The 72,089-nt window shown below is 41.6% G+C and overlaps 1 protein-coding gene across 1 annotated transcript; it reads right to left on the bottom strand.

The window, feature by feature from the left end:
• Positions 1–21,954: 21,954 nt before the first annotated feature.
• LOC140453530 (delta-type opioid receptor-like) lies at positions 21,955–45,613 on the bottom strand. The gene is made up of 3 exons (XM_072548282.1): positions 44,725–45,613; positions 26,977–27,332; positions 21,955–24,080 (listed from the first exon to the last, which is right to left on the bottom strand). Exons 1-3 carry the CDS (start codon positions 44,961–44,963, stop codon positions 23,554–23,556), a joined length of 1,122 nt encoding a protein of 373 aa, XP_072404383.1. The 5' UTR covers positions 44,964–45,613; the 3' UTR covers positions 21,955–23,553.
• Positions 45,614–72,089: the final 26,476 nt, after the last annotated feature.

The following is a 72,089-nucleotide window of genomic DNA, read 5'->3' as shown; positions in this document are numbered from 1 at the left end:
TTTTTTACGAACTATCCTTTCGTTCTTTGCGTACTGGTAAAACATCTCTGAGTTTTCCTTTATCTTACTAGTATTTTTAATATAGTCTCTAATTTCTATTTTTTTACTTCATTCCTGTATGTTCTATACTCCCATAGGCTATCTGCTGTGTTGAGTTTTTTGTGCCTATCATCAGCTTTCTTTTTCTATTAATCTTCCCCTGTATTTTCCTAGTCTGGATTTGGTAGTACTATTCTTATTTTTGGAGGGATGTGTGCCCTAAGGATCTCACTTTTCACTGATTATCCTTGAGCAGTTCTATTTAGTCCATGTGAGCCAAATCATTTGTCAGTTTTGTAAAATATGCCATCCACCAGTGTAAAGCTTTTACTCATGACTTTACCTCTCTTTTTCCACAGGACATGAAATTTTCACCCAAAATGTCCCTTAAGTTGTTTGAAACCAAATTTATATTGTGATAGTTAAAGTCTCCTATTATTGCTGCCTCATTCCTGCAGGCAGAAATTTGTCTACACATGTGTTCTATCACCCCTCACTATTTGGGGGTCTGCAGCATATCTTGGTAGTGTAATTGCCCCTCTTTTATTCTTAAGCTCAACCTGTAAAGTCTCATTTGTTAACCTGTTTAGAATATCATCCCTTCTCAAAACTGTAACTGATTCTTTACTCAATACTGCTACCCCACCTTTTATTTTTGTCACTTACTATCTTGTCTGAAAATTCCATATCCAGGGATATTGACCTGCTTTAGCCTGATTTCCATTATAGCAATGACATGATGCTGCTATGTGTCTAAGTATGCCCTGAGTTCATTTGCCTTGTTTGTCATTTTCCTTGTATTGTAGTATAAACAGCTTAACCTCATCAATTTCCTTTGGTGCCTTTTAATTCTTGTTTCTTTTGCCTGTCTTTCCGAGTTGCTGACTACATTGCGAGCTAATGTTCTATATCCTGTTTCCTGATCTAAGCCTACACTTTAGTCCCCACCCCCTGCCATACTAGTTTCAACCCTCACCAATTGAACTAGCAAAAGCCTCCATGAGGATATTTGTCCCAGCTGTCCAGGTCCAACCTGTCAGGTTTGCACTGGTTCACCTACCCCAGAAACTGTCCCAGTGTCTCAAGAATCTAAACCCCTCTCTGGTACACCATTTCTCCAGCCATGCATTCTTGTTCCTCTTTTCACTAGCATGTAGCACTGGAAATAATTCTGAGATTATGACATTTGAAGTCCTCACTTAAATTTATCTCCTAACTCTCTAAAGTCAGCATTCAGGTTCTCATCCTTTTATTACCTATATTGTTGGTACCTACGTTACCATGATCCACTGACTGTTCAACCTCCTGCTTCCGAATGTCCTGCAGCTACTATGTGACATTCCCTCAGTATTGAAAATCGTATCTCTTTTTAAGAGGGGCAAGACCATAGAGGATTCCTACACTTGTTTCCTGAACATTTTAATTTGTCACCTTTTCCCTTTCTGCCTGTGTAATCCTCACCTGTGGTGTGACCACCTTGCTAAACATGCTACCTAGACATTTTCAGCATTGTGGATGTTCCACAGTGAGTCTCGTCGTACCTCCAACTCTGAAAAATAGTTAACCAGTCACTGCCGCTGAACACACTCATTGCACAAGTATTTGTCAGGGACATTGGAAGAGTTCTTTAATTCCCACATTGGGAAAAAGGAAAACGCCAAGGGTCTGAGGTCTCTTGCCATGATCTCTCTCGAGCTAAGGTAAAAACAATGACTGCAGATGCTGGAAACCAGATTTTGGATTAGTGGTGCTGGAAGAGCACAGCAGTTCAGGGAGCATCCAAGGAGCTTCGAAATCGCTGTTTGGGCAAAAGCCCTTCATCAGGAATAAAATCTTAGAGAGATTTAATTCTCTAATTATGTAATCAGTGCTTTACCCCAAAGAATTCTAGTAAGCTTATCAAAGTTGATATCCCTTTCATGAAGCCATGCTTATCATATAATCTATTTCTAAATTCACTGCAATTTCATTTTTCATAATAGACTATAACGTTTTCTGAATGATGTATATTAAGCTAGTTTGCCTACAGTTTACCTGCTTTTTTAAAATTTGTTTTCTTTTAAATAAAGGTGTTAGGTAGGTAGTTTTCCAAACCTTTGGGATTCTTCCAGAATCTGAGGATTACTACTAGAGTATCCACCATCTCTGAAGCTACTTCCTTTAGTATCCTAGGGTGCATCCCATCATGCCCATAAAATATTTAAGCAACATGGTTTCATTTAACTTACTGTGTGTCATTGCCAGTATTAGAAAACTGTTCCAGATCACCTGCTCCAGCCCGTAACCCTCCCTATACTGAAGGCATGTGTTGACGGTGACATCCTTAACATTTATAACTCTGGGTTTAAGAAGAATTGGCTGGAGTCGGGATGCATACCTGGTTCCTGGTCATTATCCAATCATCGCATACTAAAATAGTATGTGTAGTCCTGAGGTTCTGTGACTTGGATAAGGTGTTTGCTGGATCACTAATAATGGAGGCTTCCAGCAGTATAAGAAGATCCTGTCAGGTGAAGCAATGGAAAATCACACATCTTTGAGTTGGGCTATGTATATTGAAGTGTTTAGTCACAATACTCTAGCCATGACTAGTGTGGGGCAGGTTGGAGAAGTCACCTGGTCCTTTGCTATCTGTCATTTTCATGTGCTTACATTCATAATAACATTAGCCAAAGCCCTCCAAAAGGGCTGTTCAAGTTCCAGTCCAGAAACTTCTGCGCAGTACTTGTATTTGACGCTGCAGTCTGACCTTTGAACGAGATATTAAACTGAAGGCCTGTCTGCCTTCTCAAATGGAGGTTAAAGATCTTATGTCACTCATTGAAGAGCAGGGCAGTTCTCCCAGCATCCTGGTCAGAATTTATCCCCCAACCAGTATCACTTCAAAAATGATTTATAAGGGCGTCATTACAGTGATGTGGAATCTTACTCTATGGCTGTAAATCATTGAAACGTCCTGAAATTAGATTAGATGCCCTGCAGTGTGGAAACAGGCCCTTCAGCTCAACAAGTCCACTCCGACCCTCTGAAGAGTAACCCACCCAGACCCATAACCCTCTGACTAATGCACCTAACACTATTGGAATTTAGCATAGCCAATTCACCTGGCTTGCACATCTTTGGAATGTGGGAGGAAACTGGCGCACCTGGAAGAAAACCACGCAGAACGGGGAGAATGTGCAAACGCTGCACAGTCAACTGAGGCTGGAATCGAACCCGGGTACAGTGAGGCAGTAGTGCTAACCACTGAGTCACCGTGCCGCCCCACAGCCTATGAAACTATGCTACTTACATGTGTTCTGCTTTATGCAGCTGTTTTGATTCTTCAGTAAATTGTTTACATTTGTATCTGCTAATTCTTTTGTTTAATCTATTTAAAATTTAATTGGCCTCTACGTGCTTTAGTATTATCTTGTATTTTGTACTGCAAATAATTGTCCTTTTTTAACCTGTAAAGAAACAGTGGTTTCTGCTTTGATAATTCCAGCAAGCCCCTGTAAAGAAAATTCTTCTAATGTGTTCAGTTTATGATAATTTTCAATTGACGACCTATTATCATTGATTCCAAGGGAATTGTCAATTTCTTATGCTGTCCAGACTTTGCAGAACTTTGAAAGGTAATGATTAGATCTGCTAGACTTGTGTACAAGTGCGACTAGCCCAGTGTCTCAAGCCTCTTTTGAAGACACCATCCAAACTGGTGACCACTTTCACGTAGAAATAAAGCAGCAGACACATGGCAACACCAGTATCCTCATGCTATCCTGACGAGGGACCATATCACCATTCCTTTGCTGTTGCTAGGTTACAATTCAGGTACTTGCTGCTTGCCTGTTATATGGACTACATCATTTTATTAAAGAAGCTCAGTACCACATTCCTAATTAAGAGCAGGATATTCTTGCCTTGTCAGCAAGGTCCACATCCAGGAAAGTTTTTGTTTGAATTATTTCATTTCCAGTCCTTGTGATCATCCTGGTGAATCTGCTTTCTGCTGCTTAAAGCTGCTTTCTTACAGCTTTAAAATCCCTTCTACAATAAACACTGAACACTGCATTGCATAGTTCAAAGTCTTCCCTAATCCAAATAATTTTATTCCTGTAGATACTATTCCTCCTGTATTCTATTCCTCTGTTTGTATGATACAAAATTCCATTGACCACTTTACAGAAGCCATTTGCAAATAGGTGCTTGATTTGAATTGCTATCATTTTCTGCTGTGGTCTAATGTCAGTTTAACATTAATGTTTTATTTTGTCCCAAATGCAACAAGTTTGTAAAAGGTATTGTGACAAGCCTTATATTTTACCTTCTGAAAATTCATGTATTTGCATCTGTGTTCCCAAAAGATAGTCAAACTTCTCAAAAAAACCCTCTGGTCTAAACGATTTACCTTTAACAAGTTTCTGTCACCTGCCTTCCATTAGATTGCTAAATCAAAGTTTGGGAGAAGATTTGTAGCTCGGGTGCTCATTGTTGTTGTGGTTCTGTTCGCCGAGCTGGGAATTTGTGTTGCAGACGTTTCGACCCCTGTCTAGGCGACATCCTCAGTGCTTGGGAGCCTCCTGTGAAGCGCGTCTGCGATGTTTCCTCCAGCATTTATAGTGATTTGTATCTGCCGCTTCCGGTTTTCAGTTCCAGCTGTCCGCTGCAGTGGCCGGTATATTGGGTCCGGGTCGATGTTCTTATTGCTTGAATCTGTGGATGAGTGCCATGCCTCTAGGAATTCCCTGGCTGTTCTCTGTTTGGCTTGTCCTATAATAGTAGTGTCGTCCCAGTTGAACCCATGTAGCCAGACGCGCGGATGACCAGCAAAATGAGTTCGACAAGCAAATGGTTTAGATTAGTTACTTGGAGAAGGATTGTCTTGATAACTGATAGTGCAAGTATTAGAACACATTTAAAATTTTGGGGAAAAGATAGGAAGGATGTGAAAAATCGAGTTAATGCAGTGTATAATGAACTGGAACTCACTGCTAACGAGAGTAATGGAATAAATAAAATGAATAACTTCAAAAAGCAATTAGGTAGATATTTGAGGGAAGGTTTCATGGGGGAACGGGAATCCTCATTCAACAGGTAGCTGGCATGAACTCACTGAACTGAATGACTGCCTTCAGTATTATAATGTTGCTTAACCAACCAAATAAATATGGCAATTTCTCATGAGGAAAGGACTGAAGTTGTACAGTAAGCACCAAAAATTAGTAGGCATGAGATAGAACTTGCCTCTGCAGTATCTGAATGACAATCTAAACATTGATAACATGAGGTGTAATATTATTTTCATGTTAAGCTTAATGTTCCTTTTCCCATACATTTGTGCTGCTGTTTCCCTTCTAAGTTTTTTCCATCTTGACCTACAGGTACTGGGTTACAAATCCATGGATGGTATCTGCTTTCTGCCCAAGTCTCCATTGTTTGTGTTGGAACCAAGTCAAAGTTGAACAGCCTGTGGCTCTGGAGCTGTATGGGAGCCTTAAGCGTATTTTTTTGCAGCTTCTAACCTTTCCAATTGGATGACATTATTATGAAAGAAAATTGTTTAAAAAGGAATAGAAGTCCAGAACATAACAAATCAACAACTAGACACTAACACAATTTTCCTTATTAATGTTTGCTTAATTAGAAATTTAGTTTTTGCAATAACATCTAGCATTTTTAGGCATTTTGAGAAATTTGTCCTAACTGTTGGCTTACAAAGTTGAACGTTAAAGCCCTCCCCCGCTATAATACGATCTCTTAGATGTTGACAGTCTATCTTGATTAATTTTACAGATCTTAAAGACTTTAACATTTGCAAATATTGTTATAATTTGCCAAATTATATTAGGAAACATGTCATCCATGGGATTTTACTTTTACTGAAAAAGTGCTCTAATTAATGTAGGCACGAAATGCCAATCATGTTGCACTTTACAGTTTCAAATTATTATTTTGACTAAAACAAATCTCTGTGCTCTATATAAACCTGTTGGAATGATATAGCAATACCATGATTAGATTTAATGCTTTGATGTGAGGAACAGACCTTATGATTATAGCCATTCTTTCTAAAATAGCTGAAATCAGCATCTGTTATTAGAAGCCTTTTTTTAATCATGAGAAGCAATAGCTGAACACAATTGTTTTAATTCTATTTATCTTAAGTTAAAGCTTGTTCTAAAGATGAGTTTACTGACAGAAATTATAGATCTTGAAAATTAATATTGCTCAGAAATGTTGCTAAAGCTTTTTTTCTTGCTTTCATCAGGACAAATGCAAGAATGACAAATTTCAAATGGATCACCATAATTTATGACACGAGAAAAGGTGCTTATTGTTTAGCATGTCTATTGATTGGCAAAAGCATTGTCATGGAAAAAGAAATCAATAATTAAGAAAAAAGTGCAAGATCTGTATTAAAATCATGACAAAGGGCATTTTTAAAATGATTTTTAAATTTACTTTATGTTCGAGGTTAAAAGTGCTATTTTTCTATTTAATAAGGTCCATCCTTTTTACATTTTTCAACATGCTTACGCATAATTTATACATAATTGATACACCACACCTAAATGTGCATATAATTGAGATGAGATAAACAGAAATTCAGAGTTAGATATGTTTAGGTATTGAATTTCTGTATTAATAGAAGAAAATCAATATGTATTGTATTTATAGAAGCGAAATATGAGTTATATCAGAGACACTTGGAAATTCTACATCTTTAGATTAGAAATGCTGAATTTTTATGTTGTGCCAGCCAATAGTTTTATTTTCAACATACTCGTTTTGAAAAGAAAGGCTTTTTGAGTGAAAAAAGGTTGCTGAGTCTGGCCAGAGATGCTGAGTGGCAGTACGAGCTGTTGGTCATACTGTGATGAGATATTGAGTATGGTTGGAATGAGGAGTGGATTTGCATCCCACGCAATCACTTGTTATTAGAGGTTACTAAGGAACAATGTGGAGTAGGAAACACCTCTGACATGTCAGCTTGAGCCACAGCCTGTGCAATTCTGTTACAGAAAGAAGTTGATGCCAAACATTGAACATTTTCTTGAAGGGGTTAGATATATTTCTTCACGCTGAAGGGATCGTACGATATGGGGAGAAAGCAGGTTACTGAGTTGGATGATCAGCCGTAATCATATTGCATGGTAGAGGAGGCTGAAAGGGGTAAATGGCCATTCATGCTTCAATTTTCTTTCCAAATAACTGCAGCAGTAATTGTGAGATCAGCACGGCCAAGGCCAGATTTACAGTGACCATGCAGGAGGCACTATGGGCAGGCACAGATGAGGACCATTCTGCCCTTCGAGCCTGCACCACCATTCAATATGATCATGGCTGATCATCCTTAATCAGTATCCTGTTCCTGCCTTATCTCCATAACCCTTGATCCACTATCCTTGAGACCTCTATCCAACTCTTTCTTAAATGAATCCAGAGACTGGGCCTCCACTGCCCTCTGGGGCAGAGCATTCCATACAGCCACCACTCTCAGGGTGAAGAGGTTTCTCCTCATCTCTGTCCTAAATGGTCTACCCCGTATTTTTAAGCTGTGTCCTCTGGTTCGATACTCACCCATCAGCGGAAACATGTTTCCTGTCTCTGAGTGTCCAATCCTTTAATAATCTTATATGTCTCAATCAGATCCTCCCTCAGTCTTCTATACTCAAAGATATACAAGCCCAGTTGCTCCAGTCTTTCAGCATAAGGTAGTCCCGCCATTCCAGGAATTGACCTCGTGAACCTACGCTGCACTCCCTCAATAGCCAGAATGTCCTTCCTCAAATTTGGAGACTAGAACTGCACACAATACTCCAGGTGTCATCTCACCAGAACCCTGTACAGCTGCAGAAGAACCTCTTTGCTTCTATACTCAATCCCTCTTGTTATGAAGGCCAGCATGCTATTAGCCTTCTTCGCTACCTGCTGTACCTGCATTCTTACCTTCATTGACTGGTGTACAAGAACACCCAGATCTCTTTGTACTGCCCCTTTACCTAAATTGATTCCATTTAGGTAGTAATCTGCCTTCCTGTTCTTGCTACCAAAGTGGATAACCATACATTTATCCAAATTAAAACTGCATCTGCCATGCATCTATGCATCTGACCACTCGCCTAACCTGTCCAGGTCACCCTGTAATCTCCTAACATCCTCCTCACAGTTCACCCTGCCACCCAGCTTAGTATCATCAGCAAATTTGCTAATGTTATTACTAATACCATCTTCTATATCATTAATATATATTGTAAAAAGCTGCGGTCCCAGCACTGATCCCTGCCTGCCATTCCGAAATGGAGCCACTTATCTCTACTCTTTGTTTCCTGTCAGCCAACCAACTTTCAATCCCAGTTCGTACTTTGCCCCCAATACCATGCACCCTAACTTTGATCACTAACCTCCTATATGGGACTTTATCAAAGGCTTTCTGAAAGTCCAGGTACACTACATCTACTGGATCTCCCTCGTCCATCTTCAGAGTTACATCCTCAAAAAATTCCAGAAGATTAGTCAAGCATGATTTCCCCTTCATAAATCTATGCTGACTCTGACCTATCCTGTTATTACTATCTAGATGTGTCGTAATTTCATCCTTTATTATAGACTCCAGCATCTTTCCCACCACTGAGGTCAGACTAACTGGTCTATAATTTCCTGCTTTCTCTCTCCCACCTTTCTTAAAAAGTGGTACAACATTAGTCACCCTCCAATCCGCAGGAACTGATCCCGAATCTATCGAACTCTGGAAAATAATCATCAATGCATCCATGATTTCTCGAGCCACCTCCTTCAGTACCCTGGGATGTAGACCTTCAGGGCCCGGGGACTTATCAACCTTCAGACCTAACAGTCTGTCCAACACCAATTCCTGGCAAATATAAATTCCCTTAAGTTCAGGTCCTTCAGCCACTATTACCTCAGGGAGATTGCTTGTGTTTCCCCAGTAAACACAGATCTGAAGTACCAATTCAATTCTTCTGCCATCTCTTTGTTCCCCTGTTTTTGTCTTCAAGGGCCCAATTTTAGTATTAACCATTTTTTTGCTTTTACTATCCTCCTTTATATTATTGGCCAGTTTACCTTTGTACCTCATTTTTGCTCTGCGTATTTCCTTCTTAGTAATCCTCTATTGTTCTTTAAAAGCTTCCCAGTCCTCTGTTTTCCCACTTATCTTTGCTATGTTATACTTTTTCTCTTTTAACTTTATATGTTTCTTAACTTCCCTCATCAGCCATGGCCACCCATGCCTCCTTCTAGGATCTGTCTTCCTTTTTGGAATGAAATGATCCTGCATCTTCAGCATTATACCCAGAAATATCTGCCATTGTTCTTCCACTGTCATCCCTGCTAAGGTATTGCACCATTGAACTTTGGCCAGCTTCTCCCTCATAGCTCCATAATTCCCTTTATTCAACAGAAATATTGTTACTTCAGATTGTACCCTTTCCCTCTCAAATTGCAGATTGAAGCTTATTGTATTATGGTAACTATTTCCCAATGGCTCCTTCACTTCGAGGTCCCTGATCAATTCTGGTTCGTTGCACAATAGCAAATCCAGAATTGCCTTCTCCCTGGTAGGCTCCAGTACCAGCTGTTCTAAGAATCCATCTCGGAGGCACTCCACGAAGTCTCTTTCTTGAGGTCCAATACCATCCTGATTCTCCCAGTCTACCTGCATGTTGAAATCCCCCATAACAACTGTAGTAACATCTTTGCGACAGGCCAATTTCAGCTCCTGATTCAACTTACATCTGACATTCAGACTACTGTTTGGGAGCCTGTAGATAACAGGAGGGTCTTTTACCCTTAGAATTTCTGCTGTCTGCTTTGGCTCCAAGACAGACTCCTCCCGAGGCGGTAGGATGAGCATGGTGAAAGGAATGATGGCTGAGGAATCTGACTCTGCGGGCTGAACTGTCCATCACTGTCTCTGTGTCCAAGCTCAGTGACCCCATCTAGCGACTTGTGTCGCCTCCAATTCTCTTCCCCCACACCCCGTAGTTACCAGCACAGTCAGCTGGGCTGCACAAAACCTGGCAGCAGGCACCTTTCCTGACCCTCCCCCCGACCAATATCTGGGTTCAAACTGTCGCCGCTGTGATGGGTTGGTAACGTGAGAAGACAGCTTTACAATTGCGCAAGTGAAATACCGTGCTTGTTGGAACATGAAATTAAAATACTAAATGGTACAAACATTCAGCAGACTGTGCAACATCTGACACAAATAAACAGTTAATGTTCCGGGTTGTTGAACTTTCATCAGATATAACATAGTTGTCAAAAGGACCAAAAAGTTGTGCAAATTTTGTTTTGTTAATGTGATAAATCATGCTGATCTGAAATTAAGTGGTTGGCAAAGTCAGGAGGGGGTGGGAAATGAATATTGAGAGACATCCAATTATAATTTGGCATAGAGAAGGGTAAATATTTGGAAAGAAACCATTTGACTGGTTATATGGGGTAAGATCAAACAAGGTCTTTTCCCCATGTTAGTGGAATCCAAAACGAGAGGGCATAGGTTTAATGTGAGAAATGAACTATTTAGAAGAGGTCGAGGGAACATCTTTCTTAAGCAGTGGGTGGTGTGTGTATGGAATGAACTGCCAGAGGATGTGGTGGAGGCGGGTACAATTACAACATTTAAAAGGCATCTAGTTTGGTAGATGAATAGGAGAGGCCTAGGGGTTATGGGCCAAATGCTGGCAAACGGGACCAGATTAATTTAGGATATCTGGTTGACATGAATGAGTTGGATCAAAGGGTCTGTTTCCACATTATATTATAGACTAAGTGGTACTGCTCTTCTTAAAAAGTTGCCACAGACACAATGGGCAAATGATTTTCTGTTCTCAATCATTCTTAGATCTCTGACCATGCAAATTATCTATAGAATGAATAGATTAACGATATTTATACCTTTTCACTTTTTAATTCTTTATTTTCAAGAACTGCGGATGTTGCAAATCTGAAACAAAACAGAAATTGCCGGAGAAACTCAGCAGGTATTGCAGTATCTGTGGAGAAAGAAAGAAAGTTCATGTTTCGGGTCCAGGGACTCCTCTTCATTCAGTTTTGAAAAAAAATCTGTTCTTAATTTTCCATTTTGTTCCTGTAGTACCACTGGATTAGTGGTGCTGGAAGAGCACAGCAGTTCAGGGATGTTCTGTCCTTGTTACGATTGGAGGGGTGGGGTCTGAGGGCGGAGGTGCGGGATGTGGACGAGATGCGTTGGAGGGCATCTTTAACCACGTGGGAAGGGAAATTGCGGTCTCTAAAGAAGGAGGCCATCTGGTGTATCCTATGGTGGAACTTGTCCTCCTGGGAGCAGATACGGCGGAGGCGGAGAAATTGGGAATACGGGATGGCATTTTTGCAAGAGATAGGGTGGGAAGAGGTGTAATCCAGGTAGCTATGGGAGTCAGTGGGTTTGTAAAAAATGTCAGTGTCAAGTCGGTCGTCACTAATGGAGATGGAGAGGTCCAGGAAGGGGAGCGAGGTGTCAGAGATAGTCCAGGTAAATTTAAGGTCAGGGTGGAATGTGTTGGTGAAGTTGATGAATTGCTCAACCTCCTCACGGGAGCACGAGGTGGCGCCAATGCAGTCATCAATGTAGCGGAGGAAGAGGTGGGGAGTGGTGCCGGTGTAATTACGGAAGATCAACTGTTCTACATAGCCAACAAAGAGACAGGCATAGCTGGGGCCCATACGTGTGCCCATGGCTACGCCTTTGGTCTGGGGGAAGTGGGAGGATTCAAAGGAGAAATTGTTAAGGGTGAGGACCATTTCGGCCAAACGAATGAGAGTGTCAGTGGAAGGGTACTGTTGGGGATGCCTGGAGAGGAAAAAATGGAGGGCTTGGATGCCCTGGTCATGGCGAATGGAGGTGTAGAGGGATTGGATATGCATGGTGAAGATAAGGCGTTGGGGGCCGGGGAAACGGAAGTCTTGGAGGAGGTGGAGGGCGTGGGTGGTGTCTCGAACGTATGTGGGGAGTTCCTGGACTAGGGGGGGATAGGACAGTGTCAAGGTAGGTAGAGATGAGTTCAGTGGGGCAGGAGCATGCTGAGACAATGGGTCGGCCAGGGTGGTCAGGCTTGTGGATCTTGGGAAGGAGGTAGAACCGGGCAGTGCGGGGTTCCCGGACTATGAGGTTGGAAGCTGTGGGTGGGAGATCTCCTGAGATGATGAGGTTCTGTATGGTCTGGGAGATGATGGTTTGGTGATGGGGGGTGGGGTCATGGTCGAGGGAGCAGTAGGAAGAGGTGTCCTCGAGTTGGCGTTTGGCTTCAGCGGTGTAGAGATCAGTGCGCCAGACTACCACTGCGCCCCCTTTATCCGCTGGCTTGATGGTGAGGTTGGGATTGGAGCAGAGGGATTGGAGGGCTGCGCGTTGTGAGGGTGAGAGGTTGGAGTGGGGGAGGGGGGACGACAGATTGAGGCAGTTAATGTCCCGGGGGCAGTTGGAAATGAAGAGGTCGAGGGCAGGTAATAGGCCAGCGCGGGGTGTCCAGGTGGATGCAGTGTGTTGGAGGTGGGCGAAGGGGTCCTCGGAAGGTGGGCGGGAGTCCTGATTGTGAAAGTAAGCTCGGAGGCGGAGGCGATGGAAGAATTGTTCGATGTCACGTCGTGTATTAAATTCATTGATGCGTGGACGGAGGGGGATGAAGGTGAGTCCTTTGTTGAGGACTGATCGTTCGTCCTCAGTGAGTGGGAGGTCTGGAGGGATGGTGAAAACTCGGCAGGGCCGGGAGCTGGGATCTGGTGTGGGTCCAACGCATCTCGTCCACATCCCGCACCTCCGCCCTCAGACCCCACCCCTCCAACTGTAACAAGGACAGAACACCCCTGGTGCTCACCTTCCACCCTACAAACCTTCGAACATCAACCAAATCATCCACCGACATTTCCGCCACCTCCAAAAAGACCCCACCACCAGGGATATATTTCCCTCCCCACCCCTTTCCGCCTTCCGCAAAGACCGTTCCCTCCGCGACTACCTGGTCAGGTCCACACCCCCCTACGACCCACCCTCCAATCCTGGCACTTTCCCCTGCCACTGCAGGAACTGTAAAACCTGTGCCCACACCTCCTCCCTCACCTCTATCCAAGGCCCTAAAGGAGCCTTCCACATCCATCAAAGTTTCACCTGCACATCCACCAATATCATTTATTGTATCCGTTGCTCCAGATGTGGTCTCCTCTACATTGGGGAGACTGGGCGCCTCCTAGCAGAGTGCTTTAGGGAACATCTCCGAGACACCCGCACCAATCAACCAAACCGCCCCGTGGCCCAACATTTCAACTCCCCCTCCCACTCTGCCGAGGACATGGAGGTCGTGGGCCTCCTTCACCTCCGCTCCCTCACCACCCGCGCCTGGAGGAAGAACGCCTCATCTTCCGCCTCGGAACACTTCAACCCCAGGGCATCAATGTGGACTTCAACAGCTTCCTCATTTTCCCTTCCCCCACCTCATCCTAGTTTCAAACTTCCAGCTCAGTTACTGTCTCCTTGACTTGTCCGACCTGCCTATCTTCTTTTCCACCTGTCCACTCCACCCTCTCCTCCTTGACCTATCGCCTTCATCTCCTCCCCCACTCACCCATTGTACTCTATGCTACTCTCTCCCCACCCCCACCCTCCTCTAGCTTATCTCTCCATGCTTCAGGCTCACTGCCTTTATTCCTGATGAAGGGCTTTTGCCCGAAACGTCGATTTCGCTGCTCGTTGGATGCTGTGCTCTTCCAGCACTACTAATCCAGTATTTGATTTTCAGCATCTGCAGTCATTGTTTTTACCCTGTAGTACCACTGCCGACCTGCAGATGGTGATGCTGCATTATTTAAAACATTTTATTAACATTTCATCTCCTAGAAAATAAAAGGCTAGGAGCGTTTTAATGTCTCGTATGAGACAACTTTGCAACGAAAACTAGGCAAAGCTGAAAGATCTAAGAAGATCAAGCATTGTTTCTGGAGGTAAAAAACAAGTTAGCCTTACAAGTCAATGACCCTTTTTCAGAACTGGAAGATGGTAGAGGTGTAAGAGCTATTAATTCTTATTAATCCGAAAAAAGGACAGAATAGTCTGAGGTTGATTTGAGAATGGAAGGCAGGAAAAATTAAATGACAAAAAGGGAGATCACCCAAGGCAAAAAGGGGAGATGACAGAACAAATGAAGATTCATATGGTAGCTGTGGTGGGGGTGTAAATGGTCACAGTGGAATCCCTGTCAGTACGTACTCTGAAGGAAATGGGAGCCCAATGACATTTATGGATAATGGTATGGGGGCTTGAAAGGTTTACTGTTGAGTGCCTTAAGCATCACCAACTATGATGATGATTGACTCTGAGAATTGCTCAGGATCTTGAAGGAGTGAGACTTACTAAGGTCCAATGATGTGCAGGTTAGGTGGATTGGCCATGCTAAATTGCCCAGGGATATGTTGGTTGGGTGTATTAGACATGGAAAATGTGGGGTTACAGGGATAGTGTAGGGGTGGAATGCTCTTTGGAGAGTTGGTGTGTACTTCATGGGCCCAGTGGTCCGCTTCAGCAGTGTAGGGATTCTATGGAAACTTCCAACATGGGGTAAACCCCTCTGCTAATTTAAACCCGACACAGAGTAGCCCAGATCACACCATAATCTGTTAAATTTTGAGAGGCAAAGAACTATCCCAGAGCTCACTCTGTAAAAATTAACAAACTTATTCTTTAAGTCCAACAGAGATATTAAAACAAACAACTATTTACAACTCCTTTCTCTTGAACCTATCTTTTACCTCCCCATGCTACAATACTGGTCCAATTAAAAACCCTGATTAAGACTTACAGAAAAAAATTCAAATTTCAAAACCAGCCAGTTGTCGAATCTTCTTTTTGTGTCTTCCTCTGCAGATTTTCCTTTGTCATCTCTTCTTCAGTTTTCTGCTTCACAGGTCTTTCATATGAACAGGTACCTTTCAGAGAGCTGTTTGACGAGCAGTCTGTACTTGGGTTTCTTGGTGGTTCTTCCTCCAACTGTTCAAAATGTCTGATTTTGTACCCTGAAACATCTGATCGTTTTCTTGGTTTCATGTTGTCAAAATACTAAATTCAAATTGGACTGGATTTTGGTATCTGGGACATAATTTGAACTGGCCAAATTTGAATTTGATTTTGTATCATAGCAATACAGCTCCAGCTATTTGTTTCACCCACCGTTACATTTTAAAACACTTTGTGTCAGCCAGAAATGTCAGTTCCCTTAAAGGTACAGTACGTGTCTACAACTTCATAACAATACTATCTGAGTCTTCCTCATTCTCTCTGTAGAGACGTCTATGATATTAATGTAACTTGTATATACTTGTTATCATGTAATAAGTTATATTTTGTTTATGAGTTCTTTCTTGTTAGACTAAGTAGTTTTCCTCTACCGCACTGGACTGAGCAGGCCCTATAGATCCCCACCCCAAAGAGTATGGTGGCTGCAAACTTACCAAATAGCTCATGGGACATGGTAAACAGTGGTATGGATTCATCTTACAATCCAATGACAAGCAATGCAATTTCAATAAGCTGCTTCCTAAAACAGTGGCAATGGTGCAGGTCTGAGGAATTTTTAAGACATAGTTTTAAGAACATTGTACATGTGGACAGTCAGCAACCAGAAGTACTGTATTGAATATTCACAAACCCTACAGAAGAGAATATTGTGACAAGATTCAACAAGGTAGAAATTAAAGTTGATGGTAATAAACGTTTCAGACCTAGTAAAGTGAAGCACTGCAGCAAGAGTGAATTTGAAACTGCATTGAGCTGGAATACTAGTCACCCACAGGCGGTTACAGATTGCACCAGGTACTGATGGTCTGTAGGAGCAGTCTTGAGTTGAGGTTTACCTAAAAAGTCAAAAAAAGTAGAGATCGCTGATAGCCAGTGGAAAACTTTAAAAAATTATGTGGTTCAGATGCAGGAAAAGCTGGAAGTCAGAATGAGTGGGAAGTAAGCAGCATGAGACATGACTATAGTAAGGGAAGGTAAAAACAATGACTGCAGATGCTGGAAACCAGATTCTGGATTAGTGGTGCTGGAAGAGCACAGCAGTTCAGGCAGCATCCAAGTAGCTTCGAAATTGACGTTTCGGGCAAAAGCCTTTCATCAGGAATAAAGGCAGTGAGCCTGAAGCATGGAGAGATAAGCTAGAGGAGGGTGGGGGTGGGGAGAAAGTAGCATACAGTACAATGGGTGAGTGGGGGAGGGGATGAAGGTGATAGGTCAAGGAGGAGAGGGTGGAGTGGATAGGTGGAAAAGAAGATAGGCAGGTAGGACAAGTCAAGGAGACAGTAACTGAGCTGGAAGTTTAGAACTAGGGTGAGGTGGGGGAAGGGGAAATGAGGAAACTGTTGAAGTCCGTTCCCTCCGCGCACTACCAGGGATATATTTCCCTCCCCACCCCTTTCCGCCTTCCGCAAAGACCGTTCCCTCCGCGACTACCTAGTCAGGTCCACGCCCCCAAACAACCCACCCTCCAATCCTGGCACTTTCCCCTGCCACTGCAGGAACTGTAAAACCTGCGCCCACACCTCCTCCCTCATCTCTATCCAAGGCCCTAAAGGAGCCTTCCACATCCATCAAAGTTTTACTTGCACATCCACTAATATCATTTATTGTATCCGTTGCTCCCGATGCGGTGTCCTCTACATTGGGGAGACTGGGCGCCTCCGAGCAGAGCGCTTTAGGGAACATCTTCGGGACACCCGCACCAATCAATCAAACCGCCCCGTGGCCCAACATTTCAACTCCCCCTCCCACTGTGCCGAGGACATGGAGGTCGTGGGCCTCCTTCACCGCCGCTCCCTCACCACCAGACGCCTGGAGGAAGAACGCCTCATCTTCCGCCTCGGAACACTTCAACCCCAGGGCATCAATGTAGACTTCAACAGTTTCCTCATTTCCCCTTCTCCCACCTCACCCTAGTTCTAAACTTCCAGCTCAGTAACTGTCTCCATAACTTGTCCGGACTTGTCCTACCTGCCTATCTTCTTTTCCACCTATCCACTCCACCCTCTCCTCCTTGACCTATCACCTTCATCTCCTCCCCCACTCACCCATTGTACTCTATGCTACTTTCTCCCCACCCCCACCCTCCTCTAGCTTATCTCTCCATGCTCCAGGCTCACTGCCTTTATTCCTGATGAAGGGCTTTTGCCTGAAATGTCGATATAGTAAGGGAAACCAAGGGTTAGAGCAGCAGTTTAAAACAAAGCCATGGACCAGGGACAATTGCAAAACCAGAATTAAAGTGATAAAGGGGCAATTCAGAAATCTGAGCCTAAACTGTAGTCAAGGTTGGAAGCATTTATAACTGCACATTGCAGGACTCCTCTAGGGGAAAAAAGTTGTAAAAACCTTGTTAATTATCATTGAGAGTCATAAAGGACAAACTTTTAAAGGAATGGAGTTCATCCTAAAGAGCCACTGAAGGTGGGATTCATTTATTTAAGATGTAAGAGATCGGGATTTGTTTATTAAAGCCACAGGTGGCAGTCAGTAAGGCCTTTAAGTATATAATCATTCATTAAGATTATGATAGTGGGATTCATGTACAGAGGCCCCAACAATGATAGTATTCTAGTACAGCAGCATCATTGCTACATTGGGCAATTAAAAGACATTGAGGTAATGAAAACAAATCACAATGTGGCACTAGAAATAATATTGCAAGGAAGTTTTAACTTCAGATTTGGGCTGAATAGAATGCAGTTGGATACCTTGGAGAAAATAATCCTCATTAATGGCATCACTAGATAACCCATTTAAGACAGAGATAATATGAACAAATTCCTCAAAGAGGGTTCAGAATGTTTGGAACTTTAAGCCAGTGGAAGAGTTTTTGAACTGCTTTTGAACAGAGCTAGTTAGATTCTTGATAAGGAAGGAATGAAAGCTTATCATGGATAAGCAGGAATGTGAAGTCGTTAGATCAGCTATTATCTAATTGAATGCCAGAGTAGTTCAATAGGCCGAATTGACTACTCCTGCTCGTAATTAATATGTATACTTACCAATGTTTGTATTGGCAGAAAGGTAGAAACTTGTGACTATACTCGATAGGTTTTACTAAGGTTTTACAAATTGCAATCAGCAAGGTTTGTGAGAAAATACAAATAATCAGATGATCAAGAGCAACATGCCCCACTTGAACTCATTGATGAAACTTCAACTGAAGTAATTCAAAGTGTGACACTTGGTGAATGAATGACAGATACAAATCTGATTTTAAGTACTGAGGAGATAGAAGTTCAAGAAGAATATTTAATTTCTTTATCCTTCTATTTTTTTCTAATCAACCTGTTTGTGAGATCAGGCCTGAAAGATAATTGCAAGTTGGTTTGTGCACAATGAGCCCAGTAGATGCAGAGAGGTATTGTGCTCAAACAGATGGCAGATATTTGAATAATAACATGGCTTCATAGGAAGACCCACAGTCTGGCAGGAAAAGACGAGAATGTGACCTCATTTTGGACTATTTCTGAGAGAAGGCATTTGGTTGTTGATGCTACAACATGAAGATTTGCACACTCCCTCCCTAACCTCCCATTATAAACTATAGGAGGTTCAGAGAATAGAAGTTAAATTAGAAATATTGAATTTCTTTTTTTCAGTGAACTTGAAAAGGTCCTACTGATCAATGTTTTCAGAAGTTCAACCAAGGAACAACCACATATGTCTATGGACAGCACATCACGAACCCTCTTAAATAATTGGACCAGCTTTGTTTTTTAAAAATTTATCCCTTAATTGTGTTTGTTTGTCTTTTGTACGAGTGGGATTGAACAAAAAGGTTGTTGCGTTCAAATCATAGACATGAATTAGATTACTTTGATATTTAGTTTTATGCTGCGAAAGTTACTTTATTGTTAGTAATTTGTTACTTTTTTAATATTCATTTGTGGGATGTGGGATGTGGGTGTCGCTGGCTGGCCAGTATTTATTGCCCATCCCTAACCCTTTGTTTAAGCGACAAACCCAGAAACTGGAATTGATATTTATGAAGTCTGGGATTGGTTATTCAAAAAATCTGGTTAAAGATAGTTGGACTCCATTTTGAAGGTCTTTAAAGATTTTAATGTTACTGTGCTATGACCGTAGAGGTAGGAAGGTTAATTTGATTAAGCTGGCTCTATGTTGTTACACTATTTCATTGGCCTGGCCTTCATTCTACTACTGGCCTTCCTTTTTGTTCTTCCGTCTCAGATATACTCTTCATTTGGTTCAAACCTACAACAATTCTACGACTCCTCAGTTCTACTGAAAGGTCACAGACCTGAAATATTAACTAACTCTGTTCCTCTCTACATCTGCTGTTGTCTGACTTGCTGCATATTTCCAGTACTTCTCAATTGGTAATACTCCCACTCCTGGTTTGGCAGGGAATCTGAGTCTGACTCCAGAACTTGAATGAGAATGAAACATAAAAATTTTGACACGCTGCAGTATGAAGATAATGATTAACTGTTGGAAATGCTCTCTTTTAGATGGATGATAAACCGAGTGCTTGTCCCTATTCTCAAGTAGATGTAAAAAAATCTCATGGCATAAAGAGTAGGAACTCCAGCTCCTCTGCTCCACCCATTTTTTTTCTTTTTTCTCTATTTTCTGGAATTTTTTTTTTCTCAAACTTTTAATGATAATCTTATTTGGAGGGGAATGGAGGAGGTGACTCCTAGACTGGAGGCCAGCATGGGAGGCAAAACCCAGACCAGGCCGGTGTGGAATGCGAGTCCTAGAGGTGGCTGCCAGACCAGGCTGACATGAGAGGTGAGTCCCAGAGGCAAGAACCTAGACCAGGCTGGTGCAGGATGCGAGTCCCAGAGGCAAGCTCCAGACCAGGCCGACATGAGAGGCGAGTCCCTGAGGCAAGTTCCAGACCAGGCCAACATGAGAGGCGAATCCCGGAGGCAAGCTCCAGACCAGGCTGACGCGGGAGGTCAGTCGCAGACGCAAGCCCCAGACCAGGCCGACATGGGAGGCAAGTCCCAGAGGCATGTCCCAGACCAGGCCAATGTGGGAGGTGAGTGTAAGAGGTGAGTCCCGGACCAAGCCAGTGCAGAACGTGAGTCCAAGAGGCATGTTCCAGACCAGGTCCGCGTGGGAGGTGAGTCCTAGAGGCAAGTCCCAGATCAGGCCAGCGCAGGAGGCTAGTGTTAGACCAGGCCAGTGCGGGAGGTGAGTCCCAGAGGCAAGACCCAGACCAGGCTGGCGCAGGAAGCGAGTCCCAGGGGCAGGCCCTAGACCAGGCCAGCATGGGAGGCAAGTCCCAGACCAGGCCAATGCGGGAGGCGAGTCCCAGACCAGGCTGGTGTGGGGGGTTAGTCTCAGACCAGGCCAGTGTGGGAGGCGAGTCTCAGACCAAGCCAGTGTGGGAGGCGAGTCCCAGACCAGGCTGGTGTGGGGGGTTAGTCTCAGACCAGGCCAGCGTGGGAAGTGAGTCTCAGACCAAGCCAGTGTGGGAGGTGAGTCCCAGACCAGGCCGGTGTGGGGGGTTAGTCCCAGGCCAGGCCGGTGTGGGAGGCGAGTCCCAGGCCAGGCCGGTGTGGGAGGCGAGTCCCAGGCCAGGCCGGTGTGGGAGGCGAGTCCCAGGCCAGGCCGGTGTGGGAGGCGAGTCCCAGGCCAGGCCGGTGTGGGAGGCGAGTCCCAGGCCAGGCCGGTGTGGGAGGCGAGTCCCAGGCCAGGCCGGTGTGGGAGGCGAGTCCCAGGCCAGGCCGGTGTGGGAGGCGAGTCCTGAACCGGAGGCCACCGTGGGGAGGTGCGGCCCTTGTGAAATGGAGGCTATGTGCTGGCATTTACTCGGGTGAAAAAGACAATAGTTCAAGTACTTTTGTTCCTTTATTTTATTCTTATGCTGGACTTTTACTTATTATTTTTTGAATTTTGTACCAAATACTTAAGTATCTGTACCTAGGCATGTTGTATCTAAGGGGGCCCAGAAGCAGTGACTTTGCAAACTTTTCACTGCACTCGCGACAATAAAGATAATTCAATTTCATTCACTGATAGCGTTAGGGAGTTTTCCTCAATATCCCAGACAACATTTATCCCTTAATCAACATTTTAAAAAGTACAGATTATCTGGTCATTGGGATATTCCTGTCAGCGTGTGCTTTCTGAGTACCAACTGACTGCCACATTTCTAACATTACGCAGAGACCTCACCTCAGAAGTATTTCATTGGTTGTGAAACGTGTTATACAAATAAAAATTGTTCTTTTTCTTTTATGTCAAACAGTGATCAATTTTTGAAAAAATCTGTTCAGTGTTATATAACCAAAACCTGGGCTATGCTGTTTCCTTTACTGACAGTACAGCTTTTCTGCGTTGTACAGGATGCTGCCAAATTTGTCCAATTCTGCTGCAAATCGACTTGCGTCAAGTGCGAAACCAAATGGCAACAGGAGGGCCCGGGGCATAAAGAAGAAAGTTGTGGAATTTAAAGCTCATCAGCAGAACACGCCAAGCCCCTCAAACCACGACCATTTGAGAGTAGCGGGAGCCGGGTGATTGGTGGCAGAAGTTTGCTTAGAGCTTTTCACGATTTGTTGCTGAGCTCTGACTGAAGGCCATCAGAACTCCATTCGCGTTTCTGATGTGAAACTGGGTGAGCCCTTGAGGAACCTTAAGCCCGGCTGGATAACTTTGATTCTGAGTGATGGTCAATTAGTCACCTACTTTGCATTTCTCTTTTCCCCCATTGTTTTTCATGGAAACTATAATCAGGAAGATGTAAAATATGTGACTCATATCAATATCTACATTTCCACATCGTTGCCCACCAGCACGTCCATCCCCGCCTCCCCGGACCTCAAACACTCATGTTTAAAAGAGCACACAGACTCTCACCAAAGTTTTAAGTATTTTTATTCAGTTATCTTTTTACTGTCGTTTAAAAGGTACTTGAAAATAGCTGCTATTTTAGACTGTAAAATTCACATCCTCGTGTGCAAGTTCCTCCATGATGTCTGTAACCTTCAGCCCTACACCTCTCTAGGTTCTCTCCACTCCCTCAATTCTGGCCTCTTGCACATCATTAGCTTTCAGCATTTCTTCGTTGGCAGCCATACTTTAACTGGCTGGGCTGGAAACAATTCCTTCAAAAAACTCTCCACACGTGTGTGTCTCTCTCTCTCTCTCAAGAAGCGAATTCAGACCTGTCTCTCCTATAAAGGTCCTGGTCACCTGTCCTGATGTCTCCTTTTGTAGCTTGGCAGCGAATCGTGTTTGATAATGTTCCTGTGAAATGACTGGGTATTTTACTATGTCACGGACGCTATATAACTGCAAGTTATTGTTGTACTACAGACTACGACAACACAAAAGCAAGCCAGCCATACTTCTGGTAAGATGTGGTGTTGGAAAGGGATAAAACGTAGCTGGAGAAAAATGTGACTAGCTCTTTAATCAATGCACATTATAATGTCGGAAATACATACATTAAGGAATATCTTAACTCACTTTACACCGATTACCTCAGGCAAATATACAGCACATAAAATATTAACCAATAAAGTCCTTATTGACATTTGTTGCAGCTGTTGAACTTCAATCATTTACTTTTGTAATTGAAAAGAGAAATATAAACATTGTCTGAATGAGATGCATTCATTATTTTATTTTCGGAGCTGAGAATGAACTCAGCGCAACAATTCCATAGTTTTCTCAACAAAAACAGAAACAGATCGACAAGAAAGGGAAAAACAATGATTCCTTCGAGAAGATTTTGTTTGCAGCGACTGCATAAAAATACCTACAGAATTCAGTTCCTATAATGCATTCGCTCAGAAAGTTTTGAGCCACAAATAGGAGTTTTATAATTGTGATTTTGTAACGGAATGGCTTTTAGTTCCTAATTTTCCCGTCAAAGGCCAGGAAATATTTCACATCATTAGCCAGGCACGTTGAAACAATGAATCTCTGTGGTTCACTGTGTCAAATTTTATGATGCCTTGCAAAATGCCTTGGAACCGCTTATATTTAAGCCGCTACAATGCAACTTGTTATTATTTCTACAATTAAAAATCTTTGTGCCAAGGGAAGTATGCATACAATATATGTATACAAGTGCTTGGTTTCTAATTCAAAATAATTCATGTCATATGTCTTTAGAGTTACGCAGCACGGAAACAGGCCCGTCAGCTCAACTCGTCTATACCCACCGGGTTTCCTAAACCAAACTTGTCCAATTTACCTGTGTTTGGCCCATACCCCTCTAAACCTATCACATTCAAGTACTTGTCCAAATGTCTTTTAAATGTGTATGAACAATCAATTTTTTATTTCCCATTTATAAATTGAAAGCTGACAGTGTGACTTCATGATCCGAATACCTCAGAAAAGTGAGGCAAATCAGTCGAGGTTCCTTTTTAACGCAATCATAAAGAGTTTCTTTTGTTTTAAAACTCAGTTGTGATTTGGGTTACTTCAGTGTTCAGGTCCTGCCCCCTAGTATAGTGTGATCCCTTGCGGGGCTTGTCCACGCCTAGTCATACTGACTTGTTGACCATCTCGGACGGGGTGCAGGCACAGACTGACTCCCTGTTGGACTTCCTGGCTCGTGTGAAACTGTTCTGCTCCAGCCTTGAGCGCAAGGGTAAGCAAAACTCCCGGAAACAACGCTTGAAGTTCTCGTCCAGGAAGGCATAGAGCACAGGGTTCAGGCAGCTGTTGGTGTAACCCAGGGCGATGCAGAAATGCCAGCTGGCCGTCACTAAAGGGCTCGGGTTGATCACCACCAGGGTCTTGACAATCACGAAGATGTGGATGGGTGTCCAGCAGATGATGAAAATGGCCACCACGACCAGCACCATCCGCGTGATCCTCCGCAGATTCCTGTCCTTCTCTTTGGAGCCAGAGAGAAGGCGGACGCTTTTCAGACGCAGAATCATCAGGCCGTAGCAGATGGTAATGACCAGGACTGGGATCACGAAGGCAAATATGAAGACACAGATTTTGGTTACGTTGTCCCAGTACCAAGTTGGGGCTGGAAATTGTATGGTACACATCACGTTCCCTGAATCGGAAAACAAGAAGAAACGCAAATAAATGAGGCTTTTCGCTTTTTAAAATACAAGTACACATATTCGTGTTCGGAATGCAAACTTGCGAGCAGTGTCAGTATTTATTGCCCAACCCCTCAGTTGTCTTTGAGAAGATAATGGAACATTTAAAGCAGCAGCCCTATGGTGTAAGATGTTCCCAAATCTGTGGTTGGATATGAATTTTAACTGAGTATTTATCTTTGCTGTGATATCAGCTTCCAGACCACGAATCCATGTGGGAAAACACCCGTGCGAATGAAAACGATTAACTTGAATTTACATAGGGTCTGTTACATCCTCAAGGAGAAAGTGAGGACTGCAGATGCTGGAGATCAGAGCTGAAAATGTGTTGCTGGAAAAGCACAGCAGGTCAGGCAGCATCCAAGGAGCAGGAGAACTCAGCACCACCTTCCTAACCTGCAATCTTCTTCCTGACCTCTGAGCCCCCACCCCCACTCCGGCCTATCACCCTCACTTTAACCTCTTTCCACCAATGGTATTTCCAACGCCCCTCCCCCAAGTCCCTCCTCCCTACCTTTTATCTTATCCTGCTGGACACACTTTCCTCATTCCTGAAGAAGGGCTCATGCCCGAAACGTCGATTCTCCTGCTCCTTGGATGCTGCCTGACCTGCTGCGCTTTTCCAGCAACACATTTTCAGCTCTGTTACATCCTCAAGTCAGTTAATTATGAAGGAGCAATAAATGCAGCTGCTCAACAATGCTTTACCATCGGACCTTAATGGACATTAAAACTGTCCTCTGTATTTCTCACAGTGAAACACTGTAACCACTCCAAGAAAATACCTTGTCCATAATGGCAGCAGGTCAACTGTGAGGGGAAATGAGTCACTCATTTAAAGATCGTTACAATTAACATTCTCCGAACTGACCACTGTGTGCACAGGAATGGAGACTGCCACAGAATCATAGCATGTATAGCGCGGAAACAGACCTGTCAATTCAATTCCGAATGCCAAGCAGATACAGCACAGAAACAGACCCTTTGGTCCAACTCATCCATGCCGACCAGACATCCTATATAAGCCTAGACCCATTTTCTAGCGCTTGGCCCATATCCCTCTAAACTCTTCCTATTCATATACCCGTCAAGATACCTTCTAAATGTTGTCATCGTATCGGCGTTCACCACTTCCTCTGGCAGCTCATTCCATACATGTACCACTTTTTGTGTGAAAAAGTTGCTCCTTGATTCCCTTTTATATCTTTCCCCTTTCACCTTAAACCTACACCCTCTAGTTCTGGGCTCCACCCACCTCAGGGAAAAGACCTTGTCTATTTATCTTATCCATGCCCTCATTATTTTATCAACCTCAATAAGGTCACCCCTCAGCCTATGACGGTCCCCAGCTTATTCAGCTTGTCCATACAGCTCAAACCCTCCAGCCCTGGCAACATCCTTGTAAATCTAAATTAAACTCCATCTGCCACTCCTTACCCAGTGGCCCACCTGGTCAAGGTCCTGTTGTACTCTGAGGTAACTTTCACTGTCACATGATCAATTTTGGTGTCATCTGCAATTCACTAACCATTCTTCCTGTATTTACATCAGGATCACTTATGTAAATGACAAAAAAACAACAGACCCAGCAATGACTCTCGTGGCAAACCACTGGTTGTAAGCCTCCAGTCTGAAAAGTAACCCTCCACCACCATTCTCTTTCTCTGACCTTTGAACCAGTTCTATACCCAAATGGCTTATTCTCCCTGAAGTCCATGTGATCTAACTTTGCTGACCAGTCCACCATACAGAACCTTGTGGAACACTTCACTGATGTCCATATAGATCACCTCTACAGCTCTGTCCTCATCAATCCTCTTTGTTACTTCTTCAGAAAACTCCATTAAGTTCATGAGACATCATTTCCCACACACAAAGCCATGTTGACTATCCCTAATCAGTCCTTGCCTTTGTTAATCCTGTCCCTCAGAATTCCCTCCAACAACTTGGCCAACACTCATGCTCAATGGTCTACAGTTCCTTGGCTTTAAGTTACCATCAGTCTTAAATAATGGCACCACATTGTCCAGTCTTCCAGCACCTCACCTGTGGCTATTGATGATACAAATATCTTGTCAAGGGGCCCAGCAATTACTTCCCTAGCTTTCCACAAAGTTCTGGGGTACACCTGATCAGGTCCTGGTGATTTATGCATCTTAAGACATCCAACACCTCTGTCTTTATAATATGGACAGTTTTCTTGCTCAGAGAAAACAGGTTCACTCGCACGAGGAATAATTTTTCTGGTCCTCAGTCAATTTTGCATTGTACAGCACAGCAGGAGGCCATTCAGCCCCACGTGCCTCTGCTAGCTCTTTGAGAGAGCTAGCCTCTTCTCTCGCCCTATCCCTGTGATCTCGTAAAACAAATTTCAGTCCAGAGTTTGCTTATTTCCCTTTGGATAATTAGGATTAAATCTGCTTCCATCTCCCCTTCAGGCAGTGCATTCTAGATTGTAACTTGTAGCATAGAAAAGTAAAGCTACACATCGCTCTTCTGTTTTTTTTGCTCACTATCTTAAATCCGTGCGGCATTTGGACCCTCTATCTATGGAAGCAGCTTCCCCATGAATCATTTTAAAACCTCCAGGATTCTGAATACCCCACTTAATTCGCCTGTTGGCCATCTCTGCTCCAAGGAGATGAATTCCTAGCCACTAATGATAGTTTTCATTAGCTCTTATCCATGTTTCTGCTAAACTCTGCTGCACAACAATCTAGAAGGTAACAGTGAACTCTGCTCCTTGTTAAATACTGCCACACAGAGGCAATTGAAAAGTGGAGTATAGAGATGACTGGCCTTGCACAGCTACTGAAATTGGACAGAGAACACTGATTTTTTGCTTACCTTTGTCACCGGGCTTGGTGACCGCCATGACCATAACTGGGACCCCAATGGCAGATGATAGGAGCCACACGCAAACATTGACGATCTTTGCATTGGTGGGTGTGCGGAAATCTAGCGCTTTAACCGGGTGACACACAGCAATGTAACGGTCGACGCTCATCATGGTCAGGGTGAAGATGCTGGTGAACATATTGTAGTAGTCAATTGACAGGACTGTTTTGCACAACAACTCGCCGAAGGGCCACGTTTCCATCAAGTATTTGGCACTCTGGAATGGCAATGTGCTCGTAGCTAGTGCGTCAGCCAAGGCGAGGTTGAAGATGTAAATGTTGGTGGCTGTTTTCATTTTTGTGTATCTGGGAAAGGAACAGCAAGAAGCGTCACATGTTGTAGGAGGATTAGTCTATGAATGAATTAGCCCTTTGTCCTTTCTGCACAGTGGCTAATAGTTATAGTGATGGATTTCCGCAGATGAGGGTAAAATCTGGGACTGTTCGACAGCAGTCCGTCCTCATGCGTCAGTCATCACTGGGAGGTGGAGTGGTACTAATCCAGAACTCCAAACTCATGTTCTAAAGACATGGCCTATTTTTATACACAGTGAAATTTGTATCTAATAAAGCAAATCCGGAACTTAAAGCTACTCTAATGACAACCATTTTTTAAAAAAACCCATCTGGATCACCAAATCCTTCAGAGAAGGAAATCTGACATCCTTACCTGGTCTGGCCCACATGTGACATCAAACCCACAGCAATATGGTTGATTCTTAACTGTCTTCTGGACAATTAAACACGGGCAATAAATGCTGCCCATGTTCCATGAAATTTTTTTTAAAAACTTCATCATTGCCCTATGCATCTTTATTCAAATGTGAACATATATTTCACAGGCGTAAATCACTAAATAACAAAAGGAAGGTAAAACTGTGGCTATTTATTGTCATCCCAATTTAACACTTTTGAGGCCCCAAGCTCAACTAAAGTATCACTTGTGTTGTGGTCAACTAAATCTGTACAAATCAGTTGGTCTGTATGTCTGACTCATTACCTCCCTGCTCAATGGAATTATGCAACATCCTTCACAGACTTTAGATATCTCAAGTGCTTTATAACCTTGTGATTATTGTTGAAATGCGTAAAATATAGTAACCAATTTGCACACTGGAATGTCCCATAAATGGAAAAGTGGTAACGACCCAATAATCTGATTCAGTAATGTTGTTGAGAGAGAAGCTTTGTCCCAAAACACAAAGGAGAACTTCCCTGCTCTTTGAGTAGTGCCATGGGTTCTCCTGAGAGAGGAGATAAGACCTCACTTTAACCTCTCATCTAGAAGATGAAACATGGGGGTTCTTCATCTTGTGCTCTGTCTTGGAAGTGAGATTGAAATCCAGACTTTCTGACTTAGAGGTGAGAGTGCTATAGTCATCCATCAGAAAGCATTTAATGCAACCCTTAGATGTTAATTAGATGTACTAGCCTTTAATGTCAACGTGTATTTAGTGATTGCACTGCTGTAAGTCAACAGACAACTCTGTTTGACCAATTCATCAGTCCAATGTCAATTGATGTAGCTTCAAGCAGTTAAAGATTTTCCTGGTACCTTAAATCACAAGCCATGGCTTTGATAGAACAGGAAATACAGAGAAAGTTAAGCTGAATCTGCTCTTTGCTTTTTCCAGGAAATTGTTCTTTAAAAATATTCACCGTCTTAACAGAGTAAGGGGAGGATTGATTGGAATTAATTGCGACCTGCTTCTCTTATTTTATGAACAAGCTATCTGAAAAGTTTCCAAATTCATATCCCTGACAGTTTAATTTCCTATATATATGCATTGCTTTTATACATTGGCCACATGTTTCAGTTCAATTTCGGTTTATGCTATCTTAAGGCAATCATTCAGCCATTTTAAAATACTAACCTCACTGTCCTATGGCTGAACACTTCAACTACCCCTCCCACTCTGCCAAGGACATGCAGGTCCTGAGCTTCCTCCATCGCCACACCCTAACCACTCGACGCTTGGAGGAAGAATGCCTCATCTTCCTCTTTGGGACCCTGCAACCACACAGAATCAATGTGGATTTTTCACCAGTTTCCTCATTTCCCCTGCCCCCACCTCATCCTTTTAACTTGGCACTGCCGTCTTGAACTGCCCCACCTGTCCATTTTTCCTTCCCACCTATTCCGCTCTACCCTCCTCTCTGACCTATCACCATTACCCCCACCTCCATCTACCCATCACACTCTCAACTACCATCCCCCCAAGCCCCACCCCCCTCCCATTTATCTCACTACTCCCTTGGCTCACAAGCCTCATTCCTGATGAATGGCTTTTTCCCAAAACATTGATTCTCCTGCTCCTTGGATGCTGCCTGACCTGCTGTGCTTTTCCAGCACTACACTCTCAACTCTGAAATTTCCAGCATCTGCAGTCCTCACTTTCTCCCATTTTAAAATATTGCTGACACAAATGATGGGAACACATTATGCAGAGCTCTAAGCAATTTAATAAGAGTGGCTTCCACTTCCGAATGGTTTGGATTTGTGTGATAATTAACGAAAGAAACAGAGGAAACATTAGAATTATTTATCATGCAGCAAATATGGCAGAGACATTTATGTCCTGGCAAGAGGATAGATGGTGCCTTGGTTTCACATCTCACCTGAAAGCTGGTATACATGACAGTGTAGAACTCCCTCAGGAGGATTGGCTTAGGTTATGTGTACAAGCCTCTGGAATGAGACACAAACACCCACAACTCTCCCTCAAAAGGTGAGAATAGCATTTACATTTTGGTCTTTGGATTGAGCTGGTTTCACACTGAGGGATTGGAAATTAGGATTTTCTCTTGTAAAATCATTAATACTAATTGAAACTATTAATTTCAGAGTAAGATATGACAAGAAGCATAATTTTGGCATGCACTAAAATGATTTATGAAGCAGCTTGAACAATCTCCTTGCTTTGTTTTTATTGCACAATAAAAAGTTGCAGCTGATTGCAGAAGTAAATGCAACAACAAACTAATTTTAAATTGCTTCATATGGCTAGATGCTAGTGTTTCTTCAGGTTTATAGTGAAATAAGATGAGCTGTTACTGTGACATAAATTGCATTTTACAGTTATCATTGAGTGACCTATTCTGCTGTGAGATGAAAGTCATGCTTTGGACAATCAAGAAGTATTTCTTGCTTTCTCTAGATGCAAACGGCTTACAACCAAGGTCTGATTCATGGTATTACTGAATGAAGGCATGTTTCTGAGGTAAAGGTAAATGAGCTGCAATTACTGAAAATCTGAACCGACAACAATAAAATTGAGAAAAATACACTAATAACTGTACAATAGACCAGGAAGTTGTTGGGCTTTTGTAAAATCTCAATTGGTTCATTAAAGTGAGCCAAAAGAGAAGGAAACCTATCTTCCTTGCCCAATCTGAGTCTACGTAAAGCTGCAGTCCTATAAGAGTTGACTCTTAACTGCTATCAATTAATAAACCACACAGTATATCAAGACGTAATGAAGGGAGAAGGTTTAAAATGAGGCATCGTTAGTATCTTCTCAGGGTAACCAGAATTGGATAATAAATGCAAGTCTTGCCTATTTCCCTAGAATGAAAATTTCAAAATGTGAGAAAAGCATAGAAAGGCCACCAAGAAGAAAGGACAGGTAACAATGCTGTGTAGTGTTCTTCACCCAGGATGGATAAATGTCCCTAGTGTTTAAACCAATGATTCACTTTTCAGATGTTTACGGGACTGCTGGGTAATCCCAAACTTTTCTGGACCCAAGAGTTCTTTCCCATTTGAACTTTGGAGGGACTAAAATCAACTCCATCTCTCACCACCCAACACTAACCAGGGGGTGGATTCTTCTTGATTTTCACAACATCAAAAAAACTGTCAGTAACAATTTGCACTTATCTAAGGCTTTGAAAAAGTGCTATACTGAGAAATAATCAATAAAAAAATACTATACGAGGTGAACCAAATCTGAGTCAAACTGATGTATTTTAAAACAGTTCTTAAATTAAGTGAGGAAAGCATAGGAGACAGTGCAGAGGGAGAAGGCTTTAGGCAGGGAATTCCAGAAGATGGGAAGTTGAAGACATGGTGAAAAAGGGCTCACAAAAAAATGCAGGCTTACCAATGAAAGGTGAAATGTGTAAGACTGATAGACAAGGACAGCTATACACTGGGAGAGAATGTTAAATGGGAAATGTTGGATCCACAGGAGCCAGTGTAGGTCAGTGAGCATGGAGAGATGGCTGAGTAGGACTTACCAGAATAGGACATGGGCTGGCAACTCCCTGCAAAGCGTCTAGGTGGATGACTTCCACACTAAACCACTTCACACTGACTGCTGCTACAATCTATTCCCTTTCATTTCTTTCTCTCTCTTTTGCCCACTCTCTCCTCTTCCCCCTCTCTAACTTTCTGCACTCTCTTTCCCTTTCTCTTTGCCACTCTACCTTTCTTCCTCTCTCTACCTTTCTATCTCCTCTCTTTCCCTTTTTTCCAGTTTACTCCCTTTATCCACCTCTCCCTTTTTTCCTCTCTTTTTCCCTTTTTTCTCTCTACTATTCTTCCCTCCTTTTATATCCCTGTTCCCTCTCTTTCTCTCTCTTATTTTGTATCTCCCTCTCTTTAACCCTTCTTTCACTCATGCTTCTTTGCCTCTTTTCCTTCTTTTCCCACTCCCATTCCTTCTTTCTTTATTTCTCTCTTCTTCTCACTCTTCCCCACTCTGTCATTCTATCTCTTTATCTTGTCCACTTTCACTCGCTCTCTATTTTAATCTTTCCCTTTTCCTTTCTATTTTCCTCTGTTTATTTCTCCCTCATTTCTCCTCCACTCTCCTCTCTCTCCCTCTCCCTGTCCTTCTTCCACTCCTTCTATCACCTTCCCTTTCTCCCACTTACATTGTTTGTCTATCTCTGACCTCTTTCCCTCTTTCTTCTATTTCCTCTTTCGCATTTTACCTATTTTCTCTCCTTCTTGCTTTCCTTCTCTTTCCCTCTTCCATTGTCTTTCCTCTCCCTTATTTTTCTATTCAGAATAACCTTGTTTAAGCTCAGAATAGTTGGTTGTGTCAATATTGACTAAGAGACTGACAACCCTATATCTTCAACCATGATTACTTCGTACTGTAAATTATGGAAGAAGAAAGAAAAAAATTAAGAATTTTAACAGCTGTGTGCAAAACAGATTACTTTTGAACTCTACATAACTAGGCATTTCAGTCAGCTCCTGAAGCAAATAAAAGAAAAACATTGAACAAGAAAATAACAGACAATAGAAGAAGATTCCCTGGCAGTCCCTGATCCTATAGAATGAAAAATGGAAAGAAAATCTGAATAGGGGCCACCTGTGATCAGACATATCCAGCCAATTTTGCAAATGCAGACATCAATGCTTGAGAGCACATTGTCACTTCTGAAAGACATCAATTTCTTTTCCTTTCACACATCCCAGAGCACTTCGCAACTGATGAAAGACTTTTGAACTATGGTAATTGTTATAATGGAAGGAATGCAGCAACCAATTTGCATGTAGAAAGTTCCATCAAAAAGCAAAATGTTAATAACTATAATTTTTGTTAATTGTGTTGGGATTTAAATCCATAACTTTTGAGCAATGGCATGAGTGCTACCCACTGAACAATAGCTGGTGAGAGTTGGCAGAAGTACCTAGTACCCCAATGGTTTGTTAAATCACATTGATGCCAAGTCCATTAGAAAATAATTACCAATATCTACTCTGAACTTTTCATATCAAATTGCAAAGCCCTTTATCAGAACCTTATCAATATCAATCATTGAGTGATATGAAAAAGTCAACACATATCTTCTTTCTCTTGGCCATGGAACCCAAACTAATCCTTTAGGAAATATCTAAATGTCTAATTTTTGCTGTGTGAATACTCTTCTGAAGTCTTTCTTCGGCAATGTTATAGAAAACCTTACCAGAGCTTATAGTTCTGTACGTGACCTGTGGACATTGGTTTAAAAATGAGATATCCTAATTTGAAATTGTTGTATTCCATCCGGTGTACATCTATCACTTTTGAAAACCATATATCTGAAAAATAAAGGGAAATAGAGACAGGAGTAGGCACTCAACCCCTTGAGCCTGTCTTGCCATTCAGTCCAATCAAGGCAGCTCTGTATTTCAACTCCATTTCCCCACTTTTGTTCCAAATACCAAGATACTCTTAGTAAAATTAGCTAATTATCATTTCTACCTGAATGCAAGGTTTTTTTTGTTTCATGTTGTTACGGGAAGAGAGCAGAAGAGAGCACCTCTTCAAGGTGAGAGGTGGAAAGTTTAAGGGGGATGCACGTGGCAAGTACTTCACACAGAGGGTGGTGGGCACCTGGAACGCGCTGCCAGCTGAGGTGATAGACGCAGGCACGGTAGATTCATTTAACAGATGCATGAGTAGGTGGGGAGCAGAGGGATACAGATGCTTAGGAATTGACCAACAGGTTTAAACAGTACATTTGGATCTGCTCAGGCTTGGAGGGCTGAAGGGCCTGTTCCTCGGCTGTAAATTTTCTTTGTTCATTGTTCTAAGAAGTCATTTTTGAGCTCAAGTTATAGCCTTCTCTATGAATCAATGAATATTACAACAAACAGCAGAGTCCTGTGTGATCAGCAAAGATTAGGCTTTTGAATTTGAGAGTTACTAGAGCCATGTATAGGGAAGAAGATGATCTTCAGTTGAAGAGATGGATCCTGCAGCTGCCTAATGATTCTGAAATACATGTCTCGACAAATGAAGGGCAAGAAGAGAATAATCAGAACATGCTTTACTGCTGGAAGTACAAAAAGGAGGAAATTGCCTGGAGACTGTCAACTTTACTACTCAAACTGGGATATGGAAAACTCTTAAGAGTAACCATGTACTGTTTGCTGAAAGGGATGGTGGATGATCAGTATACAAGGAGAATGCCACTCTCTAGTTTAGTTATCTACAAAAGAAAAAAACATTTCAACAATTGTGCTTTTAGTTATTTGTTACAAAAAAAATATGAAATCTTGATGTTTTTTTTTGTTATTCACCAGAAATTTAAATTTCCCTTTAAATAGTAACAGTCTCCGTGGAGATTGTAGCAAAATTTACAAGAGGAAGAAAAAGGTAATCAAGATAAAAGACAGACTGAGTTGGCTCAGACCTCTGGCACAAATTAAATAATATGAACTGAAGGAAGAGAGAAGAAGAAGAAAGACAAAGAGAAATGCAAAATCTTGAAATTGAAAATGAGAAAGAAGTATAAGAAAAGACTGTTAATAGAGTAAAATAAAGTGTTCCAGAGAGACACAGAGAGAGAGAAAACGCAGGACATTTGAACTGGCTAGAAAAAGGCAGCCTGAAGCATTAACTCTATTTCTCTCTCCACTTATGATAACTGTTAAGGACTTCCAGCATGTTCTGTTGATATTGTAATTGCTGTTCCCTATTCTCTTCCAAATATCCCTGTTCTGAGTCCACCTCAAAATTTCATTCCATCTTTTTATCTGAATAATGAAGATGGATTACATCATCCAAAAGACCAAAGCTTCTGTGTCTTTACTTATGACATTAACTACTCTCCAAACCTTGACTTTTTAAAAAGAACAGCATTGATTTCAAATTGACTTTCATTTAAATATCAAAGGTGAAATTTAGAAATATTTGGCCATAAATGCTCTTGAATGTCTGGCTTATTGTGAAGCAATTTGTTTCTGACAGCATCAGATCCCCAGAGAGCTTTTGAGTATATTTGGTTGCAGTCTTATGGATCATAGATATGAGATAATGTGTAATTGAAATTCTGGACACCAATATAAAGATCACTGTGTTATGTCAATATTTTGCAAATTGAATGGTTTTTAAAAGGCTCTTTAATTGGGTTTGTCAATGGATGTGACAGTTGATAAAATACAACAGAATTAGTGAGAGCATCCTTGGAAATGCAATATTGGACAATTGCCACCTCGCACTCTCTAGTGACAATTCTTCCATTTGGCTCATTAATATCCTCAAGTAGTAATGCTGAAATCAGAATGGAGGCTGCCAGGTAATTTAGAAATGTAATTTCATCCATGGTAGATCATTCATCTTCCTCTTATGTTATGAATCAATTATTTATTTAAATTGAGATTTAGTCTGATATATGATTGCAGGGAATAAATGTTAGCTCATTATGATAATCACTGCACTGGTGCTTTATGACATATTTTTGAAATTAAATTGACAGTGTACCTGCACCTCATTGGTTGGAATAGACTTTGGAATAGAGGTCATGAAAAGTACTGTATAAGTGCAAGTTCTTTCTTCCTTTAGCTCTGCTTCTTTGCTATACTGAAATACATTCCATATTTTTTCTGTTCTGGCTGTACAGATTAATTCGTGACAGTATGTTGCTGAGAAAAGAAACAGAAGTGGTTGACTCCTGGTTGGCCACCTTGATGGTCAGGTGAGGGAATATGCTGTCCAGCCCAACACTGAAACTCCAGGATGTAAGGGTTTGAAGAACTGAATCTCACTGGCCCTGAGTTGTCTCCCAGCAATCATAGCAGTTGGCAGCATATTTTGAGAGGGTTCTTGCTCTGATTGCCATCCAGTGAAGAGATCTACTGGGGTACAAATTCAGAGGCATGCCTTAGACAAAATCATGCTCAGGAATGAAGGGCTTATGCCTGAAATGTCTACTCTCCTGCTCCTCGGATGCTGCCTGACCTGTTGTGCTTTTCTAGCATTACACTTTTCAATTCTGATCTCCAACATCGGAGGTCTTCATTTTCTCCTATCCTATGATTAATGCCAACCAGAAATTTTATCAATCCTATTAATCTATTTTTAACATTATTTTGTTGTGATTCCATCTGTACGTTATATTTACAAGCCTCATATTAATGACATTGTTTTATTGAACATAGAACATTATAGCACAGTACAACCCTTGATGTTGTACCGACCTGTGGAACCAACCTGAAGCCTGTCTATCCTACACTATTCCATTTTCATCTATATGTTTATCCAATGACCATTTACATGTCCTTAAACTTGGCGAATCTACTCCTGTTGCAGGCAGTGCATTCCATGCCCCTACTACTCTCTGAGTAAAGAAACTACCACTGATATCTGTCCGATATCTATCACCCCTCAATTTATAGCTATGTCCCCTTGTGCTAGCCATCACCATCTGAGGGAAAAGGCTGACACTGTCCACCAGCCTCAAGTCCCTCAGCCTTTCCTCATAAGACATTCCTTCCATACCAGGCAACATCCTAGTAAATCTCCTCTGAACCCTTTCCAAAGCTTCCACATTCTTCCTATAATGTGGTGACTAGAACAGTACGCAATACTCCAAGTGTGGCCGCACTAGAGTTTTGTTCAGCTGCAGCATGACCTCATGGCTCTGAGACTCAATTACTCTACCAATAGAAGCTGAGACACCATATGCCTTCTTAACAACCCTGTCAATCTGCGTGGCAACTTTCAGGGATTTATATACATGGACACCACGATCTCTCTGCTCTTTTACACTATCAAGAATCTCACCATTAGCCTAGTACACTTTATTTCTGTTACCCTTTCCAAAGTGAATCACCTCACACTTTTCAGCATTAAACTCCATTTGACACCTCACAGCCCAGCTCTACAGCTTATTTATGTACCTCTGTAACCTGCAACATCCTTCAGTACTATCCATAACTCCACTAACCTTAGTGTCATCTGAAAATTTACTAGCCCATCCTTCTATGCCCTCATCTAGGTCATTTATAAAAAATGACAAACAGCAGTGGCCCCAAAACAGATCTTTGCAGTACACCACTAGTAATGAACTCCAGGATGAGCATTTCCCATCAACTGTCTTCTTTCACCTAAACAATTTCTTAACTAAACTGTTAAATTACCTTCAATCCCATGTATTTTGTGCAATTGCCTACTGTGGGGAACCTTATCAAATACCTTACTGAATCCATATACACCACTTCAACTGCTTTACCCTCATCCACCTGTTTGGTCACCATCTCAAAGAACTCAATAAGGCTTTTGAGGCACGACCTACCCTTTACAAAACTGTGTTGATGATCTCTAATCAACTTATTCCTCTCTAGATGATTATAAATCCTATCTCTTATAACCCTTTCCAATACTTTACCCACAACTGAAGTAAGGCTCACTGGTCTATAATTGCCAGGGTTGTCTCTACTCCCCTTCTTGAACAAGGGAACATTTGCTATCTTCTAGTCTTCTGGTACTATTCCTGTAGACAATGATGCCATAATGATCAAAGCCAAAGGCTCTGCAATCTCCTCCGTGGCTTCCCAGAGAATTCTAGGATAAATCCCATCCGGCCCAGGGGACTTATCTATTTTCACATTCTCCAGAATTGCTAACACCTCCTCCATGTGAACCTTAATCCCATCTAGTCTACTAGCCTGTATCTCAGTAATCTCCGCGACAACCTTTTCCAGTGTGAATACTGAGGCAAAATATTCATTTAGTGCTTCCCCTATCTCCTTGGACTCCTTGCACAACTTCCAATTACTATCCTTGATTGGCCTTAATCTTTCTCTAGTAATTCTTTTATTACTGATATACCTATAGAAGGAAAACAAATTCAGAGAAAAAGATCAGGAGATTGTGTCAGTTTGCCTTAAATGTTGTATCTCAGTCAAAAGCCCAAGTTGTATACACGACCATGAAGACATATTCTAACTATTACAGTGCAGTATAGAGGATGCTAAAATGTCAAATATGCCATGTTTCAAATGCAATATTTAAACTGAGGCTCCCATCTACCTGCTCAGCTGCTATAAAAGCTTTCCTGGCACTATTCTCTGACCATTACAATAAAGCCAAGTAGCCTCTTTCTAGGCTGTAAATGTTTCATGATTCTATTCAAAGATAATGAGAACCCTCTGGTAAACTATACCCCATTCACCGTAAGCATAGCCACCTTAAACCACATGAACTGATTTGTTGCTTGTATTGCTTTCTGTGCACAAATGTTGCATTTACTTTTTTTAACAGCAACTGCAGCACTGCACAATTGTGGCACTCCACAGGAATTACTTGATGAATAATGACCATGCTCAGTCTAGTTCACCTTCAATTACTCCCAGACACAACAATGGTGGAGTTGCTAATTAATGAAAGGAACTAAGCTTTATCAATTAGTCTACAACAGACAGAAGGAAAACAGGAGGCGGAGAGTAGTTATAAACCAATACCATCTACTTTCAGAAAACAAACAAGTGACTTGAAAAGTAACTGGCTAGTTGTTATGTATCTTGGCATGTGCAGAGGATATGTTGACATAAAAATGAATGTTCCATTTTTACATCTGTTCCAGTTTGTATAGCTATTTCAAGAAACGACACAAAGGAACATTGGAAGCATGGATCATAGTTCAGTTGTGATTCATACAAACTTACACACTCTAAATGGCCAAGACAATGGTTTCATGTATAACCCAATGATGTTCAGAGAACTACAATGACTGATGTTTAGAAATAACTTGCATTTACAGATTGTCTTTCACAGCCTCAGTGTTGCACAGCCAGTGAAGTACTTCCGCAGTGTAGTCACTGTTGTAATGCGTGTAACCAGGAAGGCAATTTGCGCTCAAGAATCCACAAATAACAATGGCTTTGTACCAGTCAGAGAAGCTGATGTTGTGATGTTGGTAGAGGAATGTGTCTTGGCTAAGGTACCTGGCAATATTCCCCTGGCCTTCAAAATAGTTCAATGGGATGTTTTAGGTCTGCCTAAAAGTCTAGGTGGGGTCCAGGTTGAACATCACATTCAAAAGATTGCATTGAAACGTTCTCTTAGTGCTGTGTTGGAGTGCCAGGCTGGATTATGTGCTGAAATCTCTAGAATGGGACTTGAATCGATGTCATACTAACAGAATCTGCTCTTAATTAGTCTATCCATGATATAAGTACAAATTAATTGGAATGACCATCAAAGTTTATGGCTAGCATGATGATCAAGAATTGTGTATTGAATCATTAGTAATTCCACAGAATCAGTCAACCAAGGCTCAATGACAAAGATGTTCCCCGCCAATTCCAGATGACCTAAAGTGAGCATTTGGAAACTAGACAAATGCTTAAGGTGATTCAAGTCAAACAGCATCTGAAAACAAATGACAAGTTAACACGAGACCTTTCATCGCTGCGGGGTTGCACCAGAAACATCAACTTGTGTTTCTCAGATGTTGACTTTGGTAGGCTTCCAGTTTTCACCATCCCCCCAGACCTCCCCCTCACTGAGGACAAACGATCAGTCCTCAGCAAAGGACTCACCTTCATCCCCCTCCATCCACGCATCAATGAATTTAATACACGCCGTGACGTCGAACAATTCTTCCGCCGCCTCCGCCTCCGAACTTACTTTCACAATCAGGACTCCCGCCCACCTTCCGAGGACCCCTTCGCCCACCTCCAACATACTGCATCGACCTGGACACCCCCGCTGGCCTATTACCTGCTCTTGAGCTCTTCATTTCCAACTGCCGCCGGGACATTAACTGCCTCAACCTGTCTACCCCCCTCCCCCACTCCAACCTCTCACCCTCACAACGTGCAGCCCTCCAATCCCTCTGCTCCAATCCCAACCTCACCATCAAGCCAGCGGATAAAGGGGGCGCAGTGGTAGTCTGGTGCACTGACCTCTACACCACTGAAGCCAAACGCCAACTCGAGGACATCTCTTCCTACCGCCCCCTCGACCATGACCCCACCCCCCATCACCAAACCATCATCTCCCAGACCATACAGAACCTCATCACCTCAGGAGACCCCCCACCCACAGCTTCCAACCTCATAGTCCAGGAACCCCGCACTGCCCGGTTCTACCTCCTTCCCAAGATCCACATGCCTGATCACCCTGGACGACCCATTGTCTCAGCATGCTCCTGCCCCACTGAACTCATCTCTACCTACCTTGACACTGTCCTATCCCCCCTAGTCCAGGAACTCCCCACATACGTTCGAGACACCACCCACGCCCCCCACCTCCTCCAAGACTTCCGTTTCCCCGGCCCCCAATGCCTCTTCTTTACCATGGATATCCAATCCCTCTACACCTCCATCCACCATGACCAGGGCCTCCAAGCCCTCCATTTTTTCCTCTCCAGATGTCCCCAACAGTACCCGACAACCGACAATCTCATTCGTTTGGCCGAACTGGTCCTCACCCTTAACAACTTCTCCTTCGAATCGTCCCACTTCTCCAGACCAAAGGGGTAGCCATGGGCACATGTATGGGCCCCAGCTATGCCTGTCTCTTTGTTGGCTACGTAGAACAGTTGATCTTCTGTAATTACACCGGCACCACTCCCCACCTCTTCCTCCACTACATTGATGACTGCATTGGCGCCACCTTGTGCTCCCGCGAGGAGGTTGAGCAATTCATCAACTTCACCAACACATTCCACCCTGACCTTAAATTTACCTGGACCATTTCTGACACCTCCCTCCCCTTCCTGGACCTCTCCATCTCCATTAATGACGACTGACTTTTCACTGACATTTTACACAAACCCACCGACTCCCACAGCCACCTGGATTACACCTCTTCCCACCCTAGCTCTTGCAAAAATGCCATCCCGTATTCCCAATTCCTCTGCCTTCACCGTATCTGTTCCCAAGAGGACCAGTTCCACCACAGAACACACCAGATGGCCTCCTTCTTTAGAGACCACAATTTCCCTTCCCACGTGGTTAAAGATGCCCTCCAACGCATCTCGTCCACATCCCGCACCTCCGCCCTCAGACCCCACCCCTCCAATCGTAACAAGGACAGAACATCCCTGATGCTCACCTTCCACCCTACAAACCTTCGCATCAACCAAATCATCCGCCGATATTTCTGCCACCTCCAAAAAGACCCCACCACCAGGGATATATTTCCCTCCCCACCCCTTTCCGCCTTCTGCAAAAACCGTTCCCTCTGTGAATACTTGGTCAGGTCCATGCCCCCTACAACCCACCCTCCCATCTTGGCACCTTCCCCTGCCACCGCAGGAACTATAAAACCTGCGCCTACACCTCCTCCCTCACCTCTATCCAAGGCCCTAAAGGAGCCTTCCACATCCATCAAAGTTTTACCTGCACATCCACTAATATCATTTATTGTATCCGTTGCTCCCGATGCGGTCTCCTCTACATTGGGGAGACTGGGCGCCTCCTAGCAGAGCACTTTAGGGAATATCTCCAGGACACCCGCACCAATCAACCACACCGCCACGTGGCCCAACATTTCAACTCCCCCTCCCACTCTGCCGAGGACATGGAGGTCGTGGGCCTCCTTCACCGCCGCTCCCTCACTACCAGACGCCTGGAGGAAGAACGCCTCATCTTCCGCCTCAGAACACTTCAACCCCAGGGCATCAATGTGGACTTCAACAGTTTCCTCATTTCCCCTTCCCTCACCTCACCCTAGTTTCAAACTTCCAGCTCAGTAAATGTCCCCATGACTTGTCCTACCTGCCTATCTTCTTTTCCACCTATCCACTCCACCCTTCTCCCTGACCTATCACCTTCATCCCCTCCCCCACTCACCCATTATGCTACTTTCTCCCCATTCCCACCCTCCTCTAGCTTATCTCTCCACGCTTCAGGCTCACTGCCTTTATTCCTGATGAAGGGCTTTTGCCCGAAACGTCGATTTCGAAGCTCCTTGGATGCTGCCTGAACTGCTGTGCTCTTCCAGCACCACTAATCCAGAATCTGGTTCCCAGCATCTGCAGTCATTGTTTTTACCTTCCAGTATTTACTTTCAGGTTTTCAGTGCTTTCCTCCTTTCCTTGTATCTTTGGATTTGGCACTCAAAGGGATTTGGGTACTTGGCAATTTGTTTCTCGACTTTATTGACTATCTTTTAAAAACCGCAATGTAGTCCTGATCAAAATGTCTCCGCTTCTAGTTGTAAAGGTTTATCACTTGGTTATCATGGTGTCGGACATACACCGGCTACGTTGAAAACATATTTGCAAAACTGATCAAAATCCGTCCTCGCCTGCAGTTCCTGATCTAAGCTCTAAGCGGTGCTATTGCTCCTGCACTTCCTCCTACCCGTTTGCAAAGTTTATCCACATTTTCCATAGGGAGAATCTGCCAAATAACCCTTGTATTATCATAGAAGGTTGACAGACGCACCCCTTTGCAGATATTGGGATTGTGCTTCTAGACTTTCTGCCAGCCATAATCTGAGTGATAAACCTGGCTTTGGATAGCATTGTGATGCCCAGTTCATTACCAACTGCACTGCGAGGTGAGGAATAACGTTTAAAGTGTTTTTAAACTCTCCATCTTCACGCGTATCTACCCAGGCTGCCGTACAGTGCTAATGGATGTAGCAGTTTTAAACGCTATTTCAGTTGGGTTGCCCAACACAATAAACTACGATCAGTTTCCAATCACAACAACATGATGTGAGATACCGAGATGGTCCAATACAGTGATCTCCGTGTTGTATATAGACGGTTCCACATATTTTGTGTTTGCAGCTTTAAAAAAAACACAACATTTCGATATGTCCATAATGTGTTCATGGAGAATGTGTGTGTGATTGTTTCAGGTATCTGTGAGATCCCGTGTGTTGTATTTACATGTGTGTGCTCAGTGGAGGTGTGCGTGTGTTTGAGACTGTGTTGATGTGTTAGTCCGTGTGCTTGGATCGATGTGTTACTCTGTGTCTACGTTTGTATGTTTTGGGGGTGTGCTTGTATAGTCTGTGGTATGTTCGTGTGTCCGTTAGTGAGTGTGTTGGTATGTATTAGTGGGTTTGTGTTAATGGGTGTATATATCCATATGGGGAAGAGAGAGAGAGAGAGAGAGAGAGAGGACTACAGATGCTGGAGATCAGAGTCAAAAAGTGTGGCATTGAAAAAGCACGGCCGGTCAGGCAACATCCAAGGAGCAGGAGAATCTAACTTTCCAGCGCTCCTGATGAAGGGCTTGTGCCCGAAACGTTGACTCTCCTGCTCCTCGGATGTTGCCTGACCGGCTGTGCTTTTCCAGCACCACACTTCGATAACACATCGATATGTTGAAGCGTGCGTGTGTGATTGTGAGCTAATCTGTGCCGACAGTCTCTGTGTTTGCACGCAGCTGTGTGGAGGGTTGGAGCTTTGTCCCTCCTCTGTATTCCATTGTCATGGAATCTCCACTTCCGGGCATACTTCTTATTCGACCTGTTGAAGAGGTGCCTTTAGATTAAGCAGACATAGCCATGTTGGCTACACTCAGACAAAACCTATCATTCACTTGGGGCGAAGGTGTTCCAAGTGTTGATATTGAGTCGTGGGCAGGTCTCAAGGTGATCTAGGGCGCACCCAAGAACGAAACATAGTCAACCAGATTTCCTTTTGTTTTTATTTATAGAGAATGAACTTTGGGAAGAAAATATTACTGACATTGATTAGCAATAGTCCAGATTCGTGATGTCACAAACCTAAAACTCGGAGCTCAGTCCTTCCAAATCTTAGAGATGGTTCAGCACCTGACTGAATGGGATAGCAAGACATCCTGGTGCGGCACATTAACTGCAAGCTAATGTTTTGTGGCTGAGCAAGGGGCGGTGGGTGAACAACTAAAAAAAAGATAATAAATGTTCCCTTATAGAACAGAGAGACCTAGGGGTTCAGGTATATAATTCTTTGAAATGTACATCACAGGTAGACAGGGTGATTAAGAAGTCGTTTAGCCTTCATTGCTCAGATCTTTGAATGTAGGAGTTGGGACTTCATGTTGAGGTTATATAGGATGATGGCGAGGCCTCTTCTGGATACAGTTTGCAGTTCTGGTTTACTGGAGAGTAGGAGGTTGAAAGGGTGACCTGATAGAGGTTTATAAAATTATGAGGGACATAGATAAGGTGAAGAGTAAGGATCTTCAAAGGGTGTGGGGGTTCAAAAGTAGGGGCCATATTTTTAAGGTGAGAGGCGAAAGATTGAACGAATACACTTAAGGGGCAACTTTTTCACGCAGAGAGTGGTTCCTGTGGGGATTGAGCTGCCAGAGGAAGTGATGAATGCTAGTACAGTTACAATGTTTAAAAGACATTTGAATAAATACACGAACAGCAAAGGTTTTGAGGGAAATTAACCAAACACAGCAAGTGGGACTAATTTAGTTTGGGAACATGGTTAGACTGATTAGACCGAAGGGTTTGATTCCAGGCTGTATGACTCTGAGAGTCAATGATTAATTTTAGGAACCGGATTCGATTGAAATGTTGTAAAGACAGCAATGAGCATCAAATCGGGGAAGCAGATTTGGAATTGTTGCAATTTTTTTATTGAAGTTCAAACTTTTCATCACTACAATCTTAGTTACTTCGTCGATTTCATGGCCAAAACATTCTAAAAACGTGCTTAATTAAATCGCTTTCACTTCAGACCCGCTGATTTGGATTAGACAACACTTTAAAAGATAATCTGAAATCCTTATAAGCACCAGCTTGTGTCCAGTCATAACTCCTGAAGTGTGGGGAAAGAAAACATTGTGAGGGTGACAAGAACATATAGAAAGTGAAGGGGTGGCTGAGAAAACGTTACGGGGAGGAGGTGTTGTTAATACTGAACTCCACTGAACTCCGGTGGCAATGCGCTATAAGGTGCCGTAGTCTCAGTGGGATCTTTCTGTGCAGTTCTGTTTCTCGCTCGGTTACCATTCTGTTGACGGTCAAGGTAAAATCGACAGGATTTTTTATGCATAGGAATCGAGTCCTACCTGACAATCCCGTACATGACCAGGAAATTGCCAATGAGCCCGACCACACACACCACCGAGTAGAGCGCAGTGATGGCGATGGCGATGACCGTGGACGTGGTGCTCTTGACCGGCTCTGTGCTGTTGGCCAGGCTCCCGTTGAGGCCAAAAGAAGCGTTGAGCGCCAGCCCCCAGTACAGTTCAGCAATGTTCGCGGTGAACAGCTTCCGTTCAGCACTCGAGGTCGTGGACAGCTCCATCGCGCACTCAAGTTTCCCACCTCGCCCCAGACCAACAAAAAGGGAGTCCGAGAGCAAGTGCAGCTGAAGGTTACATGTAAAAATGAAGCGGCTGGATGATCTCAGCTCAGGACCCTGCCTCGCTGCGGGCCACTTGGCAATATCTGAATCGAGTGGCCAGATCAGTCTGATCCGCCGATCATTTAGATGCGAGCAAGCTGCGCTGGGATCGGGGCTGAGGGATTTGCAGCTTTTTCGCTCGCCACTCTGGTGATTTCTTATAAAATGTGACACCTCCACCGACGTCAAAGCCACGTGCTGGCCCAGACTGGCCGTCAATCAAGAATGCAAGGGAAACAGTACCCACCATTTCAACACCCACCAACCAGCACTTAAGCGTTCTCCCTCACCCGCTGGGTGGGTACTGAATCACTAACTGATAGAAAAGGTAAAGGATAACATTATGTGCAACACAGTTTTAAAAAGTAGAGCATTATAGGATGTAAAACATCATCTTTGTATAATGAAGAGTTGTTACTAATTCTGTGGACAACTGAACTTCTAAAGGTGGGTCCGCAGTGTGAGAGTAACCGAAACGTACATGTTTATAAGTACTGGATTAGTGGTGCTGGAAGAGCACAGCAGTTCAGGCAGCAACCAACGAGCAGCGAAATCGACGTTTCGGGCAAAAGCCCTTCATCCTGCTTTCGGAAATGTGTGTTACTTTGATAAGCCCCGCATTAAATGTTTTCTCTCTCCACCTCCCCCGGGCCAATTTTGTCTCAATTTGTGATGTCCCGATCTGACAGCACAGAAGGAAATCATTCAGTTGTGTTTGTGCCGGCTGTTGGCAAGAGCTGTCCACTCTCCATCCCTTAGTCCGTGCCTTGCCAAATTCCCTCCCTCCCTCCGCCCTGGTGTCTAATCCATGCTATACTTCAGCCTCCAAGTTCTCTTTGCATGACCAAACTGTGAGGGTACCTGATTTCCCATCTCGCACCTCGTCAAATAACTGGTCTTCAAATCAAAATGTTTAGCCCTCAAACCAAAACGAAAAGCAAAAGACAGACTACAAGACCAGGCAGCCTCTACAGATGGATAACACGGTACAGACGTGAGGCGCTCGGGAAAGAGGTGTCACAATCTAGAAGGGGTTAAGTTGAGGATCTGGGCAACGTTCAGTTTGTGGCCGATGCCTGAACTACAGACGGTTCATTCATCAAGAAACCACTTCACACTAAGTCAGGTAGTTCTGGTTTTGCCCGCTTTTGCCCGAAACATCGATTCTCCTGCTCCTCCGAATTGCTGTGCTCTTCCAGCACCTCTAATCCAGAATCTGGTTTCCAGCATCTGCAGTCATTACCTTTTTACTAAATCAGGCTACCCAATGCCCCCAAGCATTCACTGGGATCCGTCAGAAAGCTTCAATTCAGCTATAAACAGAGCTAGAGGGACGAGACTAAGGGGAGTGTAATAACCCTGATCTGGCCGAATGTGTCTTTTATTTAGAGTTTATTCTCAGTTTCATGGAATTTCAGCACAGATGTTAATTTCATCTCACATACATTTAGCGTACCTTTTCAGTTTAGAAAGTTATGTTCCAAATTGATTGGGTGCTTTCTCGAAAGATACCTCTGTTTCCGACAGGGACAGAGACCATGTACACACGGACAGACAAGCAGAGACACAGACACTGATAACCACTAGAGGGAGACAGAGTCACATCGTGAATACTACAAAAAAGCTTTTAGAGAGTTGGTCAAATATTTTTCGAAACGCTTAAAATTTGCAGCAGGTGAATTATTTCTAGAAAAGAGAAACAGGTCAATACAAGGAAACAGGATCATCCTCCATATTAATGTTTGAGATTCTTCCTCCTCAGGGTGTCTTGTCTTCATAAAATTAATTAATACTCACTCGAACTAAACCCACTAGGATACTGGCATAAGTCGCTTTGATATTTCTAGCATTCTCTGTATGATTTGCATGTTCTAATCATTTGTCTGATTGCTTGATACCTAGAAATGAGGTTGGTTGGTTGATTAAAATAGCAAACTAAAAGCTTTCGGAGTAGTGCACACTCAGCAAGGTGTTTGATATTTTATTCAACCTATGAAATGGATAGGACTTGCAAGATGGTGACAATCCTTCTTACATCAGCCACTATCGCCCATGTGTTGAAAGAATCCCCAGTGTGCTCTTGGGTATGGAGCATAGTGATTTGTGCTGTGATCTCCATACAGACTGAATATTTTTTAAAGAAGTGAACTTCCAGTTAACATCTGAGAGGACTTGACAACATTTTAAATATTAACTTTCACCTTAACAAGAGACTAAAACACTATCTTTGAAGGCAACTTATTCTCTGCACCTCAAAGTATACAGACTACAGCTCCGCCCTCTCACTTATGGATACTGGGAAACTAACTGTGAGTTTTCACAGATGTCATTTTCAAGGCTATCACCTTCACCTCTGAAAACCCAACTTCATAGCAATTGTAACCATCTGAATCCTGTATTTGGGTAGAAATATTGATTCACTACTCCTAAAATCTCAACTTTCATATTTTGGAAGTAAAAGGTCAGTTTAAACTACAACTTTCTACTATTCAATATTCTTAGCACTTTTCTAGGACTTTGAGAACATTTTACTACTCACTGTTATCACACAAGTGCTGCTATTGTCTCCAACTGTTGCCACCTTACACCTTCTTGCCACTAAAATAATTGAAATGGCTGTAATGGTAGAGAATCAATGATCAGAGACATAAGATTAAGGGAAGGGTGGGGGGGGGGGATGAGGTTTAGAGGGGATGTGAGGAAACCTTTTTCACTCAGAGGGTATTAGGAATGTTGAATTCATTGCTCCTAAGGGTGATAATGGCAGAAACCCTCATAGCATTCGAGAAGCACCAGTGATGTGCACTTGTGATGTCAAGACATATAAGGCTATGGCCCAAATGCAATAGAAAATGTGTTTAGAATAGTTAAGTGCTTGCTTCTGATTGCCACAGACTTGATGGGTCAAAGCACCTTTCTCTGAACTGTAGACCTGTATGACTCAATGAGTCTATGACTTAATTTCTAAGAATAGAACCACCCAGGCTTGCTGTCAGGCGGAATTCAGAACAGCTCACAGAAGCCCCTTCTTTTTATCTTAAAGAAGTAGTCACAAAAAAATCAAAATTATAACTCACATAACTGTAATCTTTGTTTGAACTAAGTGAATTGCTATGCCAATCTGAGTGTAGTGAAAAGTCAGTTGTGCTGGTATGGGCCTGAAGTCACGTATAGGCCAGATAGATAAAGCCAGTTGATCTCTTTGCTGAAAGAATATTTGTGAATCAGTGAGACTTAATGACAATCTGAAAGCTTCACGTTCAGTTTTATTGGTGGCAACATTTATTTTCAGTATTGTAAACAAATTAAAACCTTTCAAACTTCTAGTAGTGCATGTTATTTGGATTATTAGAACAAGATTATTCAGCCAGTCACAGCCACTTCATTGTCATATTCAATTTATTTTCATTTCAATAAGGATATAATGGAAGAGTTATTGCTGAAATGATTTAAAAGCGAGTGAAAATCACCTTAAAATGCCCATTGTTCGTGTGCTTCAAAAATATTACTTAAAGTAAATTAAGAATAAATTATGCTATTCATTATGTGTCAATAACATCAGATATATTAAAATGTTTTCCAAAATTGTAAAATAGTTACTACGTAATTTGTTATATCCAAGTTCTGGTATAATATCCATGGGTTGCCAGCTTTTTTGTAACTGGAATGATCACCGCCTAAGCAATATAGCAACAGGATATTAACATTGGTGTCAATCTCAGATAGTGATCTGAAAATGACACAAATAATTTACATAAAGTGCGAGTCATGTGTAATTAAAAATAGCCAAATCATTATTACGACTGCAATTTGGTTGATCTTGATCTTAAGTAAGCATGCTATCATAATTCATACAGTTAGTCCTGTGAAATTAAATGTTCTATATTTGAGCAGAATGGTGAATAATCTTCCATGCCTGCTTAGTTCTACAGATATCCTGAATCCATTTAGAAATAGTCACTTAAATTTACATATTTCCCTCAATGTTCCATGGTACCAAACAAATGGATATAATGAATTGAGTAGCAAACCATGGAAAAAGGATATGAGGAACGTAATTAAAAGTTAGGTTGTAAAAAATGATTTGGTAAAGTTTTTCAGAGATAACTGACCTTTCCTTGAATATCCATTTACTGGGATGATAGCATACCCTTTTCTGACAGGCATGTTAACAATCTGGTGTGGATTCAATTCTCATCCAGGAACATTGAGATGGAGAAAGATGTTTATCGATTGCCATGTGTTAATGATACCTTAATATTATTAGCATGCTTATGCATTGTTTAGAAGAGATTTATTGTGTGAGGTAATGCATTTCAGTTGTAATGAGAGGTATTTATCTTTTATTGTGGTAGTGGCTTTAGCAATCATGTGAAGAGGAAACTAACCTTGAGACAGCCTATAACAATAACAATGATGAAGCATTGATTATTGTTATGCCCCTGATTTGGATTGCTAATATTTAAACAGAAATCCAAATACCCTGCAATCAACTAACAGAACTACCCAAAGAGATTTCACATACTAAGACAAAAACAAACTTTGATTGTATATTAGAAAGAATTAAATGAAATAAGTAACATTAACTTTGCATTGTTGTTTACAACTCCATGAAACATAGTTTTAAACTTTACCTACACCGCTACCCCACAAAATAAACCTTTCATGTCTCAAATTCCCAACATAAAGGCAACAAGGAGCTCACTTTATATATCCCCAGGGTCTAGATATCTTCTGAAGTAGGATTCTTTGGAGGGAGGGCAAGAAGTGTTGATCTTTCCATTAAGTCTTTAACTTTTCTTTACTGTACACTGTGGCTGTGGACACCTCAGCTCCTTGTGCATGTTGCTATCAGATGTACAAATACCCTCCCACGGATTTCACCGAAAACTCTACTGATTGCTTTTTATCACTGAAACTCTGCAAAGGATCAGTGCAGATTTTGTTCACAGGCATCAGAGTGGAGACTATCCCCTACCTGTAATCTCTGATGAAATCCAAGTTGAGGCAGCGCTCCAGTTGAATTCCACATGATGAATTATGAAGTTCATATCTTTTCGGTTTGAAGTCAAGGCCTAACTGACATCATCTCCTGTTGCTTCTCTCAAACTCTGAGATGCAGTCTACATAAAAGCAAAGCTGCAATGACCTGTTCATCTCCAAACTGAATTGCTTGCTTTTTTCAGCAGAAAAAGGGGGTGCAGAAGAATTTCACTAGCTTGAATCCAGAGTTGAAAGAGTTTGTCTATGAGGAGAGATTGAATAGACTGGGATTATACTCATTGGAATTTGGAAGAATGAGGGGGAATCTTATAGAGACATATAACATTAAGAAGGGAATAGATAAGATAGAAGCAGGGAGGTTGTCTGTATTGGTGGGTGAAACTAGAACGAAGGGGATAGCCTCAAATTAAGGGGGAGCAGGATGTAAGTTTGCTCACTGAGCTGAAAGGTTCATTTTCAGATGTGTTATCACCATACTAGGTCACATCATCAGTGAGCCTCCAGTGAAGCCCTGGTGTTAGTGACCCACTTTCTATTTAAATGTTTAGGAATCCTATGCACCTAAATAGAAGGTGGGTCACCAGCACTAATGCTTCACTGGAGGCTCACTGATGATGTTACCTAGTATGGTGATGAAGCATTTGAAAATGAATGTTCCAGCTCAGTGAGCAAACTTACACCCAGAACATCAACCTGAGCTACAAATCTTCTCAAAACTCGCTAAAGGAGAGCAGATTTAGGACTGAGTTGAGGAGGAAATTCTTCACCCAGAGGGTTGTGAATCTGTGGAATTCCCTACACAATGAAGGAGTTGAGGCTACCTCATTGAATGTTTACAAGGCAAAGTTAGATAGATTTTTGAACAGTGAAGGTATTAATGAGAGGGCAGGTAAGTGGAGCTGAATCCATGAAAAGATCAACCATGATCTTATTGAATGGAGGAGCCAGCTCGATGGGCCACATGGCCTATTCCTGTTCCTGTTTATTATTTTCGCATGATTAGAACTGTTCACAAAACTATAATCGTGGACTAATCAGACCTTTATAAGGATTCAGCACAACCTCTTGCTTTTGGACTCAACACCTCTCTATATAAAATCCAGGATACCAATGTTTTGCGAATTACTCTTTCAACATGTCTGCCATTGTCAACGATTTGTATACTTGAACTCCCAGGTCCTTCTGTGCATGTACCCTGTTTAGTAGAATGCTATTTATGCTTTGTTTTTTTAAATATTTTTTCTGTCACAAAGCATCTCTGCATTAATTTTCAGCTTGTCTAATAATGTAGTCAGTGTTTATTTGGCTAAGTTGATGATGATTGATGTGAACAGGGCTGCTAGATCAAAGGCGACCATTATTTCATCCTCTTCTATCTTAATGTCTTTGATGGTCTTTAGAAATTCTTGGTGGAGTGGATAGAGTGGTGTGAGTCTTCTACTAAGTGTGTTGGTCTTTGGTGTGGCTCCTTAGCCAAAACCAGGAGCCCCCCTCAGATCCATAGTCTCACTACCTGGAACATCAACTTACAGATTGGCCAGTAATGCAGAGATTCGAACAAACAGCTCTGTCAACCATCTAACCCAAACTTTGGGTCCGCTACGTGAATTACACCTTTGCCATCACTAAATGAAACTAATTAGAGAAAACCTTCAAGACCATCAATAATACCATTACTGGCATAAAGTTCACTAAAGAGGAGGAAAACAACAACAAACTGCCATTCCTAGATGTCACAGTAGAGCGGACGACAAATGGGGAATTTCAAACCAACGTCTACAGGAAAACAACACATATGGACCAAATATTGAACTACGGAAACAATCATTCCAACATCCACAAACGAAGCTGCGTCAGAACATTATTTCAACGAGCCAACACACACCGCAGCACAGAGGAACTATGCAGAGCAGAGGAAAATCACCTATACCGTGTATTCAGAAAGAATGAGTATCCAATGAACACAGTCCACTGATTTCTCAGCAACAAATTCAAACAAGCAGACAAAACACATCCAGAAACCCTAGCCACTCTCTCCTACATCAAAGACATCTCGGAAATGACTGCCAGACTACTCAGACCCCTTGGCATCATGGTAGCCCACAAACCCACCAACACACTAAAACAGCAGCTAATGAACTTGAAAGACCCTATACAGACAGCAAGCAAAACTAATGTCATTTACAAAATACCGTGCAAGAACTATAACAAACACTACATTGGACAAACAGGCAGAAAACTAGCCACCAGGATACATGAACATCAACTAGCCACAAAACTACATGACTCTCTCTCACTAGTATCCTTACATACAGATAAGGAAGGACACCACTACAACTGGGACAACACGTCCATCCAAGGACAAGCCAAACATAGACATGCACAAGATTCCTAGAAGCTTGGCATTCCAACCGGAACTCTATCAACAAACACATTGACTTGGACCCTATTTGCCACCCCCGAGAAAAAGAACCAGAAATGACATTACCATAGGAAATGACATCACCACAGGAAATGACATCATCGACCCAAAGAAACCCAAACATATAAATAGAAAGCAGGAATCATCAGCAGTGCTTCGTTTGGAGGCTCACTGAAGATGTTACCTAGTATGATGATGAAACGTCTGTAAATGAACCTTCCAGCTCAACGAGCAAACCTACATCCAGAACCTCAACCTGAGCTACAAATCTTCTCAAAACTCACTAACAAGGAGCAGGTGCAAAATGCAGTTGAGAGTCTGCTCTTTCCTTTAAGACTGGGCAAGAACATAGTCTGAGCTTCTCTCCCTTTGTTTCCTGGTCTGAAGATGCTGAATTAGGTTCCATTGGAATCTTCTTACACACACGCCACCCACTTTGAATGCCTTGGCCTATTGTCCATTCTTTTTACGTGCACCTCTAAAATGCCTACTGGAACATGCAACTTGGAGGGGAACCACATTATCTACTCCCCCCTGTTCCTATTCCAAATAAATTCACAACAATCTTTCTCTAGATAATGCTCATGCCGTACCTCTTTGGTTAGCTATTTTTCTGCTCTAGTCCTGAACATAAAATATTATACCCTATTGCCAGCTGATATAACACAGACTTCAGATTGAAAACAATGTTTCTACCTTTGTAGCTCAATTCCAAATCAGACAGTTTGCACAGTAATTACATTATCAGGAGAACCTTCAATATTTTGGCTGTTGGTAATGCCTGGTTAACAATATTATTGAAGTCTTATTCAAGATTAAAAGTGAACATGTGTCTATTAATTGTCTGAATGCACATATTCCATAGGCACCACTTACATATCGAATGTGCCTGTTACATGGTTGTGGGGACTGGAAGGAGAGGTAAGATTGAGTAATCAATAAATGCTATTGGTAAATGAAAGTGTTTCAGTTTGTGGATCACTGATGGAGTTGGCTCCAGGTTGACTACAATGAAGTAGGTATTCGTATGTGTCAGCTGGTGAGATTGTTGTGATCACAGTAAGACTGAATCCTCAAGTCTGAAGGTGAGGCACCTGGTCTATGCAAAAAGATATGTCAGTATGACCATTGATGAAGGTTGAGGAGATAACCTTTGTAGGAACGTGAGCTTGCATTTTTACTGCATCTTTAACATAGTAAGGCATCCCACCGTGCTTCACAGGAGTACTATCAGACAGCTTTTGATGCTGGGCTTCCCAATGACTGATGGACTGATGGTCAACAGCTTGGTTGATGAGGTAGGTTTTAAGGAACAACTTGAAGGATTTTAATTCCCATCTGAAAAGAAGAGGGAAGGGTTGGAAGTGCAATGATTTAGGGAGGACATTTCAGAACTTAGTGCAGAAATATCTGATGATACAGTTACCAGTTGTGGGGCAATGGAAATTGAGGATGCACATCCCACTGCACACTTAACCCTGATACAAAGGAGCATTTAAAAGTCCCATAGATCCATTTCTCACATTTCGTGTTGCTGTTTCAAAGCCCTGAAACAAAATCACTTCAGGTATGTTAACCCAAATAACATAATTTTTCTTATCCTTATCATATTCACTTTGACAATTTTGGATTCTTAGAACTAATTCATCTAATATTTAGTTATTTGTTTAGAACAATACTGTACAAGATATTTTGTAATCCTATTTCAACAGGATTTCAGTCCACTTTGATTACAGTCGGCAATTTGATCTTGCCTGTAGTATACTGTCATGATGCTTATCAGGGCAATATTTGAACATTGGCTCAGTCTTATTGCTGTAGGGATTGAGTCTTTCTGCTTCTCCAAATAATCTTTGCATGACTATATTGCTTCAACTTTTTAATGCTGCCGCTCTAAAGAATTCCATCATCATTTTACTTGCATAAGAAGTTTTGTTTACCTTTTTCAACTTGCTATTATTAGGCACTTGGCCTATGACTGTCCTGACAAACGGTGGACCACAATGCTGCAGTCTTCCCATGTGTGTAACGTAGCCACTTGGTGTCATCTAACTTCATTATTTACTCCATTTTCTTCCCTAACTTTTGAATGGGTCAGGCATTTTCCTGAGCATGTTCAAGAAAACAAAGGCTTTTTTTTCAAATATACAGCAACATTTGTGTTTTCAGTTATGTTTTTCATCTGTTATCTTTCAGACTGCTTATGCAAGACAAAATGAATCAGTTTTATTTATAAGATGATTCGCAGTGAATGTAATTGATTTAATAATGTGCCTGATTGTTTATACCCTTGTCTCCATTGCATATGACAGTGCTGAAATTATACAATTTTAATAAAGATGTTTTGACCACTTAAAGTTTTTGAAGCTGTCATGAGCTTCAACAATACTGAAGCTTCCCCTTTTGCACTATCATTAGTTGTTGCTATGCTGCCTACAACCAGGTTGAAAGTCTTTGATTATTGATACATTTTTAGCATTGAAACTATTCCATCAAAAACAGAGGCTCGATATATTGTGATTGCTCTAATTAGAACAGAGAGTTTAAAGGAAGTTTAAGAGACATGGTCAGCATTACAAAATTTAGAACAGATAGGGTGAAATTATTTCCAGTGGCAGATGGACCAGTAGCCAGAGGACACAGAGTTAGGGTACTTGGTAAGAGAAGTTTGAGAGAAGGATCAGAAATTCTTTAAACAGTGAGTTTTGAGCTGGAATACACTGTCTGAACGAATAGTGAAAGCAGGTTCAATAATAATTTCCAAAAGGAAATGGAAAGGTTAACATACCTGAAGTGATTTTGTTTCAGGGCTTTGAGAGAAGAGCAAGCAAGTAAGTCTAATCAGAGAGCTCTTTCAAATAATTACCAAGGGCACATGGTCTAAGTAGTCTTTAGTGTTGCAAGATTCTATGAGGCTAAAACATGCAAATTAAGTAGATCCTTTTACATTTAGGAAATGGATTTGAACCCAAAGCAGGCTCTGAGGATCCTTTTGTGAAACGTTTTAAACAGTCTTAGTTGAGTTTGTCATGGAAGTGACTCATTGAACTGATAAAGTTAGCTCATTCAATGAAAGCCAAGTGACCAGTGTGACCCTGACATTGTAGCAGTTACATTTCTGAAGTTAGGCTGGTCTCACCGTTGACACAGAACAGAGGGAGCTTTGCTAATGAGAAGTGCAACCTCACATGAGTATTGTACCAGAGGATTGTTGATGACTGTTCAAAAAATACTCTTGCATAATATTCAGAAGAAGAGAGAAAGAAAACTCTGTATTTTCAGCAGTAATCTTGTTGGCTAAATTTGGTGCATCAAGAATTTTACTGCAGCTTTCTGAGATCTGTGTAAGGTTAAGAGAATTAAACAACTTAATAATTAATACCTTTCAAAACCTCAGAACTTCCAGTTCTTAGCTAAAAACATTACAGTGGCTACACTTCAAGATTATGAGAACAGGAAATGCAGCTCCTAATTTGTATATGGTAAGGTTACAATACAATATTATGATAATGACCCAGTTATCTTTTTTAATTGATACTGGTTGAGGTATACATGGTATCTAAACCAACAGGCAGCTTTTCCTTACACTTGTCTATTTTACTCATTCTCAGAATTTGAACACTACTGGCAAAACTACCATATATAAACAAATAAACAACACTTTTCACCGTGTCTCGGTACATGTGACAACAATGCATCAAATCAAATCTAATATATTGTCCATGAGTAATTGCTCTTAAGAACATGATAGCAAATGAGGTTATTTTAGATCTTGCTTAAGTGTCAAACACATATCTATGGACTTCAAACCACATGAAATATCACAGGTTTCCTTTCTGTAGGTTTCCTTTCTTAAAAGGCATAAGTAAACCTTGTGGAACTTTTTAACAACTGGGTAGTTTCATGGTCACCATTGTTTTCAACTCCAGACTTTATTAATAAATAATTCCTTAAGTCATTAGTTCAGATCTCTGCATTATGGTTCAGTAGCATAGCCACAATATTACCAAGCCACTATCTGATCTTTTGCACCACCTGAAAGAATAGAGTGAACATTGGTTTAATGCCTCCTCCAATGATAGCACTTCAGTTAATGCAGCACTCCTTCAGTAATGCATTAGCATGTCAGCCAGGATGATATTTATTACCTATATTTATTTCAACTGAGTAGAAAATAGATTGAAGGCCAGTCATACTTGTAGGTAGCTCATATATCCAGTGGACATCCCCTTATGCCTGGTATCAGAGCAGGGTTGGAATATTGGTTAATGGTTTGTTCCAAAATGTTTAAAATTATGGCTCTGATGCTCAATGCCATCTTAAAATTTGAATTGAAAATCTATTTATTTAATGTATGTACTTACAGCTGTTTGCAACTTGCAGTTTTCTGAATCAATAATACTTGTAAACCTCATACAAGTCAACACATCAGCTTGTGAATTCACTACCTTTTTCTCTACTCTCTTCCATTGTGGTTCTTTCTTCAATGCGTGAAGGTATGTGAAGACTCTTTCAGATTTTAAATACACACATTGAGTAAATTATTGTCATTACAGGATGATCAGCAAAATGCACAAATGAGACCTTGCAGAACTGCACATCAGCAAAAGTTAGGATATTCAACTGAAAGGAGGAAGAAACAGGAAATATATTGTCGAAGAATCTTGTAGCACAAAAGAGGCCTCATAGTTCAATGAAACAAAGCTAGCTCTTTGAAAGAGAGATCCAATTTGTCTCACACCAATTATTCCCTCAGAACCAATGTAAAATCTTCTTTTGTAACTATTTATCCAATTCCCTTTTGAAAATTCTTATTGAATCTGCTTTCACCATCTTTCAGACGGTGATAATGGCATTAGTGCTCGGGGAAGGATAAGCAATTCCATTGGGATACGCTCCGGTTGGGGCCAGTGTCTTAGCCAAACATATAATTGGGTTATGAACAAGGTCTTAAAAAAAAATCAAAGGGTGGAGATGGTTTGAGTGATGGGAGATTGAGTAATGTTCTGAGGCATTGGAACATACAGCCATATGGGTAAAGCCAAGCAGAATGGGACAGGAAGGGACAGATACATTAATAAAAAATGTACATCAGCAAATAAGGTAATTGCAAGAAACAGAATTTAAAAAAAAACTTCATCGGAATGCATGAAATATCTTCAATTAGATAATGTAATGGCATTAGTGGCATAAATGACTTAGATCGAGTCACCATTACAAGGATATAATTACAAGGTGACTGGGACAATCACATTGGACAGGGTAGTCTAGAAATGGGCTTGAATATTTTTGTGACAGTTTCTTGGACCAATACATTGCAGAACCATTTAGGAATAAGGCCATATTAGACCTAGGATTGTGTAATAATGCAGCATTAATTAATAATATTATAGGAAAAGCACCACTGGGAAAAATGATCATAATACAATCGAATTCCTGTTAAGTTTGAAAGTGACATACTTTGACATTAAAAAAAGAATGGCATCATAATAATATAATTGGATTAGTAATGCAGAGGTCGAGACTAATGTTCTATGGCCATGGGCTTAAATCCCACTGGAATAGATGTGGAATTTGAATTTAAAAATACCTGGAATGAACAAATAATCTAAAAGCAACCATGTCACTATTGCCAACCATCATAAAAACAAACATCTGGTTCACTAATATCCTTGTAGACAGGAAATCTGCTATCCTTACCTAGTCTGGTCTACGTATCACTCTAGACCTACAGTAATGACTCTCAACTGTCCACTAAAATTGACCAGCAAGCCTCTCAGCTCAAGGAAATGTCATAAGCAACGGAAACGTTGGCTTTGCCAATGATGCCCATATCCCATGCAATAATAATAAAAAAACTCCAATCGCCTCTACATATCTTAAACTTGGAACAAATCCAATTATGTAAGTATGAAGAGAGAGCTGGCTAGTGTTAATTGTGATATATGAGCTGTTAAAAATGTGTAATTCAAAACGGTCAGTAAGGATGCTTCCATTAATAAAAATAGACTCAGCAAGAAAGACTCATCCATGGTTCACTCAGGAAGTCCAGGATAGTTTTCGACTAACATAAAAGGCTCACGTTGGAAATTAACAGTTGCAAATCTGGTATTGGGCATGTTTCAGAAATCCTCAAAAGATCACCAAAATGTTGATTAAAATGGAGAAATTGAATGAGCAAACTAGACAGTAATATGAAAAAGTTTTATAAGACTAATTACTAATTGTAATTAGTATAGAAAAATGGAAAAGAGTAGCTAAAGTAAATATCAGTCCTTTGGAAGCAGAGACAAGGAAATTATGTGGCATGAGGAATTGGCAATGGTATTGAACAAATATTTTGTGTCATTACAGTAGAATAACAAGTTTTCTATCAGCAGACCTAAGTATTGGAGAAAACTAATGGGTCTAAAATCGAGCAAATCCAAGTTTGCACACTAGAGTTCTAAAAGAGAAATTTGCAGAGATAGTGGATGTGCTCCTTTGATTTTACAAAATTCCTTAAATTTGGGAATGCTCTGAGCAGGCTATTAGTATTTGTTAAACTGCTTTCTCAAGAAAGGAACAGAGGAAAAATGCCAACTACAGACTGGTTAGCATAATAACAGTAATTATCATGATGTACAGTGTGTGATTTATATATATTTATTTGTATTTTTAAATTTGGATTTTTGACTGTGAATTGGTGAATGTAAGTTTTCTGTATGTCTGAAGAGGTTTTGTGATTAGTTTGCAAGTATTTTTGTAGCCCAGGTGATTTCTTTTAAAGAATAGCTTGAGAGAAAGACTGACTGAAAATTAATGACATTTTTTTTACATTTGGAGGATTTTACAAGTGAATAAAGTATAGTTTTGCATTAGGCTCCAGTTTAGAAGATGAGGGTTTTTTTTAACCTCTTTTGATGAGGAGAAACACCCATTGCTTAGGGAAATAAGAAAGTCATTTATTTTTCGATCAGTTACGGCTGCTGTGCAGAGTTCTTAGATCAAGCTAGATGTGGAAGCTAATAAAGGGAGAAGACAGTTTATAATTATTAAGATTAGTTTAAACTCAGTGTAAGGAGTTCAACAGAAGTTCCAGACTAGAAGGTTTATGTAAAATTCTGAAGAGGTTTGCAATGCTGAGAATATTTAAGCTCAGTTACAGGAAGGTGCAGAAGACGTTATCAAATTCCCCAAGACTGAAAGCTGAAGCCACAGTTAATTTAATCCCTATTGGGGTGAGTACAGAAAGCAATTCTCTACAATGTAGCAATATTCTCTCTGCTGGAAGTTCTGTGCATGTCCACCAGTATGTTAATACATTGCTTCAACTTCTGGAAGCCAATCCCATACATGGATCTCAGAGATTCACGCAAAAGAGAAGCATATCAGAGGGAATATTGGGTGTGAGCATTGTAAAGGGGTGTTTTGGGGATTAATGGGATTATATTTTTAACATGTTCCAAAGTGGTTAAATTTGTGGTATCTGAATAGTTTAGTTTATTCTATTGCATCTTAATTTCCTTTGCAAAGTAGGTTTCTGTTTTGTTGTTAAAATGAAATCTGCACATTGCACACTTATGTTTCAGTGAGTGAGTACCTAGATAAAATCAAGAAAGGTAAAATATTTACATTAATGTAGACTTTTGTTTTTTTTATAAATTATGGACTGAAATAAGAAAGAGCTGTTTTAAAATTAGTGTTTTGAAAAGGTGGCTACAGTTTTAAAAAACAAGTAACCAAAACCTATTATAACTATTGTATGACCATTTGTTTACTTAGAATTCTTACAGTGTGGATACAGGCCATTTGGTTCAACAAGTTTACACCAACCCTCCAAAGAGTACCCCACACAGACCCATTCCCCTATATTTACCCCTAACTTACACATCCCTGAATACAGTGTGCAATTTAGCATGGCCAATTCACCTGACCTGCACATTTTTGGATTGTGGGAGGAACCGGAGCACCCAGAGGAAACCCACATAGACACAGGGAGAATGTGCAAACTCCACACAGTCACCTGAGGCTGGAATTGAAACTGGGTCCCTGGTACTATGAGGCAGCAGTGCTAACCACTGAGCCACCATTTGAACAGGGAGTAATTGAAATTTAAGTTGCAGATAATTTGGAATCAAGGGGGTATGCAGAAACAGCTTTCATGGCAACAAGAAGTTGATTGGTATATGGACTAGAGATCAGTTATCAATGATAGAGACCTTTTGTCTGTTAACAACTGTGTGATTGATTTTCAAGTAACTAATCTGCTTTGAGCTGGAAACAAGGTTCATTTTCAGTCATTTCATCACCATACTAGGTAACATCTTCAGCGAGCCTCTGGCTGAAGCACTGCTGGTGTTTCCTGCTTTCTACTTATATGATTGGTTTTCCTTGGGTTGTTAATGTCATTTCCTGTGGTGACATCATTTCCTATGGTGATGTCATTCCCTGTTCTTTTTCTCAGAGGGTGGTAAATGGGATCCAAGTCAATGTGTTTTTTGATAGAGTCTTGACTGGAACACCATGCTTCTAGAAATTCATGTGCATATCTCTGTTGGACTCGTCCTAGGATGGATGTGTTGTCCCAGTCGAAGTGGTGTCCTTCCTCATCTGTATGTAAGGATACTAGTGAGAGAGGGTCATGTCGTTTTGTGGCTAGTTGATCTTCATGTATTCTGGTAGTTAGTTTTCTGGTGGCTAGTGAATAGTGAAAACTAGCCACCAGGATACATACAAATGTAAGTTAAGCGTAGAGATAGGCCTTTCCAGTTTAACTTTTAGATTTGGGCAATTCTGCAGAGATCTATCATGTGTAAAGTTGCTCCTATGAATGGAAAAGGTAGTTAAATCTGTAAACATGAGATGACTTTATAGTAAAGACTTTGTAATCGTTTCAGACCATACGTATTTGGGTGAAACCTTGAAGAAGTTTTTTGAAGATCAGTATTTTAAGTTCAGGTGTACCTGGAGCTACCATTTTTCAGACTAGGAGTTGAAATCAAATTGAACTGTTCAAGAAAGGGGTTTTCAGGTGCCATGCAGGATGTTTATCCACATATTCTTTGTTTGATAAATTTATTTTTTATTTTTAAAATCAAAATAATGTCACGTTCAAATGTTTCAGGGACAGACTATATGTTAATACTAAACTGAAATGAAACATCATCTGCCAGCCAGAATTCAGTCATATCTGACTTGTTCAGTAATAACATGAGCTGGGATCAAAGCAGAGGAGAACAACCCATTAGGAGCAAGACAATGAATCGTGGTAGCATTGAAATGCATTCAGAAACCAAGGTCTCAAAGATTGTGACAAGAGCAAGTTTATATGAAATTAGAGACATGGAAAGGAAGTGAAAGTTGATCTTGTGGCTGACGTCTGTGTCAGTTCCTGAGGATTAGTGGGCAGTGATATGGAACAAGAAACATGTTGCTTGTGAAACCACAAAACACCAATCTGATTTTGTGTCCATTTAAATTAATAGATAAAAATTCGGAGGAACTCTATTTAAAGAATTGTGACATTTCCTGTCTGTGTCCAGTAGATCCTCTATTCTCCAACAGAAGAGGGAAATCTTCTCTAGAATCTTCTCTGGAATTCAAGTCCTAATTTCTGTTCCTAATTTAAAATGTGGCATTTATATTGATTACATTTATTTTTATTGTTCATTGAAAGCTAATGCTGATTAAATTGAAAATTAGAAATACCCCTTGGAAGATAGTGATTTTTTTTATGGCTGTAGGAAAACAATCAATTCAAAAAATGCACAGAGCATCAAATTGTATGGCTTAACAAATGCAGAATTAATCACTATTGTGATGGTATTGCTAGTAGGTTGCTGAAACATTAATTCTGCCAATGTCCAACATGTCAAATCTCTTGCTTTAGTTCTGTGTACTTTGCCAAGTGACACTTGTTTAGCTTTGAGGTTGGACAATGAACTTCAACAGGTCATCTAACCCTGGGGGCATTGCTACTCAGCCCTTGGCCATATCTGTTGTCTACACAAACACTGCATTCAGAAGCATTCACCCATTCATGACAAGATGATGAGTGGTGCAAAGATTGATCATTTCTTTTTCTCTCCCTTACCCATGGATGTTGAGGCCAATCTTAATTTCTCGACTGCTGCCTTGCTGAGATCAACTAACTCAACTTAAACTGGGAAGGGCGTTTGGGATATTTGGTTTCAATAGCAAACAGAGTTGGGCAATACTTGACGTCATTGATTGTTGCTACTGGAATATGCATTAGACTTTGAGAAATCTGTAATATTAACCACAATCTGGTCCCTTGAAACTGACTCCATCCGTTCCCTATCTGCTGTCAGGAGTTGGAGATTATCTTTCACACAACCTTTGTTTTGGCTTGAACTCTGAGCACCCAACCCCACCCTCTTTCCTCCAGCAAGACATCCAGCTTCCACCTTGAATATTGTCTGTTGTCCTCCTCTAACTCAGTTGCTGATGAAACATTTACCCATGCTTTTGTTAACTCTAGACACGATTATTTTGATCTTCTCCTGGCCAACGTCTCACCCTCTGCAAACTGAGTCCATCCAAAGTTCTGCTGTTTCTGTCCGAACATGCACTCAATCCAATTTGATCATCACCCTGTGTTCATTGAGTTACATTCGCTTCTGTTTTAGCAAAGGCATTAAAGTTCTCCTCTTCATCTCCAAAGCCAGGCCTTCCCCAATCTCTATAACCCCCACAATCTCTGAGACCACTTTGCTCTTCTCATTCTGACAACTTGCACATACCTGTTTTTCGCCATTCTGTTACTTCTGTGTAACTTTGTCCCTGAATTATTCCATCTCTGCTTCATTCTCTTCCCTTAAGATGCTCCTTAAAACCTACCCCTTGACTCAGATTTTTGTTTGATCTTATAACCTTGTGTGACTTATGGATAAATGTTGTTTGGTTTGCTTCTGTGAATTCTCCTGAGATGGTTTCATCACATAAACGATATTATGTAAATGCAAGTTGTTTGTTCCCTTAATGCATCCATCTAATGGGAGTAAAATTCCTGATACATCACGTGAAGGGTTACCGACCGAAACATCCGATCTGATGAACCTAATGGACCAGTATTTTTCTGCAGAAGCCTATTTTAAAATAAAAGTCATATCCTTTAAAAGTTCCACAGAGACATTGAAGTGCTTAATATTCTTCAAAAATAATGCAACCTTTCAACTTCATCCAGTCCATTTTACACATCTTTGTACTGAAGATGACGGGTCATCATTGGTCGAAGTGGGTTTGGAGACAGAAATAATTGGTTTGGAATACTGAGGACTATTTCAATTTCCATTTAAAGTCATGTCTCTATTATTTTTATGATAGTTAATTAAATTATATAAAAAAAGCAAAGCAATTTCTGAAATGAGAAGTAGAGCATAGGAATTTGTCTGGTGTGCATTATTGAGGAGGAGAATCTGCAAAACTGAGGGACTATACTATCATGACAGATGGGCTTATGTAATCAGTTTGACCAGTTTACATAAGCTTGGGGAGTAGGATGGTGGCTCAGTGGTTAGCACTGCTGCCTCACAGTACCAGGTTCCCAGGTTTGATTCCAGCCTTGGGCGACTGTCTGCGCGGAGTTAGCACATTCTCCCTGTGTCTGTGTGGGTTTACTCTGGGTGCTCCGGTTTCCTCCCCCAGTCCAAAGATGTGCAGGTTAGGTGAATTGGCCACACTAAATTGCCCACAGTGCTAGATGCATTAGCCTGGGTGAGTTACTCTTCGGAGGGTTGGTATGGACTGGTTGGGCCAAAGGGCCACACTGTAGGGAATCTAATTTAGATTAGGAATTTACAGTGGGAAAGGTAATGTACCCACAAGCACATCCTGTCTCCAAAGACTTTATGTCCTGCTGTCATGCTTTTGTCACACTTAAAATTGTAAGTAAAGTTCAATAGACAATATACCTATGCAGAAATAACATTTTTGGCATAGTGAATGGAAAGGCACAATGTGCAGAAGATTCGAATAAAAATCCCAAAGTATAAATTATTAAGAAAGAAAGAAAGAAAGAGTTTGCATTTATAAAGCACATCTCCTGTCAGAGCTTTTGAAGTTTAGTGACTGTTGTGTAAGTAATTCAGATTAAATGCAATTCACAGCAAGCCCAACTAACCATCTTATTTGTATTCTCAATTGAAATCAGCAGGCAGTTACTTTGTAACTGGTGGAATGAACAGGTCAAGAGCTGGCTAATTTGACACCGAATGTTTTTCTAACTAATCTATCTGATATCTCTCCATAGTCGCATTGACTGACATTTCATCATTACATTTCATTTCCTTTTACCCAAGGTTCTGGACATTCATTTTAAATTCAACACACATCTTGGCACTTAAAAAAAAACACCCATTGAAACCTAACACTTTCAATTTCAGGCTTTCTGTCTTGACTGTCTCAGATGGAGTTCTAAAGTACCTCGTATTGCAGTCATTTTCTCTGATGCCACTGACAGCTCAAAGGTCATATGTTTCCACTGAAATCAGTTTGATTTTCAGTCATTTTTATACCTCAGATCTTTTCTGGAAAAATCACTATTGACCTTTCTTTGCTGAATAATAGATTTAACTTTCATATGAGCTCACTTCCTATCAGGTCACACATTTTGGATCAATTTCGGAGCTTGGACTACTTTGCAATTTTCGTTCTTTTGAGTTAGACCCAAGTAGGTCCAATGTGGGGACAGTGGAGTTAGCTGCAAAGTAGGTGCCCTTCTCCCTAGCAATGTGTCTCAGCGCCAACGTTAGTAGCAAATTAGGAAAGTTCCTGTTGCAGAATTATAACTTTTTCTCACATGTCACTTGCTGTGGCATCTTTAAGACCACCAGTGTTGTGGCCAGATTAAATGAATTCAACAGGTGATTAGTCCAGGTGATTATGGGTCAATGCTTTAAGGCATGCTTGTGGCGCAGTGGTAGTGTCCCTACCCTTGGACTGGGAGGCTCAGTTTTGAGTCCCGTCTGCTCCAGAGGTGTGTACATGTGACAATAAAATCCCTGAACAGGTTCATCAGAAAAAAATAGGTGAAGGCATTCTTGCAATTTTGCAACAAGCCCTATATAAATAAAGAATTAACGTTTATTTTAAAAGGGGTCTATGCCAACACAAGAATAGCTGAAGCGCATAGGAGTTAATATATGCTCAGTGTTACTATTCATGACAGTACCATATATATTTGACCTCTTTTGTGCGAGTTATGCAACAGCTTTACAGACACCTACTGTATTTTATGGAGTTGTTTTGTTTTCAAGATATCAAGGTAGATGAACCTTTTGTGGCTAATGAAATAAAGGGTTATTGGGGCAGGGCAGGATTAGGGTATTGAGCTTGATGATCAACCATGATCATATTGTTTGGCAGAGCAGTCTTGAAGGAATGAATAGCTTACTCCTGCTCCTATCTTCTCTGTTTTGATGTGAGAGCTGTACCTTTAAGACTTTTTAAAAAGCTGAATCGCTGTCATAAAGCCTGTAACTTTTTCTTTCTGCACTGCTACTCTTCAATCAAAGTGACAAACATTAAAACAAATTACTTGGGTAAATATCAGATCAGAAATCACACAACACCAGGTTATATTCCAACAGATTAATTTGAAATCACAAGTTTTCAGAAAGCTGCTCCTTCGTCAGGTGAAGAAGCAACGTTCCAAAAGTTTGTGATTACAAATAAACTTGTGTGACTTCTGACTTGGTTCACCCCAGTCTAACACCGGCACCTCCATATCTTGATAAATATCAGATTTTGATTTATGGGATCTTGCTTTGTGAAAATGGTCTGTTACCACAATAAGTAAAAAGATAAAGTCTGTATGGCTTCACTCTCCCACCCAAGAGGGGTGGCTGGTGGTGGTTTAACCTGGGGTTACCATACCTTAGACAAGACTGAAACGCTTTCATAGTAACTTCAGCTATCACTAACCAGCTGAGCTAATCAATCCCAATTACAGCAGCTTCAAAAGTACTTATTTGGCTTTAAAGTTCAATGGGGAATTCTGAAGTTGTGAAAAGTACTTTCATAAATGCAAGTTATTCTTTGTTTTCAGTTCTGAGGAAGACCAAAGCTTGTTTTGGAAGTGAATACTTTGGAGTCTTGATTTAGTATTGTAATTCCAATTCCAGATGCTAGTCAGATTAAATTGATTAAAGGGGCAGATTAGTGAAATTATGTTCAAATCTTTCAAGGAGTTCTTTGTACTTCTCTACTTCTGTAATTGTTCTTGGAACTACGTATAAGTTATGATCAGGAAACAGGTCTGTTTTAGTGCTTATCCTTCACTTGAATAACTCGTTCTAATCAAATTTGCCCACCTTGTTCCCATATCTGTTGTGTAACCTATATTATGCTCCTCTTGCTCAATGTGGGAGCTCAGGGATTCAGTTGATGTCCCTGGCTCATTCATGTGCAAGAAGTGTGACCAGTTGCAGCTCTTGTTCAACAGCATGATGGCTTTGGAGCTGTGGATGGATTCACTTTGGAGTATCTGCAATGTTGAGGGGGGGTCGTGGATAGCACAATTAGTGAATTGATCACACCACAGATTAGGATTGCTGAGGGAGAAAGGGAATGGGTGATCAAAAGGCAGAGAAAGAGCAGGAAGGCAGTGCAGGTATCCCCTGTGGTCATCTTCCTCCAAAACAGGTATACTGTTTTGGATACTGCTGGGGGAGATGGCTCACCAGGGGAAGGCAGCAGTAGTCAGGAACATGGCACCGTGGCTGGCTCTGCTCTACAGAAGGGCGGGAAAAAGAGTGGAAAGTCTATAGTCATAGGGGATTCAATTGTAAGGGGAGTAGATAGACATTTCTGTGGCTGAAAATGAGACTCCTGAATGGTGTGTTGCCTCCCAGGTGCATAGGTCAGGGATGTCTCAGATCGACTGCAGAAAATTCTCAAGGGGGAAGGTGAACACCAGTTGTCATGGTACATGTAGGCACCAATGATATAGGTAAAAAATGAGATGATGTCCTACACAAAGAATTTAGGGAGTTAGGAACCAAGTTAAAAATTAGGACCTCAGAGGTAGTAATCTCAGGCTTGCTACCAGCGCCATGTGCGAGTCAGAGTAAGAACGATAGAATATTCAGGATGATTGCATGGCTGGAGAGATGGTGCAGGTGGGAGGGGTTCAGATTTTTGGGACATTGGGACCACTTCTGGGGGAGGTGGGACTATTACAAATTGGATGGTCTACACCTGGGCTGGACTGGAACCAATGTGCTTTTACTAATGCTGCTGGGGCGGGTTTAAACTAATGTGCAGGGAGATGGGATCCAAATGAGGAGTTAGTGGACAGGAAGGAGGTAGTAATTAAAGTCTGTAAGGACTTAGATAATGAAGTCAGCATGACTAAGGGGAAGAATAGGCAGGAAGCAACGGATGAATGTAGAGGTTCTGGTGGTCTGAGGCGCATTTGTTTTAATGCAAGAAGTATAGTGGGTAAGGCAGATGAACTTAGGGCTTGGATTAGTATCTGGGAATATGATGTTATTGCTATTACTGAGACTTGGTTGAGGGAAGGGCATGACTGGGAACTAAATGGCCCAGGACATTGATGCTTCAAGCAGGATAGAGAGGGAGGTAAAAGGAGTGGAGGAGTTGCATTACTGGTCAGCGAGGATATCACAACTGTGCTGTAGGAGGATACTATGGAGGACTCAAGCAGTGAGGCAATATGGGCAGAGCTCAGAAATAGGAAGGATGCGGGAACAATGTTGGGCCTGTATTACTGGCCTCCCAACAGCGAGTGTGAGATAGAGCTACAAATATGTAGAGAGATCATAGAAAGCTGCACGAGTAACAGGATGGTGGCGATAGGAGATTTTAACTTTCCCAACATTGACTGGGATTCACTTAGTGTTAGAGGATTGGATGGAGCAGAATTTGTAAGGAGCATCCAGGAGGGTTTTCTAGTGCAGTATGTAAATAGTCAAAATAGTGAAGGGGCCATACTGGACTTGGTGTTGGGGAATAAGCCCGTGCAGGTAGTTGAAGTTTCAGTGGGGGAGTACCTTGGGAATAGTGTTCACAATTCCGCATGTTTTAGAATACTCATGGACAAAGATGAGAGTGGTCCTAAAGGAAAAGTGTTAAACTGGGGGAAGGCCAACTCTACCAAAATTCAGCAGGAGCTGGGGAATGTAGATTGGGAGCAGCTGTTTGAAGGGAAATCCACATTCGATATGTGGGAGGCTTTTAAAGAGAGGTTGATTAGAGTTCAGGAGAGATATGTTCCTGTGAAAATAAGGAATGGAAATGGCAAGATTAGGGAACCATGGATGACAGGTGAAATTGTGAGACTAGCTAAGAGGAAAAATGACGCGTAAGTGACTGAAGTCAGACGAAGCTTTGGAAGAATATCGGGAATGTAGGAGCAATCTGAAATGAGGAATTAAGAGAGCTAAAAGAGGTCATGAGATATTCTTAGCGAGCAGGGTTAAGGAAAACCCCAAAACCTTTTATTCATATATAAGGAGCAAGAGGGTAACTAGGGAGAGGGTTGGCCCACTCAAGGATAAAGGAGGAAAAATATGCGTGGAGTCAGAGAAAATGGCTGAGATTCTTAATGAGTATTTTGCATCGGTATTCACTGAGGAGAGTGAAATAGCGGATGTTGAGGTTAGGGATAGATCTTTGATTATTCTCGGTCAAATTGGCTTAAGGAGGGAAGAAGTGTTGTGTATTCTAAAAGGCATTAAGGTGGATAAGTCCCCAGGTCTGGATGGGATCCATCTGAGGTTACTGAGGGGAGCCAGAGAGGAAACAGCTGGGCTTCAACAGATATCTTTGCAGCATCCTTGAAAATGGGGGAGGTTCTAGAGGACTGGAGAATTGCTAATGTTGTCCCCTTGTTTAAGAAGAGTAGCAGGGATGACCCAGGTAATTACAGACGGCATGGTGGCACAGTGGTTAGCACTACTGCCTCACAGCGCCAGAGACCTGGGTTCAATTCCCGCCTCAGGCGACTGACTGTGTGGAGTTTGCACATTCTCCCCGTGTCTGCGTGGGTTTCCTCCGGGTGCTCCGGTTTCCTCCCACAGTCCAAAGATGTACAGGTCAGGTGAATTGGCCATGCTAAATTGCCTGTAGTGTTAGGTAAGGGGTAGATGTAGGGGTATGGGTGGGTTGCGCTTCGGCGGGTCGGTGTGGACTTGTTGGTCTGAAGGGCCTGTTTCCACACTGTAAGTAATCTAATCTAATCTAATCTAACCTGTGAGCCTGAAGTCAGTGGTAGGGAAGTGACTGGAGAAGATACTAAGGGATATTATATATGCCCATTTGCTAGAAAATGGGCTTATCAGTAAAAGGCAGCATGGTTTTGTGCAGCGAAGGTCATGTCTTACAAACCTAATAGAATTCTTTGAAGAGGTGACAAAGTTGATTGATGAGGGAAGGGATGTAAATGATACGCACAGATTTTAGTAAGGTGTTTGATAAAGTTCCCCATGGTAGGCTGATGAAGAAGGTAAAGTTGCATGAGGTGCAGGGTGTTCCAGCTAGATGGGTAGAGAACTGGTTAGGCAACAGTAGACAGAAAGTAGTAGTGGAAGAGAGCTTCTCAAAGTGAAGACCTGTGACCAATGGTGTCCCGGGGATCTGTGCTAGGACCACTGTTGTTTGTGATATACATAAATGATTTGGAGGAAGGTGTAGGTTGCCGCATTAGCAAGTTTGCAGATGACACTAAGGTTGGTGGAGTAGCAGATAGTGAAGGGGGCTGTCATAGAATACAACAGAATATAAATAGATTGGACAGTTGGGCCGAGAAATGGTAAATTGAATTCAATCCGGACAAATGCGAGATGATGCATTTTGGAAGGTGCAATTCCAGAGCGAACTATACAGTAAATGGAAAATCCTGGGGAAAATTGATGTACAGAGAGATATGAATGTTCAGGTCCATTGTTTCCTGAAGGAAACAATGCAGGTCAGTAGAGTGGTCAAGAAGGCCTATGGCATGCTTTCCTTTATTGGACGAGGTATTGAGTACAAGAGTTGGCAGGTCATGTTACAGGTCATAAGACTTTGGCTCAGCCACATTTGGAATTCTGTGTACAGTTCTGGTCCTGACATTACCAAAAACTTTGGAAGGGGAACAGAGGAGGTTCACGAGGTTGTTGCCTCATACGGAGGGTGCTTGCTATGAGGAGAGGTTGAGTAGATCAGGATTACTTTCATTAGAAAGAAGGCGGTTGAGCTGGGACCTGATTGAGGCTGACAAAATCATGAGAGGTGTAGACAGGGTGGATAGCAAGAAATTTTTTCCCAGACTGGAGGACTCTATTACTGGGAGTCATGAGTTCAAAGTGAGAGGGGAAAGGTTTAGGGGAGATATACGTGGAAAGTTCTTTATGCAGAGGGTGGCGGGTGTCTGGAATGTGTTGCCAGCGAAGGTGGTGGGGGCAGGAATGAGAGCGCTATTTAAGATGTATCTAAACAGATACCCTGTACATGAATGGGCAGGGAGCAAAGGGATTCAGATCCTTACAAAATATACGGCAGATTTAGATAAAGAATATGGTTCGGCACAGGCTTGGAGTGCCGAAGGGCCTGTTTCTGTACTGTAATGCTCTTTGTTCTCTTTGTTCTTTGTTCTTTGTCTCATTTTCCTTATCCATGTCCTCCATGACTTTCAAAAGGGAATTAGATACAGTGCATACTTAAAATGAAAAGCAAGGCTATAAAGAAGAATGGAACATGTATATATTGCTCTGTGTTGTTGCTGCTGATCTCGCCCTGTGGTGAATAGACACTATTCACAAAATGCTAGATTCACGCTTGCTTCAGGAGGATGATACTGATGTTTGCCCTGATCTTCACCGCCATTTAACACCCACTGTCTGGTCATCTGCAATAATGCAGAGCTGGTCTGACAAAATGGAGGTGTCATCATTGGCATTTCTAGAGTGTGCCTTAGTGTTGCAGTCATCTTGAGGAAAAGCAAATATGCAATGGATTGGAATGATGTGGTATTCACTGCCTGAAGGAATGCTGGAAGCAGATTCAATTGTGATTTTCAAGAAGCAATTGGATAAATACTTGAAAAGGGAAAGGACTACAGGTGAAGGAGCAAAGAAATGGAGCTAATTGAACGGCTCTTTCAAAGAATGGGCACAGGATGATGGGTCACATGGTAACTTTGTTTTGCTGTATCATTCTGGAATAGGTATATTTCACAACTTCATAAGATGTAGGAGCAGAATTGGACCATTCTGCCCATCTGGTCTGCCCTGCCATTCGATCGTCATTATATGCTCCTCAATCCCATTTTCCTGCCTTCTCTCCATATCCTTTCCAATTAAAAATCTGTCTAACTCTTCCTTAAATTTACTCACTGTCCCAGCATCCATCACAGTCTGGGGTATTTAAAAGACATTCCATCCACTGATTCCATCTACACTTCTTCCTGCCTTGGAAAGGCAGCCAACATCATCATAGACCCTTCCACCCTGGGTTATAATCTGTTCCAACCTCTTCCGTCAAGCAGAAGACAGAAAAGATACCAACAGATTCAAGAACATCTACTTCCCATTGTTATTACACTTCTGAATGGACCTCTTAAATTTCAAACCTAATATTGATCTTTTTTTTGTGCA

The sequence above is a fragment of the Chiloscyllium punctatum genome, chromosome 27 (assembly GCF_047496795.1).
Source record: "Chiloscyllium punctatum isolate Juve2018m chromosome 27, sChiPun1.3, whole genome shotgun sequence".
Classification (NCBI taxonomy): domain Eukaryota; kingdom Metazoa; phylum Chordata; class Chondrichthyes; order Orectolobiformes; family Hemiscylliidae; genus Chiloscyllium; species Chiloscyllium punctatum.
This window is presented reverse-complemented; position numbering and strand designations above follow the sequence as displayed.

Coding starts and splice junctions, on each gene's coding strand:
- LOC140453530 (XM_072548282.1), bottom strand. CDS start 44,963: ATGGAGCTGTCCACGACCTCGAGTGCTGAACGGAAGCTGTTCACCGCG. Junction 27,333..44,724: donor GTCATGTACGGGATTGTCAG/GTAGGACTCGAT, acceptor TTCCTTTCCCAG/ATACACAAAAATGAAAACAG. Junction 24,081..26,976: donor CACCAAGCCCGGTGACAAAG/GTAAGCAAAAAA, acceptor TTTCCGATTCAG/GGAACGTGATGTGTACCATA.